Source organism: Sceloporus occidentalis, unplaced genomic scaffold, assembly GCF_023333645.1.
Source record: "Sceloporus occidentalis isolate IW3139 unplaced genomic scaffold, rSceOcc1.0.p SCAF_45, whole genome shotgun sequence".
Classification (NCBI taxonomy): domain Eukaryota; kingdom Metazoa; phylum Chordata; class Lepidosauria; order Squamata; family Phrynosomatidae; genus Sceloporus; species Sceloporus occidentalis.
In genome coordinates, this window is record NW_028317025.1 from 7,227,904 (window position 1) to 7,299,992 (window position 72,089).

The 72,089-nt window shown below is 41.3% G+C and overlaps 2 protein-coding genes across 3 annotated transcripts; one reads left to right on the plus strand and one right to left on the minus strand.

Moving 5' to 3' along the window:
* The first annotated feature begins 23,763 nt into the window (after positions 1 to 23,763).
* LOC149289532 (ras-related protein Rab-11B-like) lies at positions 23,764 to 42,777 on the plus strand. Its single transcript, XM_089490652.1, has 5 exons — positions 23,764 to 23,803; positions 36,517 to 36,712; positions 39,156 to 39,349; positions 39,790 to 39,870; positions 42,632 to 42,777. The coding sequence occupies exons 1-5, from the start codon at positions 23,764 to 23,766 to the stop codon at positions 42,775 to 42,777; spliced, it is 657 nt and encodes a 218-aa protein (XP_089346778.1).
* Positions 42,778 to 51,101: 8,324 nt separating this feature from the next.
* LOC149289533 (E3 ubiquitin-protein ligase MARCHF2) lies at positions 51,102 to 65,337 on the minus strand. Of its 2 annotated transcripts, XM_089490625.1 has the most exons (4): positions 65,162 to 65,337; positions 64,544 to 64,739; positions 55,283 to 55,492; positions 51,102 to 51,260 (listed from the first exon to the last, which is right to left on the minus strand). In XM_089490625.1, exons 1-4 carry the CDS (start codon positions 65,335 to 65,337, stop codon positions 51,102 to 51,104), a joined length of 741 nt encoding a protein of 246 aa, XP_089346751.1. The 2 variants fall into 2 exon arrangements, with proteins under 2 accessions (XP_089346751.1, XP_089346752.1); XM_089490626.1 differs by lacking the exon at positions 55,283 to 55,492.
* Between the last annotated feature and the right edge of the window lie 6,752 nt (positions 65,338 to 72,089).

The window sequence follows — 72,089 nt, forward strand, 5'->3', positions numbered from 1 at the left end:
AGTAATGTGAAGTCATATGAAGCCATATGAACTCTGGTTCAGTTAATGACAAAGCATAGAAACAGAATGGACATTAAACATGACCTCAGAGTTTCTTTGTCTACCATCACCCCAGACTTTGAGACACTCCTCAAAAGCATCCCCAGTTTTCCCATTAGTTCTACCTCATATGTTTCAATGACTGTTTGTTTATTTATTTATTGGGTTCTTGCCTCAATGGCACTTTAATTTAACTAGCGCTGTGATTATTGCACAATTAATTTTCACTAGCGCTGTGATTACTGCATTATTCATTATGCAAAGTTTGTTTACTGTTTAAAAAGTGCATATATATATATATATATATATATATACACACACATATATGTGGAATACTGCACAAGTTGTTTTATGGAATAAAATATAATGTTTCAGAAATGATATTTTTGGGTCGCGACTTAATGACCAAAGACAAATGTGGGTCCTGAGGATACACGGGTTGAGAACCACTGATATATATCAAATAACAGATGGAATAAGTATTTTGTGATAATACCTTTTTTATTGGACTAACAGAATTTTGGAATGACAAGCTTTCGGGAGCTCTTCTCCCTTTCTCAAGTCTAAAACATTTCTGAGCAAAACGACACAGAATTCGATGGTGTGGCAGGGGAGGGGGGCTTACTACCCAGATCTGATAAGGGAGGGTGAGATGTTGTAAAAGTATGTGTCCCTCCAGAGCAGGGGTGGGCAATTAATTTTCCCATGGGGCCACATGAGAAATTGGAATGGTTTTAGAGGGCCAGACCTCTACAAACTACAAACTCCGAAGCCTTGTCCATTTTGTTAACTTATGTGCTGTTTAATAAAGTTATTCAAGCCTACGTCATTGGTAGAGGTGCTTGAATAAGTAAGGCCTGAATAACTATTAGCACAGCACAGAAGTGAACAAAATGAACAAGGCTTCGGAGTGCATACCGTATTTTTCGCTCTATAAGACGCACCTGCTGATAAGACGCACATAGATTTTAGAGGAGAAAAAAAAGGAAAAAATATTTTGAGCTAAAAAATGGGCTAAAATATTTATTACAATAACTGAATAAGCTATGAACACAGTAAGACACACGCAGTAAGACACACACAGACACAGTAAGACACACACAGACACAGTGAGACACACACAGACACAGTAAGACACACACAGACACAGTAAGACACACACAGACACAGTGAGACACACACAGACACAGTAAGATACACACAGACACAGTGAGACACACACAGACACAGTAAGACACACACAGACACAGTGAGACACACACAGACACAGTGAGACACACACAGACACAGTAAGACACACACAGACACAGTAAGACACACACAGACACAGTGAGACACACACAGACACAGTAAGACACACACAGACACAGTGAGACACACAGACACAGTAAGACACACACACAGTAAGACACACACACACAAACACAGTAAGACACACACACACAGTAAGACCTCCCTCCCTAACCCCCCTTCTCAGTATCTCCCCTCTAACTCCCTAACCCCCCCTTCTCAGTATCTCCCCTCTAACTCCCTAACCCCCCCTTCTCAGGATCTCCCCCCCCGCCCCGGTCACTTACCTTAAACTCCTGTGTTGGAAGCGTGAGGCGTTTGTCTCGGGTGCCGGCGCTTCACTGCTGATCGCCGGCGTCTGACGTCATATGCCGGCGCCCAGCGTAAAGCGCCGGCACCCGAGACAAACGCTTCCAACACAGGAGTTTAAGGTAAGTGACCGGGGCGGGGGGGGGACACCGGACTCATTGGTGAGTCACCAGGACACTCTTTGCGGGCCGGTCCGAGCTATTCAGCGGGCCGGATGTGGCCCGCGGGCCGTGCTTTGCCCAGGTCTGCTCCAGAGGGTCATAAATGTTCTGAGTAGGGAATTTTGAAGGGGGGTTTAGCACTGCTGAAGATAAATTGACAAAAAAAAAAAATAAAAAAAAAAATTTAAGATGCTAGTGCTCACATACAGGCAATAGGAATGCAGTGATGAATACAGGGGTGGGAATGTATATGTCTACACATTTGTCATATATACAGGTAAATATAGATGACCATGGTGCACTTAAAAATACAGTACATATAGCAGGTGGGAGGGTTATGTAAAACCTGTGTAGTGGGACAGGAAACCCAAATCGGCATTGAGTCCTCTATTCTTGCTGTTGAATAGTTGAATCATTCCGACTATATATATATATATATACCTGTGTGTGTGTGTGTGTGATCTCATGCACTTCATAGTGTGTCCCTGAATGGCAGAAATTAAATGTGGTCACCCTACTATCGACACATTGGAGAGAGTTCAGAGGAGAGCTTCAAAAATGGTAAGTGGTTTGCAGGACAGAAATCATCAGGAAAGGTTAAAGGATCTTAATATGTGCAGCTTCAAGGAAAGAAGAGAGAGGGGAATGCAATAGAAACATTTAAATACTTAAAGGGATTTTACAAAGTACAGGAGGCAAGCTTATTTGAAAGGAGTAGCAATGTTGGAACAAGAGGTCATGGTCTAAAACTTGAAGGCCAGAGACTTACATGTAATGTAGAGTCAGGAAAAAGTGTAACTAAATTTATGGCATTATGTAATAAACTTAAAGCGTTTAAGAAGCTTCATAAAAATAAACCTAATGCTGACATCAGCTCTTAGAGAGGCTATGATTGACATTACCACATTTCCCAGTTCAAGGTGATGCTCCTCCGTCTGCAGCCGACATACAGGAGATGTTCTGCTCCCTCTCCAGGCGGACTTCAGCAACTTCATCGCTGAGGTGAAACACGCTCTGCACGAGGAGGTGACGGCCTTAAGGGCGGACATAGCAGGAGTGGAGCGCCACACTACTCAACTTGAGGCCTCACATGCCCGTGTCTCGCACCAGGTGTCAGGTTTACGGCAGACCACAACACACCTGAATGGCCTAGCCACGAGCTTCTCCTCTCTGTTGAGGACCTTGAGAACAGATGTAGGCGACACAATGTGAGGGTTCAGGGGCTAAAAGAGCCTGAGGGCCCTGGAGACCTGTGGGCTTTATTACAGAGGCTCTTCAACACTCTCCTTGGCCGCAAGTCTGATTCCCCAATCGCCTTGGACAGGGCACATCACGCAATGCGGCCCTGTGGTAGTCCAAAAGACCCCCCCAGGCAGGGCTGGCCTTAGGTGTTCAGGCGCCCTGTGCGGACAACTTCTCTGGTGCCCCCTCGACAAAAAAGAAACGGAAAAAATATAGTTTTAATTAGAGATTATTTATGTGCAAGTGCAAACGAGCACAACAATATATAACTGGAAACAGTGCAATGTTTGTAACAAAACATTTTCCCTTTAAATATTGAAAAAAATTTAACCCTAGGCAATTATTTCCTTTGTCCTAACTCCACGCTCCCTAGCATGCGATCACTCCCTCCGTTCCCACACCAAAAAAATGTAGAATTTCCACACTGACTGCATATTAGGGGAAGACTGTGAGAGTTAGTGCAGTCTTCCCTCCTTCTGACTCTACTGTGACTTTGAAAGTATGAATTAATGTGTGGATGAATGTGTGAGAATGCATTCTCTCACTCATTCAGACAAATCATTTACCCATATTCATTAATGCATTCTCACCATTAATCCACACATTAATTCTAATTCATTCACACAATTCATCCACACATTAATTTATTAATTCTCTCTCATTCACCCAATTTATCCACACATTGATTTATACTCTCACTCATTCATGCAATTCATCCACACAATAATTAATTAATTCTCTTACTCATTCTCACTCTTTCAAGATTCTTACAACCTCCCTTTCACAAATCTCATCCCCCTTCTCACTATCTACCCCCCTTCTTACTACTATCTACCCCTTTTCTCCAGGGGCGTAGAAACGAGGGGGGGGCAGATCCCCCTGATAATGAAGAAATCCACCCCAGGGCCGTAGGAACCTCCCCAATCGAAACGCCGTACGGCACCCAGGAGGAGGAGAGATAGAGGCACCGAGCGGTCGTTTCCGCCACCCGCCTCAGCGCTGCCCTGACTGCAGTGGTGGGAGCGTGAGGCGTTTGTGTCGGTGCCGGCACTTCATGCTGAGTGCCAGATTATGACGTCATATGAGCTGGCGCTCAGCAGTGAAGCAGCGGGACAGAGGCCTTGTGCTCCCACCACAGGATTTCAGCACGGTAAGTAAGCTACAATGGGAGGTAGGGAGAGGGTAGATAGTGAGAAAGGTGGTAGGGAATGGGGTTGATAGTGAGAAGGGGGTAAGGAGAGGGTAGATAGTGAGAAGGGGGTAAGGAGAGGGTAGATAGTGAGAAGGGGGCAGGGGTAGATAGTGTGAGAAGGGGGAGAGGGGTAGATAGTGTGAGAAGGGGGGATAGAAAGTAAGAAAAGGGAGGTAAGAATATTGAAATGAAGAGAGAATGAATTAATATGTGGATGAATTGTGTGAATGAGTGAGCAAATTAATATATGCATGAATTGTGTAAATGAGTGAAAGAATTAATCCATATGTGGATGAATTGCTTGAATTATTTGTGAGAATGCCTTAATGAATTTGTGTATCATGGATGTGATTTAGGGAAAGGCAAAGGTGGCGTAATCTGAGTGCTGGTCATGTTGTATGTGGGGAATGTGGACGCCAGGGCTGGCCTTTGGGGTGTGCAATTTATGATCTATGCCTGTAATTTAGGGGGATTCTATCTATACCTTTAATGCTGAGGTTTTATGTGAATTCTAGTTGTTTTATACCCGCAAAACTGGGTTTTTGTGTATCTGCTATGCTATTTTTCCATATATTTTTTTTATATATACCTGCAAATACAGGGTTTGTATGTTTTATTCAGTTGATCTATACATGCACATGCTGTTTCCATGTGTTTTTTATTTGATCTATACCTTAACTACAGGGAATAAGTAAAAGTGTCAGGACTCAGGTGATCAGGTCGGGTAGGAGCCCATGCGCAGAGGATACTTGGGGTTCGGTCTGTAACCCACAGCGCACGATTATGCAAACAGACACCACAAGCAGAAATCCGGGTAATGCAATGTATTTTATGTATGTAACAGGACAAGCAAATACAGTCTAAGCAAGAAACCGGACGTATGGCAAAATAAATACCGGTAATAAGTCTTTTGGCAGGGAGCCCGCTCGGAAGGGCACGAACGGCAAAGAGCCCGCTCGGAAGGGCACGAACGGCAGAGAGCCTGCTCGGAAGGGCACGAACGGCAGAGAGCCCGCTCGGAAGGGCACGAACGGCAGAGAGCCCGCTCGGAAGGGCACGAACGGCAGAGAGCCCGCTCGGAAGGGCACGAACGGCAGAGAGCCCGCTCGGAAGGGCACGAACGGCAGAGAGCCCGCTCGGAAGGGCACGAACGGCACACAGCCCGCTTGGAAGGGTACGAAAGGCAGGGAGTCCCCTTGGAAGGACACAAAAGCAGGGAACCCACTTGATCAGGACACAAAGCAGGGAACCAGGAACAGTACAGGTGCAGAGCCACAGCATAAAGGTCCATAGACTTCAATACAAAGGCCCTGACTGAAGGGCAGGGCAGGTTCATAAAGGCAGGGTACTCCAGGTAACAAGGCTGGATGTATTGACTAGGGCTCAACCCAGGTAACAAGGAACACCTGAGTTCCGAGTGCTCCAGAGGGCGGAGGGTGGCCACTAGTGGTAGCAGATTTAAACACCACAGGTATAAAAAAGCCATGGTTCAGGCAGCGAAAAAGTGGTTCCTGACAGTACCCCCTCCCCAAGGAGCGGTCACTGAACGCGAACGGTCTGAACAAAATCTGTTCACCTTTAATAAACTGAGCAGAAGGGTGTACTTAACGTGATTTCTTCTTCTTCTTTTTCTTTTTCGGTAAAGCTTGTTCACAGATCTCCAGGTCTTCCTTTCTGATTATATTGCCATTAGAGGTAATAACACAATCAAAGGAAAGGTTATCTGTGGTGCAATTGTAGGTCAAATTAGGACTGGATGCTGAAGAAGTTGATGAGAAGGTATGATTCAGTGCTTTCTCTTTCCATGTACCAGGGGTCACATAGCTGCCCTGTACCCAGGGCACTTCTGGGGGCAGGAGGGTAGTAACAGAACTGCACTGGTTCAAAACTGGAGTGGCAGACGTGGTAAGGGAAGCACTGATGGAAGGCCCCTTCTTCCTCAGAGATGGAATAGGGTCATGTAACTTTGCTATCAGTCCAGAGGAGATATTAGGGGCTACGGTAGTCTCTGGTGTATCACGCTTTGCTGAGGTAGTAGCGATAGGAGTTGCAATCATGGCTGAACAGAAAGCAATAGGAAGTTCATCCATATGGGAGCAACCCACACTGCCACAGACTGTAGGATCACAGAAGCTGCATTCCATCACAGAACAGTAATCATCATCATCAGGCTTCAGCTGGACATCCACTGGAGTTTGATAAGCATTAGGAATCACCAGGATTGGTATATACTCCATGGGTTCACTGTCCTGGGGAATAAAGCTACTTCCCCCTTTTAGGAGAGCTCTGTAATTGTGACGTAGACTGTTCAATCGTACAGAGGGTTTAAGAGTTTTCAGAGGACATTGGGTGATCCAGTGTCCCTTTTTCCCACAGTAAAAGCAAGCCTCATCATCACACCTTTGTTGCAATTCGGTTGTGGTAAGGGGTTCACGTTTTCTAGAAGATTCCGTTTTCATACTGGTAACAGGCTTGTTGGATTTCTCAGGTGATGTAACAGGTGTAGGTGAATGGTCTTCATGAGAGTGATTGGAGTTGGAGTCCCAGATTTGCATTAATGATTTACACAGTTCAAGCAAACATCCTCCTATCACTTTGATGACTGCAAGTAACCCCGCAGACTCCTTGTAATGGCCTTTGTATTCTGTCAGGACTCAGGTGATCAGGTCGGGTAGGAGCCCATGCGCAGGGGATACTTGGGGTTCGGTCTGTAACCCACAGTGCATGATTATGCAAACAGACATCACAAGCAGAAATCCGGGTAATGCGATGTATTTTATGTATATAACAGGACAAGGAAATAAGGGTAATACAGTCTAAGCAAGAAACTGGACGTATGGCAAAATAAATACGGGTAATAAGTCTTTTGACAGGGAGCCCGCTTGGAAGGGCACGACAGGAAGAGAGCCTGCTTGGAAGGGCACAACAGGCAGAGAGCCTGCTTGGAAGGGCACGAAAGACACACAGCCCGCTTGGAAGGACACAAAGCAGGGAGTCCGCTTGGAAGGACACAAAGCAGGGAACCAGGAACAGTACAGGTGCAGAGCCACAGCAGAAAGGTCCATAGACTTCAATACAAAGGCCCTGACTGAAGGGCAGGGCAGGGCAGGTTCATAAAGGCAGGGTACTCCAGGTAACAAGGCCCAGCTGGATGTATTGACTAGGGCTCAACCCAGGTAACAAGGCACACCTGAGTTCTGAGTGCTCCAGAGGGCGGAGGGTGGCCACTAGTGGTAGCAGATTTAAACACCACAGGTATAAAAAAGCCATGGTTCAGGCAGCAAAAAAGTGGTTCCTGACAAAAAGAGGGGTGTGGCTTAGTGAATGAGGGGACAAAGGGACTCTGGGGAGGATTACAGGGGAGAGGACCTCTCAATGTCACGGTAGGGTCAGAAGGAGGGAAGAGTGCACTCTCACAGTCTTCCCCTAATCTATGGTCAGTGTGGCAAATATTTGCTTTGGTGTGGGAGCGGAGGGAGTGATTTCATGCTAGGGAGCGTGGAGCGCGGCCAAAGGGAATGCTTGCCTAGGGTCCAATTTTTCAATATAAAAAAAAAACCATTGTTATAAAGATTAGATGTTTTTCCTATATTTAATATATCAAACATACATATTATTGTACATGTTTGCAAAAAAAAGAGATGAGGAGAAAGTGGGGTAGGGGATATTGGGGAGAAAATGCTATCCCCCCAGATTTTTAGGGGTTCCTATGCACATGCCTCTCCCCCCTTGTTACTACAGTGGGGCAAAAAAGTATTTAGTCAGCCACCAATTGTGCAAGTTCTCCCACTTACAAAGACGAGAGAGGCCTGTAATTTTCACGATAGGTACACTTCAACTATGAGAGACAGAATGGGGGGGAAAGAATACAGGAAATCACATTGTAGGATTTCTAATGAATTCATTGGTAAATACAAATAAGTATTTGGTCACCTACAAACAAGCAAGATATCTGGCTCTCACAGACCTGTAACATCTTCTTTAAGAGTCTCCTCTGTCCTCCACTCGTTACCTGTATTAATGGCACCTGTTTGAACTTGTTATCAGTATAAAAGACACCTGTCCACAACCTCAAACAGTCACACTCCAAACCCCACTATGGCCAAGACCAAAGAGCTGTCGAAGGACACCAGAAACAAAATTGTAGACCTGCACCAGGCTGGGAAGACTGAATCTGCAATAGACAAGCAGCTTGGTGTGAAGAAATCAACTGTGGGAGCAATTATTCGAAAATGGAAGACATACAGGACCACTGATAATCTCCCTCGATCTGGGGCTCCACTCAAGATCTCACCCCATAGTGTCAAAATGATCACAAGAACGGTGAGCAAAAATCCCAGAACCACACGGGGGGACCTAGTGAATGACCTGCAGAGAGCTGGGACCAAAGTAACAAAGGCTACCATCAGTAACACACTACGCCGCAGTGCCAGACGTGTCCCCCTGCTTAAGCCAGTACATGTCCGGGCCCGTCTGAAGTTTGCTAGAGAGCATTTGGATGATCCAGAAGAGGATTAGGCGAATGTCATATGGTCAGATGAAACCAAGGTAGAACTTTTTGGTAGAAACTCAACTCGTCGTGTTTGGAGGAGAAAGAATGCTGAATTGCATCCAAAGAACACCATACCTACGGTGAAGCATGGGGGTGGAAACATCATGCTTTGGGGCTGTTTTTCTGCAAAGGGACCAGGACGACTGATCCGTGTAAAGGAAAGAATGAATGGGGCCATGTATCGTGAGATTTTGAGTGAAAACCTCCTTCCATCAGCAAAGGCATTGAAGATGAAACGTGGCTGGATCTTTCAGCATGACAATGATCCCAAACACACCGCCCGGGCAACGAAGGAGTGGCTTCGTAAGAAGCATTTCAAGGTCCTGGAGTGGCCTAGCCAGTCTCCAGATCTCAACCCCATAGAAAACCTTTGGAGGGAGTTGAAAGTCCGTGTTGTCCAGGGACAGCACCAAAACATCACTGCTCTAGAGGAGATCTGCATGGAGGAATGGTCCAAAATACCAGCAACAGTGTGTGAAACCTTGTGAAGACTTACAGAAAACGTTTGACCTCTGTCATTGCCAACAAAGGTTATATAATAAAGTATTGATATGAACTTTTGTTACTGACCAAATACTTATTTTCCACCATAATTTGCAAATAAATTCTTTAAAAGTCAGACAATGTGATTTATGGACTTTGTTGTCTCATTCTGTCTCTCATAGTTGAAGTGTACCTATGGTGAAAATTACAGGCCTCTCTCATCTTTGTAAGTAGGAGAACTTGCACAATTGGTGGCTGACTAAATACTTTTTTGCCCCACTGTATCTACCCCCTTCTTAATATCTAACCTCTCCCCCCTTCTTACTATCTACCCCTTCTTCCCCTTCTTACTATCTACCCCCTCTCCTCCCCTCCTTACTATCTACCCCCCTCCCCTAGCAGTTCACTTACCCTGGTAAAGTCCTGTGGTGGGAGCACCCACCATCGCATTCACGGCAGCGGTAGGGAGCTGAGGAGACAAAGGGGGCAGAGCGGTTGCTAAAAACTTTTTCATGTGCGACCACTTGTGCCCCTTTCTGTCCTCGTCCTCTCCCTGCCGCCTGCCACCTCGACCTGGCGCAGCCCTGGCGTTGGTGATGGGACGGCCGCATTGCGCCCCTGCTGCAGTCGCACACCCCTAAGGCCATGGTTGTTCCCAGGACTTTATTTTGAAAGAGGATGTTATGGTGAAGGCGAGGGGCTCCCGCAATCGAAGATTGGTTACTCCCTACTAAATACACTGCGAATGCTCCTCAAAATGCACTGCCAACTAGAGGCACAAGAATGAGATGCAGGGATACCGTTGCAGTGGATGGACACCCCTCATACACCCACACGGATATCACACTTTTTATTTTCGTTCTTATAGATTTTTTTTTTGATACATTTGTTTGCTGGAGGAAGAAGATATTTGTGAACTCTTCGCTACAGGGATTGTGGATCATGTACTTTTTCTGCACCAGGACACTGGGGCATTCTCTACTACCCTTTGCTGCAGGGGCCTCTGTCACCTTGACACACAAGAATGAGACGCAGGGATACCGTCATAGTGGATAGACACCCCTCATACACTCATGAAGGATGATATTCTCCTCTCTGACATATCTCACGCACACACACGGATATCACAGTTTTTATTTTTGTTCTTATTGATTTTCTTTTTTGTTCTGCTACATTTGAATGCTAGACGAAGAAGATATTCGTGAACTCGTGAATTTGTGGCTATGGAGATTTTGGATCACAAATCTTTTCTTGTTGCGTGACTTCGTCTTCGTCTACCTTTTGCTGCAGCCATGTTCGGTATTCGGGCTGAAGAACGAAAACGCACCCTTTGCGTTCGTTTTCCTGTTCGCCCGAATACGAATGCACAAGTCTAGTTACCAGAACTGCACTGGTTCAAGGCTGGAGTGGAAGGCTTAACAGATCTCTGATCACGCAAATGTTGCTCATAATGTTTAAGCTCTTTTCTGTGCACAATTGTCCCATCAGATGCTAGGACGTAACCAGCAGTCCCTAGGGAGTGTTTTGCGGTTTGGGGTCTACTTTTCTTACTCTTGCGCTTCCCCATAGAGAAGGGAGTGGTAGTACTAACCGCACAAGCAACCTTGAGGTATTCAATCACAGGTGTGTCTGTTATATCTGTCTCATAAGTGTCTGAAAGCATACTGTCCATCTCAGACCATTCATTTGAATCAGACATGGTCTGGGGTTCATCTGACATGGGTGTAAAAGGTGCAGAGTTCCCAGGTGCCGTGAACTGGTTAACCCCATGATCACTAGGTTGAGGAATAGACAGGGTGTGCTCCAGCTTTAAGACGTTGCTGTTGTCACATGCAGGTTCCTGGGCCTGGGGTTTGTTAGTGTGGGTTGTAGAGGGTTTAGCTGGCCTTAATGGGCAAGATGATATCCTATGACCAGCCTCCCCACAATAAAAACACAAATTCTCTTCCAGTCTTTTCTGTTTGGTAAGTGGCTCATGCATGAAACTCTTTCTAGAAGCTGTCTTACTCTTGGTCTCAGTCTTGGCCTTTTTGTCATCAGCATTGGATTCGATCACAATCCTTACAAACTTACATATATGGAGAACACATTCAGCCAGTAAATCAAAAACTGCTGTTATTCCCCGTAGACTCCTTGAAGAGGCCTATGCATTCTGTCAGTACTCAGGTAAGCAGGTCAGGTAGGAGCCCAGTCGCAGGGGATACCCTTCTGGCAGGGCACGCGGCTTGGAAGCAGGATCGATTCAGGACCTGGTACAGAGTCACAGCAATAGGCTGCTAAACTGCAATGCAAAGGGACCCAATGGGAGAGGAAGAAGGTATTTAAGGGGTAAGGTTACACCCAGGTAAGCAGAGGCAGCTGGTTAGCCTACAGGGTGCTGTGTACAGACAGGCGTATTTACTTGGTCATGTCTTCACATTGTTGTATGATTTTGTACAGAGATGTATCTGTACCCCTTTTATAATTCCTTTTTATGTATTTGCTTTATACCGTGATGTCAATGTTTCCCTTTTCCCTCTTTATTTTACTTTCCCCCTTTATTTTGGTCAATCTGTTTCAATAAAGAAGATTGCTATAGCCCAAAAGTATTATACTCCTACTGTGTTCCTAAGTAATAGAGAAAGGCTTATTTAGCTTAGAAACATAGAAAGTGACAGCAGATAAGAACCATTAGGCCCATCCAGTCTGCCCAACCTCTGAGTACCTGGCCTTATCCTATATCTAGCTTGGACTTATGCCTATCCCATGCTTGCTTAAATGTCTTTACTGTATTAACATGTACCACTTCTGCTGGAAGGCTATTCCATGCATCCACTACCTGATGTTACCTTTAAACCTTTGCCCCTCTAGCTTATGACTACGTCCTCTTGTGGTAGTATTTCTCCTTTTAAATAAACTCTCTTCCTTTATCTTGTTGATTCCCTTTAAGTATTTAAATGTTTCTATCATATCCCCCCGTCACATCTTTCTTCCAGGCTATATGTGTTAAGATCCTTTAACCTGGCCTGGTAAGTTTTGTCCTGTAATCCATGAACCATTTTAGTAGCCCTTCTCTGAACTTTCTCCAACATATCTATATCCTTCTGGAGATATGGTCTCCAGTACTGCACACAATACAGGTCCTCGACAGTGATCTGTACAATGGCATGAGCACTTCGCTCTTTTTACGTTGAGGTTAAGACAGTATCAAAATATACTCTGTCCTTGGGTTTTTATGCCCTAGATGCATTACTTTGCATTTATCCACATTAATTGCCAGTTGCCACAGCTCTGACCCTTTTTCCAGTTTACCTAAATCATTTGTTATTTGGCATCTCCCTCCAGGAACATCAACCCTGTTGGAAATTTTTGTGTCGTCAGCATAAAGACATACCATCCTATAAAGACCATCTGCAATATCACTAATAAAAATATTGAAGAGAATGGGTCCAAGTACAGATCCCTGAGGTACCCACTGGTAACAAGACCTTGCTCTTAATATACGCCATTGACTACAATCCTCTGTTTTCTTTATATGATAGAGACCCTTTAACAAGATAAGTAATGCTGGTTTCCTATCAGACACAATAAAGATTACTAGTGAGACAAGAGTGTCCATTGACGCAACTTTTTATTTTTCTTGCCTCTGGATCAAATCTTTGACTAACTTGATTTGATCACATTTGAGCATATCAGGTTCAAGGGCAAGGAGTATTAGATCACCTTATTCACTGACTACATTATATTAGGAATCGCAAATCCTTTTGAGATCATTACAGAATGTTTTGCTGGAACATGGTTGGAACATGGATACATGTCGCCTGTCTAACCCAGGAAGAAGTGCAGTGCCGCCTAAAAAAAATCAAAATAGACAAATCACCAGGTCCAGATGGCATTCACCCCCGCGTTCTAAGGGAGTTAAGTAATGTAATAGACAGACCCCTATTTCTAATATTCAAGCACTCTATAGTGACAGGGTCTGTTCCCCAGGACTGGCGCATAGCAAATGTTGTGCCAATATTCAAAAAGGGGACAAAAAGTGACCCGGGGAATTATAGGCCTGTTAGTTTAACTTCTGTTGTGTGTAAACTGTTTGAGGGTTTCCTAAGAGATGCTATTTTGGAGTATCTCAATGAAAATAAGTGTATGACTCCATATCAGCATGGGTTTACAAGGGATCGGTCCTGTCAAACTAACCTGATCAGCTTTTATGAGGAGGTGAGCTCAAGACTGGATCGGGGTGAATCGCTGGATGTCGTATATCTTGATTTTTCCAAAGCATTTGATACGGTGCCACATAAAAGGCTGGTACATAAAATGAGAATGCTTGGGCTGGGAGAGAATGTGTGTATGTGGGTAAGTAACTGGCTCAGTGATAGGAAACAGAGGGTGGTTATTAATGGTACATACTCTGAGTAGGTTACTGTTGCTAGTGGGGTACCACAGGGGTCAGTTTTGGGTCCTATTCTTTTTAATATATTTATTAATGACCTTGTAGAGGGATTGTATAGTAAAGTATCAATCTTTGCAGACGATACTAAGCTCTGTAACGTGGTTAACACAATAGAGGACAGTGCACGATTACAAATGGATCTGCATAGGTTGGAGGCTTGGGCTGGGATGTGGCAGATGAGGTTCAACACAGATAAATGTAAGGTTATGCACATGGGGAAGAAAAATCCAGGCTGGGAATATGTATTAAATGGGAAAACACTGGGGACGACTGACATGGAAAAGGACTTAGGAGTTTTAGTTAACAGTAAATTTACCTGTAGCGACCAGTGTCAGGCAGCTGCTGCTAAGGCAAATAAAATCATGGGGTGCATCAAAAGGGGCATAGATGCCCACGACAAGGAAATAATTCTACCACTGTACAAGTCACTAGTCAGACCACACATGGAATACTGTGTACAGTACTGGGCACCAGTGTACAAGAAAGATATAGTGGAGCTGGAGAGTGTTCAAAGACGGGCAACCAGAGTAATAAGGGGAATGGGAGGACTACAGTACCCAGAAAGATTATCAGAATTAGGGTTATTTAGTTTGGAAAAAAGACGGTTTAGGGGGGATTTAATAACTATGTATAAATATATAAGGGGACAGTACAGAGATCACTCCCAGGACCTATTTATACCCAGGACTGTATCTATAACAAGGGGACATCCTCTACGGTTGGAGGAAAGAAGGTTTCTACACCAGCACAAACGGGGGTTCTTTACAGTAAGAGCGGTGAGATTATGGAACTCTCTGCCAGAGGAAGTGGTTATGGCAAACTCAATAAAAGAGTTCAAAAGGAGCCTGGACGTGTTTCTTGAAAGCAATAATATTACAAGTTATGGATATTAGATTAATAGGGACAGAACGTTGATCCAGGGATTTATTCTGATTGCCATATTTGGAGTCGGGAAGGAATTTTCCCCCTGGTATGGGGCAATTGGCATCTGCTTCATAAGGGTTTTTTTGCCTTCCTCTGGATCAACACAGTAGGGACACAATATGTATATAGGTTGAACTTGATGGACTTTGGTCTTTTTTCAACCTTATGAACTATGGTAAAGCTTTTTTTAACCCCTTAAGGACAATGGGTGGTCCCTAAACCCATGGAAAACAATGCATTTTGAGCCCGTACATGTACGGGCTTTGTCATTAAGGGGTAAAAAGAGTTATTACCGTATTTTCTCGATTATAAGACAACCCTGATTATAAGACGACCCCCCAAAATCTGAATATTAATTTATGAAAAAAAGAAAAAGCCTGAATATAAGACGACCCTATAGGAAAAGTTTTACCAGTAAATGTTAATTCATGTAAACTATGTGAACAATTGTTTGTTAATAAAAGCTACGATTGAGAAAAATATTTTGTTTTTATTTCCTTTTTTTTTTTTAAACCTGCCCCCCCAGTTATGCACATCTGCCCCCAGGCTTGCCACTCTGCCCCAGAAATGCCTTATACCCCCTATATGCCACTGTGCCCCATGATATGCCTTTTAACCCTCTAAATGCCACTGTGCCCCATGATATGCCTTTTAACCCTCTAAATGCCACTGTGCCCCATGATACGCCTTTTAACCCTCTATATGCCACTGTGCCCCATGATATGCCTTTTGACCCCCTATGTGCCACTCTGCCTCCAGAAATGCCTTATACCCCTATATGCCACTATATGCATTTAGGGGGTTAAAAGGCATATTATGGGGTAGAGTGGCATATTGGAAGGTATAGGGCATTTCAGGAGGCAGAGTGGCATATAGAGGGTTAAAAGGCATTTCTGGCGGCAGAGTGGCATTAATGGTGGTTAAAAGGCATTTCACAGAGCACTCTGCCTCCAGAAATGCCTTATGCCCCCATTTAACACTCCCTCCCCCTCTCTCCCTCCTCCAAACTTACCGGAGCCCCTCAGATGCAGGGGACATGGATCATCCTGTGTTATTCCCCCCCCAACTTACCGGTGCTTCTGAGTCCCCCGGTGCTTAGTCCGGGCAGTGTGTAGATCTCTACGCGATTCGCGTAGACAACTTCCGCTCTACGCGAATTGCGTAGAGCTCTACACGCTGCCCGGACTAAGCACCGGGGACTCAGAACCACCGGTAAGTTGGGGGGGCATAACACAGGAGGATCCAGGTCCCCTGCATCTGAGTCCCCGGTGCTTAGTCCGGGCAGCTTGTAGAACTCTACGCGATTCGCGTACACAACTTCCGCTCTACGCGAATCGCGTAGAGCTATACACGCTGCCCGGACTAAGCACCGGGGACTCTAAAACACCGGTAAGTTGAGGGCGGGGGGAATAGCACAAGAGGATCCAGGTCCCCTGCATCTGAGTCCCCGGTGCTTAGTCCGGGCAGCGTGTAGAGCTCTACGCGAATCGAGTAGAGCTCTACATGCTGCCCGGACTAAGCACCGGGGACTCAGAAGCACCGGTAAGTTGGGGGGGCATAACACAGGAGGATCCAGGTCCCCTGCATCGCTGCAGGGGATCTGGATCTTAGTCTCATAGTCAGACCTATTTGAGGTCTGATTATAAGACGGCCCCGATTATAAGACGAGGGGTATTTTTCAGAGCATTTGCTCTTGAAAAAACCTTGTCTTATTATCGAGCAAATAAGGTAATATTCCTGAAAAGTTAGCTATTAGTAAGAACCCATTCCATGATGTTGACAAAATGGGTAAAGAAAATGCTGCTTTTAACCCTTCTGCACCTATATACTCATAATTTAAATCTACACCAATGGTTGTTAAGGAGATATGTAGTGTACATTCAGTGCCGACCCAAGGCAAAATGCCGTTTGGGGCGAATTTTAAAATGCTGCCCCCCCCCTTATCTACCCTTCCTCTCCCTCCGTCCCTCCCTATTATCTACCCTTACACCCCCCCCCCCCCCTTGTACTTACCTTTCAGCAGTCCTGCGGCGAGTCTCCCTGTTCGGTTTAGGTGCCGGCTTGTAACGCTGAGCGCCGGAAACGAGGTAATCTTCCGGCACTCAGCATTACAAGCCGGCACCGAGACCGAACAGGGAGACTCGCCGCAGAGGAGAGAGAGAGGGGCGCCACGCGGCTACCGACAGCTTGGTAAGCGAAAACCACTCGGCGCCCTTTTCTCTCTCTTTCGCTTTAAAAAAAAAAGAGGCTTGGGGCCACCCCTTCAAAAGTGCCGCCTGGAGCAGTTGCCCCACTCGGCTCCATTGTCGGGCCGTCCCTGTGTACATTATTTATTCAGTGGAAAAACATTGTTACCTTTCACAGAGCTCCAATTGACCACTTTCAGTTTTTTACCAGTGGGGTCTCCAGCAATCATGCGCGCACAGGGACAGAAGTAGGGGGGGGGTATAATATATATATATATATATATATATATATATATATATACACACACACACACATACAGTATATATAAATACATACAGTACACACACACACATATATATATATATATATATATATATATATATAGTCATGTGAAAAAGAAGGTACATCCTCTTTAAATTCTATCGTTTTACATATAGGACATAATAACAATCATCTGTTCCTTAGCAGGTCTACAAATTGAGTAAATACAACCTTAAGATGAACAATACACGACTTATTACCCTGTGTGTATTCAACAAAAATAAACCCAAGTGGAAAAGCCATGTGTGAAAATCTAAGTACACCACTGCTGCGTCGCCCATAGGAATTAAGATGATAAGTAGCTGCTAATCAAATGGCCTTGATTAATTAATCATCTGCAAGTGACGATATATATATATATATATATATATATATTATTTTTTTTTACACTAGATAAATAGATATAGTTGTACACCCAGATGTGAAATCTCTGCGCCTGGATGCCAGGATCTCCAATTTCAGCTTGTTGTCCCTTGCTTGGTCTGGTTCTAGATCGTAGTATGCCTTTTGGGGTTCTTCACTTAGAAATGGTGCTAGTAAGCTTACCTCCCCCAGGTTAGCCCCCCCATATTAAGAATTTTTACAAAAGATCATTGCATTTGTTAGATCTTTGTTAGATCAGGTTTGATCAACTGTTTTTTGTTAGATCTACTCTAAAATAAGCAATATTAACAATCTTTTTCAAGGGGGCTAACCCGTAGCCAGCCCCCCCTCAACAATTATGATAGCTCTGCGTTAGATCAGGTTTGATCAGACAGAATTTTTGTTAGATCTAGTCTAATTACTGAGATATTGCATATTTAATGAGGGGGGGCTGGCTGAGGGGGGCCGGCTCAACTGAAATTTGTAATTTTTTTAATGGATTTTGGTAGATATTCGTTAGATCCGGTTAGATCAACTGTTTTTTTCGTTAGATCTATCACGCAGGAGGCGGTATTCACAATCCTATTTTGTGTGCGGGGGATGGGTATACATACGAGTTGGCCCCCCCTCAACTGAAATTTGGAATTTTTTTTATGGATTTTGGTAGATATCCGTTAGATCCGGTTAGATCAACTGTTTTTTTTGTTAGATCTATCATGCAGGAGGCGGTATTCACAATCCTATTTTGTGTGCCGGGGGTGGGTATACATATGGGCTGGCCCCCCCTCAACTGAAATTTGGATTTTTTTTAATGGATTTTGGTAGATATTCGTTAGATCAACTGTTTTTTTCGTTAGATCTATCACGCAGGAGGCGGTATTCACAATCCTATTTTGTGTGCCGGGGGTGGGTATACATATGGGCTGGCCCCCCTCAACTGAAATTTGGAATTTTTTTAATGGATTTTGGTAGATATTCGTTAGATCCGGTTAGATCAACTGTTTTTTTTCATTAGATCTATCACGCAGGAGGCGGTATTCACAATCCTTTTTTGTGTGCGGGGGATTGGAATACATACGGGCTGGCCCCCCTCAACTGAAATTTGGACATTTTTCAATGGATTTTGGTAGATATTCGTTAGATCTGATTAGATAATTGTTTTTTTTGTTAGATCTATCACACAAGTGGGAGTATTGACAATCCTATATTGTGTGCGGGGGGATGGGAATACATATGGGGTGGCCCCCCCTCAACTGAAATTTGGATTTTTTTTATGGATTTTGGTAGATATTCGTTAGATCCGGTTAGATCAATAGTTTTTTTTTGTTAGATCTATCACACAGGAGGCGGTATTCACAATCCTATTTTGTGTGCAGAGGGATAGGTTTTATTTCCTAAATGCTTTATTTCCTATTTTTTAGCTTTGTATAGCGTTTCCAGGGCCGGCCTTAGGTTTTCAGGTGCCCTGTGCGTACCACCCCCGAATTCCACGGAACAGAGGTAGAACTCAGCGGGACATAAATTCCAAATTTCAGTTGGAGGGGCAACCCATATGTATTGCTATCCCCCGCACACAAAATAGGATTGTGAATACCGCCTCCTGTGTGATAGATCTAACGAAAAAAACAGTTGATCTAAACGGATCTAACGGATATCTACCAAAATCAATAATAAAAAAAAATTCAGTTGAGGGGGGGGCAACCCGTATGTATTCCCATCCCTTGCACACAAAATACGATTGTGAATACCACCTCCTGCGTGATAGATCTAACGAAAAAAACTATTGATCTTACCAGATCTAACGAATATCTACCAAAATCCATTAAAACATTTCCAAATTTCAGTTGGGGGGGAAACCCGTATGTATTCCCATCCCTCGCACACGAAATAGGATTGTGAATACTGCCTCCTGCGTGATAGATCTAACAAAAAAAACTGTTGATCTAACCGGATCTAACGAATATCTACCAAAATCCTTAAATTTTTTTCCAAATTTCAGTTGAGGGGGGGCCAGCCCATATGTATACCCACCCCCGGCACACAAAATATGATTTGTGAATACCGCCTCCTGCGTGATAGATCTAACGAAAAAAACAGTTGATCTAACCGGATCTAACGAATATCTACCAAAATCCATAAAAAAAAAATCCAAATTTCAGTTGAGGGGGGCCAGCCCATATGTATACCCACCCCCGGCACACAAAATAGGATTGGGAATACCGCCTCCTGCATGATAGATCTAACGAAAAAAACAGTTGATCTAACCGGATCTAACGAATATCTACCAAAATCCAGATTTTTTTTTCCAAATTTCAGTTGAGGGGTGGCCAGCCCCTCTCATTAAATATGCAATATCTCAGTAATTAGACTAGATCTAACAAAAATTTTGTCTGATCAAACCTGATCTAACGCAGAGCTATCATAATCAGTAACATTTTGTTGAAATTTTTGTTGAGGGGGGCTGGCTATGGGTTATCCCCCCCCTTAAAAAGATTGTTAATATTGCCTATTTTAGAGTAGATCTAACGAAAAAAACAGTTGATCAAACCCGATCTAACAAAGATCTAACAAATGCAATGATCTTTTTAAAAATTCTTAATATGGGGGGGCTAACCCGGGGGAGGTAGTAAGCTTGCCCATTCAGCCACAGGCCAGCCCTCATTTTCAGCTGTTCACTCAAATGCCATAAGATAGGCCTCCACATCATCTGTAGGCACTATCTTTTGCAGATAGTTACTTGCTCTAATTACCTTGGGACCTTGCAGTACTTCTGCCGCTTCCCTGGTAAGCCTCTCAGATAGGCCTTGGATCTCTTGCTGCATGGCACCAGCAACATTTTGCTGCTCCTCTCTCAGCAATTAACAGGGTTCAGCCTGGGCTAGTGCTACTTGCCTGATCAAAGCCTCTGTGTTTTCTTTTTGGGCTAACACCAATTGCTGTAACGCAAGCAACATAGTGATAGTCTCCTGCTGTACATTGAGTGCCTTTTTATGTATAGTATTAGTCTCAGCTACCCTTTTATTAGTTTCTTGCTGCACGGAAGTGCACTGGATAAGTGTTTTAATCACTTCCTCCATTTTCTTGAGAGTCTCTTTTGCACCTTTACTGACTTGTCCCTGTGTTACCCGCAATCTCCACCATATGTGACACAATACCTCCTTAACTTGATATTCTGTCCAGAAATCTTTGCTCACACACAGTCTTTTAGGTTGCACAGATGGCTCAGGCACAAGGAGGGTTAAATCAAGGCTGGTCCTCTTTTTATTTTTTAAGACAGGCACTCTTAAGAGCACTAACTAAACGGCGTTCTTCAACCTAACTGCAGTTGGACGGCTTATCCGTTACCAACAAAACAGAACACATGTAGTAAAAGCACTCAATGAATTTAGCAGCTCACACTATCTCTCAGGGAGCCGAGGCAGAGACATTAAGCACTAATCTTCATCCACCAGACAAGCCAGAAGGCCCCCCCCCCTCTGAAATCTTGTAATGCTGCCACAACCACAAGGGATACTGGGTAGGCGCATGCAAATAAGGTCAACAATGATCACCTTTTGCCTCTATATCCACTATATACATGGATCCCTTGAGAGCAGTTGTCCGTTGTACCATATTTGCATGCACCTACCCAGAAAGTGTGCAGATGTGTCTCGCCTGTCTCTCTTGCCAATTTTCTCTATTCTGTCTTTCTCTCTTTCCTTTGTTCTTCTCTCCTTTTACTCATCCTACCCCTCTTCCCTTTTTATTTCATCTTCTCTATCTTTTCGTTTCCATTAATTCCCTCTACTCTCATCTAACACGTCTCTGGTCTCCTATATTTCTAATGAACAAAATATTAATGTTTTTTTTTGTCTAAATTGTAAAACCACACCCCTGACGAATCCTGGAAAGCAACCATTCAATGATTGTCCAGGAAATAGCTTGGTAAACGGTGGCAATCTTAAGTACAGTATCCTGTACATAATGTGTGAAAACTTCAAATGTATGTTCTTAATGCTATGTTTTTGAGTTGAATAAATGTATTTTCAAACAAGGCACATATACACATACATTTTAACATACACCAAACAACAAAAAGGAAGAGAGAAACTGTACTTGATGATGTTCGCAGTGTGTCTTGCTTTCCTCTCTGCGAAATGTACTCTCAACTAGTGATGTCCGGATCATGAACGAATCGTTCATTTGATCCGGTTCTTTTTAGTGATCCGGATGAGTCGGTTCACTAGACTGAACGATTCGTTTGTAGCGGTTCAGTCTGTGAATCATGCAGCTGTAACCTGATCCTAGAGCTGTGAGTCATCTGCAGAGCACTCTGGGGTCAGGTTACAGCTCATTAATTCACACAGGAACGATGACTCATAGAGTCAGAGAGTCGTTCAAAGAGTCGAATGATCCGAAGAGTCGAATGATCCGAAGAGTCGAATGAACCGAAGAGTCGAATGAACCGAAGAGTCGAATGAACCGAAGAGTCGAATGAACCGAAGAGTCGAATGAACCGAAGAGTCGAATGATTCGAATCTTACAGGGATCCGGATCTTACAAGGATCCGAATCTTACAGAGATTCGAATCATTCAGAGAATATCACTGATACCATACTTTTATAAATAAATACATTAATAATGTTCACACTGCCCCCAGGATTTAGATTCCCCTGAGTTTGCCCCCCTTTACCTATAACTGCACCTACAGTTAACTTTATTAAATTAATTAAATTAACCCTCAGTCATCAGCATAAAATTAACCCTTATACCCCATCAACCATAACTGCCCCTGAAATTAACCGTAAAGATCCCATTAACCATAACGGCCCCTGAAATTAACCCTAAAGACCCCATTAACCATAACGGCCCCTGAAATTAACACTAAATACTCCATTAACCATAACTGCCCCTAAATTAATTGCATGTACTCCAGATAAATTACCTAATAAATTGGTATGGTTGATGGGGTCTTTAGTGTTAATTTGGGGGCAGTTATGCTTAATGGGGTGTTTAGGGATAATTTGGGGGAAGTTATGCTTAATGGGTCTTTAGTGTTAATTTAGGGGCAGTTATGCTTAATGAGGTGTTTAGGGTTAATTTGGGGTAGTTATGCTTAATGGGGTCTTCAGTGTTAATTTAGGGGCAGTTATGCTTAATGAGGTGTTTAGGGTTAATTTGGGGGCAGTTATGCTTAATGGGGTCTTTAGTGTTAATTTAGGGGCATTTATGCTTAATGAGGTGTTTAGGGTTAATTTGGGGGCAGTTATGCTTAATGGGGTGTTTAGGGTTAATTTGGGGGCAGTTATGCTTAATGGGGTCTTTAGTGTTAATTTGGGGGCAGTTATGCTTAATGGGGTCTTTAGTGTTAATTTGGGGGCAGTTGTGCTTAATGGGGTCTTTAGTGTTAATTTGGGGGCAGTTATGCTTAATGGGGTGTTTAGGGTTAATTTGGGGGCAGTTATGCTTAATGGGGTGTTTAGGGTTAATTTGGGGGCAGTTATGCTTAACGGGGTGTTTAGGGTTAATTTAGGGGCAGTTATGCTTAATGGGGTGTTTAGGGTTAATTTGGGGGCAGTTATGGTTAATGGGGTGTTAAGGGTTAATTTTAGGGGCAGTCATGGTTGATGGGGTGTTAAGGGTTAATTTAATGGTGAGGGTTAATTTAATTAATTTAATAAAGTTAGCTTAAGGTGCAGTTGCAGGTAAAGGGGAATGTAAATCCTGGGGGCAGTGATTATTAATGTATTATTTATAACAGTATGGTGACATTCTCTGAATGATTAGAATGCCAATGAAGGCAGAGAGTCGTTCAAAGATCCGGATCTTACAATGATCCGGATCTTACAATGATCCGGATCTTACAGTGATCCGGATCACTGTAAGATTCGGATCCCTGTAAGATCCGAATCTTTGAACGACTCTCTGCCTTCATTGACATCACTGGAGGCAGGGGGGAGGATTCATAATGAAAGGGGCGGGGCCAATCGTTAGTGTGCCTGCACGGAGTTACTGGAAAACAGTAACTCCGTGCAGACACACTGAGTGATCCGAAGATCCGGATCATGAATCGGATCATTTCAGTGAACGAATCGAAATGATCCGATTCACTTTAATGATCCGAACTTCCCATCACTACTCTCAACCTGTAGAGGGCGCTCTGGCCATACATAGTGTAATGTTTGCACCTGTGTTTCCAGAAGGAGTCGCTGTTCTTTGGATGTCAGTCTGCTGCTAAGCTTTCGTTCTATTGTGAGGACTATCGGACCAAGCCCCAGGACGTCGCGACATGGGGACCAGGGATGATGAGTATGATTATTTATTCAAAGGTAAGAGAAGAATAAACCAGCATGGGATTGTATCGTAAAAACATTCAACCCCACTGTCACCACGATTCCTATTCTCTACACAGACATAACGTTCGGGCTGAATAATATGTAAGGGACATATGTTTAAACTGCCTATTTGCGGTTTTGTGTTGAGGGATAGGTTAAATAAATGTAATGATCATATCATTCAGTAGTATATATCACGATATAAATACATCAGTTAATATAAATTAATGTGGATGCATTGTCTTAATAAAGTATGGAGTGCATAGATTTTATCTATGTACTGTAGAAGCAAACATCTATACAGTGACGTATATTCAGACCGTTTAAAGTCATTAAAGAATCGTACTAAATTTATATTTGGCTCTATGTTGTCTCCGTACACGGTACTAAATCGCAGAGTAAGGATTGAGGTGGTTATTCGCGGGGCTGTGCTGGGTACCAGTATTATACAATGCTATCTTTGTGTTTGAGACTCTAGTCTTCTTTGTATAAAGATACCCTTTAGATCCTGATATGCTCAGGAAGAAGGAAGGAAAGCGTTAACGTCTTGTGTAATATGTATGTATGTATATTACATATATTACGTGTGTAATATGTAACTAGACTGTAGATGGAGAGTAACACACAGTATTACTATTGCATACAACATAGCTCTGGTCCGTCCTTTGCAGTTATTATTATCGACTTACATATCATCATATTGGGCAGCAGTAAGGTATTTACCGTATATTTTTATATACATGTTTCACACATATATAAAGAATGTAGGAAAGGTTGTACCAATATACATAGGTTCACATGATGGCGTTGTATATGAATGTTATTTGACCTTATGCCAGTGTAAGATTAATGATAAAATATTTCCTCGGGTGTTGTTGCTCCATGTATTTATCTGTTGTGGTCTAATACGGTGGTGTAATGGCTTGGTGGCTTGTACTCTAGATGTTACATAAGGACATTTATTTTATGATCTTATATATTTTACTAGATTATATTTTTGCATATTAAAATAATCAACATATATACTCTCTATGTTATTATAAGTATGCATCCCAACTACTTTTAACATGGCTTTTAGCCGGTATAATTATTCCCATTAACCTAGGAGGGGCGAGGAGGAGGGTGCATGCTACATAAATAGGGAAGCAGTACTTAAGGCAAGGTAAGTATTTAGGATTACTAATTTGTATGGTAGATAACATGCATGCAAGGACCCAAATATGGCAGAAGAAAAGACATTTTGACTATATTGTCATTTCCTGATGAGCCATGAGTTTGATACCACATGGGAAACTTCATTTCAAGTCCATGGCAGGAAGTTAGTTCTGCAGGCCACCCAGCTCACCTCTGCATCTGACAGTTAAATCAAGTAATCAATGACACAGACCTTTAGATATACCCATTTTTAATAAGTATGTGTAATGGTACCAAAACCTGAGTTTGTGAAACTTTATTAAAGAAAAAAATCTGCTTGCTACAATTAGGTAGTGGCTCCAGACTGCAGCCAATATGACTACTTGTTACCATGGTAACAAGTGATGTAATTTTCAATCTTAAAAAGCCAGCATACTGCAAACTAAGCTAAAGTTTAATGATACTATGATGTCACAGCTGCACATCGTCATTATAAAACTCCTTCCCAAAACAAATCAATGTAAAAAAAAAACAAAAAACCAGACAAGTCGTGGCATATTTATAAAAATATGTTTACTTTTTAAATAAATAAATACATTTAAATTAAAAAAAATAAATAAATTAAATCAGCTTTTTGGACCACATCTCCCTCAAATTATCGATTGTAGCTCACAAAAACATGTGCACTAGTGGTGCAGAAAGGGTTTGGCACTTGTGGACATGTATATTTTCTACCTATGTTTTGTTTGTTTAGAGTGATTATCAAATGTAACCCTTTCTCATGTGTGCCTAAACTGCTTTATATTATGTACTGTCACCTACATCTGGATGACCACATCTAATGGATACATTTACCAAAGGGGGTAGAGTTTTCTGTGACATTTACTATTTGGTTTGTATTTTTGGTGGAAACAATAGGGAAAAAATAGGTTTTTGGGGTTCTTATCACTATATATTATTATGCAATACACGGTTTGTCCTAAATGTATTTAGGTGTGTATGAATAGCTTAACTTGTCCTGAAAATAAAACATAGGTTTCACAAGTTAAAGTGAAAATTGCTGCTAAGCCAGCCTCATATGTGCCCCCCTAACTCTGAAGTTTGCCCTAGACCCACACCTGTTCTAAATATATCACCCAGTTTATAGTTTGAAAAGCAGAAGCTGCTTTGTTCTGTTATATTGTGTATTTTTTTATTTATTTGATAGAACATTCGCTTGTTGATTTTTATAATCATTTATCCTGTTTCCTGCTTGTGGTTAATTTTTCTTGGACAATATAGCCAGTAAAGGGAAGGATGTTGCATAGTATCTACTCAAGCTTCCTGCTCATCTATCAGCTTAAGTCAGCTCCCCGGTTTCTTAATCTTTCTCTCTCCTGCACAGTCAGCATATAATGGACCTGTTTCCTAAAGACGATATCAGGCCATAGAGCAGGGGTGTCCAAGTTTTTTCTGCAGTGGGCTACTTCATCAGAATTATGGCCTTTAATAAAATATGCAGATTAAAATAAAGTAAATGACACAAAACCTTTACTTTTCCTCTCACTGATTTCTCGGCCTAGAAAGTTTTGTGACTACAAATTTAGGATTCAGGCTAAGTAAAAATGAAATAGTTCTATTTATTCTACGGATACACCGAAATGGAAATTCTGGACCAAAACATTCACAGTTCACTTAGCCAAAACCGAAAATGACCCCGCACCTTTAAAAATAATAATAAAAACTCACATTTTTAATAAAAGTAGGTAACACACCACAATTGGACAAAAAAAAATAGCAATATGACATGGCATGATAGGAGTGTGATTGCTGTTAGCAATCACACTCCTATCATACCCAGGTAACCAGTAAATGCTGGTACCTAGGCATGATGGGACTGTGCTTGCCGTGATTGCTGTTAGCAATCACACTCCTATCATGCCAAGTCAGCCAGTACATGCTGGTACAGGGTGGCTGTAAGTGATGTGCAGACCCCATACTGCTGGCAGCATCAATATACAAGGGGGGCAGCTAGCCAGGTTTCAGCATGTACTGGCTGACCTGGCATGATAGGAGTGTGATTGCTGACAGCAATCACAGTCCCATCATGCCTAGGTTCCAGCACTTACACATCCATGCTATGACACACATTCATTCATATACTCATTCATTCACAGATTCATTCCCTCAATCACGCATACTCATTCAAACACCCTCCCCACCCCATTACCTGCACTGCAGCTCCTCGATGCCGCTCAGACAGACCTGCACAGACTTCAGCAGGGGACGAGGCCTCCCTCTGCGTTCTCTGGTACTGCACAGAGGAAGCAGGACTGGAGCGGAGTCATGTGATGTCACGTGAACTCTGCTGGGTTCCGCTTCCTCTGTGCAGTACAAAAGACCCTCCCACAGGTAAGTAGCAGGGCTCTTGTTGTAGCAGGGCTCGAGGTGCGACCCACGTAAGATCGGTTGCCCTGGGTGCCGATCTTACGCGGGCCGCACCTCGAGGTCTCGCGGGTCGCATGTTGGACGCCCCTGCCATAGAGGAACACAGCTCTTTTAATATCTTATTTCCGATACCAGGTACAATACTTTTTAAAAAGTGTTATAGATTGCCACAAAGTAAGGGAGACATATAAATATGCTCTCATGTTCACCTAAAGGAAAAGTAATATTTAACCCTAAAGGGCCTAGTCTCTCATTTAGTTCATATATATATATATATATATATATATATATATATATATATTACAGTATATAGTGACACTGTACAGCCCAAGGGAAATATTTTGTGCACAAGTGATATGTAAATTGTTTTTTTGGGGGGGTCCCTGTTGTGGAGCATTTTGAGATCAAAGCGACCCAATACTCCCAACTCCAGTGTTGCAACAGTCTGAAGGCTCATACGAGATTTTGAAAGACGGGTCCAGGACCTTAAGGCTCACAATCTGGGAGACTTTGCTGTATTTGGTGGGGAAGTCAGTGTTTAGCCGGGCAATTATGAATGGTTTAACCTGTCTGGAAAAAAAACCATAGGATTCCCTAAGTAAAGTACAGTAAATAGCTGTAAATAGCAGGCAACTACATGTTACATTTGAAAATCAGCTCTGCTTTCCCATAAACTTTTACAGGGAACATTGTAGTCGGCCCCCTAGAAACTTAAGTGTTAAAACGCAGCATCCTTTGGTTTAAGTGATTAGATTTCTATAATTAAAATAGTTATAGATAGGCCAGGAAGCAGTGGCCTACTGGGAATTTGCCCTATGGCCAGCTTAGTCTTGATGGGTTGCATACTTCCCATTATTTGAAAAGTCCAAATAGGGACACGTATGTTTCAAACCGTGAGGTTTAAGGTGTGGATAGGGGACAGTACCATAGACTTATGATTTTATGACATACAGAAAGTTGCTTACGTACCTAAAGTGTTTAGAAAGTTTTAATTTGCTTTTATTTACACACCTTTTGATGCAAAATCCTGTTTCTCTATACATTATTGTGACTTCTACGACTATAGAACACTCTTATCCAGCAAGTATGTGTATTTTGTTATTGTGTGCTAGTATGGTGTTAGCGTGTGGTGTGGATGTTAGTGTATTGTGTTAGAGTGTTAGCCTGTGTGTGTAAGTTATGGGGGGGGCTAACCCCTGGGTATAAAAGTATAAAGGTCATGGCCTACATTTACCGTAATCAGATAATAGCATATTTACTAGTTATATATACTTTCGAGTAAGTACCAGGTGTCACAAATGCACCCTACTCCAAGCGTGTGTGCGTGACTTGGTTCTGGTGGTAAAAAGGGTTAAAATTCACTGTCTGCCCTAGACCGGAAATAGTGATAAAAATAAAAATATCCACCCTTAATACCACCCACAACTAACTATAATGATATAACTACTAACATAACGCTGCCACCACCAAGACAATTTATAAATGGGGTGCCTTGGTCCCCCAAACGAATTAGAAGAACCCACACAATATATTTTAACACAATAATGATGTGATTTAAAATTACCTATAAAATGATCTAATCAGGTAACGCGAGTCTTTACCAGACAAAGGCAGAACTTAATAAAGGAATATTTATTACAAACAAAAAATAGTGACATACAAAAAAGATGATAAACAGATTATTTACACCAAACAGATACAAATAAAAAGAAGAAATTACAGAAAACCTAACTACTCACTTGAATGGTAAAGTAACAGTTTTTCTGTCCGTAGGGCTCCGGCAAGGAAAGATGGCGACTTACTCAAAATTAGATCTTGGCCCCTAGTAAGCACACTGACCAATTTCCTCTCATTAAATTTATACTTTTTCCAGTTCATCTCTAGTTTCCAAGCCGCCTCAGAGGTGGTATAAGCGGAGGGAAGGTGTACCTATAGGAACCATAAATGACCTCCCCCTTGTGTGGTGGAAACATATCAATCAAAATAACTAATTTTCATTTCATTCTCCCTCCTGTGCTCGCCACAGCAATAACTCTTGCGTTTTATGAATTTCTTGTAAATGATAAAGTCCATAGATATGTCACACTTGCTACTTATGACCGAATACCATGGACTTCACAATTTCTTCCAAACAGCTTACGTTTTACTAGCCATATTTGTATTCTTTTTGTAGGGTGTGCTTTCCCCATTCTAGATATGCACAAAAGGAGGTATGATTATGATTCTATGGGTTATTATTGATGTATGTATTGGATATGACCCTGGAAGAAATGGTTTTCCTGACTGCTAGTGGTCACTTAGCATATCAAAAGAATCCACTATCTATGAGGGGATACAGGCATATGGTGGATTACTCACTCCGTTTACATTGGACCTAGACATAGCGGCACCTTCTTGGTAACATTACACACCTTGCAGAGGGCCCTGGTTGGAGACCCAGCTTCAGAAAGGCAAATTCATGTTAAAAGACCTTTTGGCACCACATGCCTATACAATCGAATTAACCCCTCTCTGAAATTGGTCATACCATTTCTACCGGGTAACAAGTCCATGTATGCACTACACAAGTTGGCGTGACGCCAGGGGTTCAAAGAATGGTAACATGAGTACTTGTTAACTGTCCCAGTTTCATATAAAACAAACTATTACGTTTTATATAAAACAAGCTTCAACTGAATCTGTTCTGATGGAAACTGTTACTTCAATATTACAATAAAATGTGGAAAAGGACCCAGATATACAGTTGTCTGAAAAAGACAAAAGTACACCCTTCTTGAATTCTATGGTTTTACATATCAGGACATAATAACAATCATGTGTTCCATAGCAGGTTTAACCCCTTAAGGACCGGGCTCATTTTTCGTTTTGTACCCTGTGGGACCGAGGCTGTTTTGACACTTTTGTGGTGCTTGTGTTCAGCTGTAATTTTCTCCTCACCCATTTAGTGTACCCACATAAGTTATATATTGTTTTTTTCAGGACAAGATGGGCTTTCTTCAGATACCATTATTTTGATCGTATCATCTTATTTACTATAAAAAAAAATAAAAAAAACATGGTGCAAAATTGAAAAAAAAACACATTTTATGACTTTTATTTGAAAAATCTTTTACTCACCTAAAAAAGCAAGTAAAAAACTAGCTAAATAGATTCTACTACTTGTCCTGAGTTTAGAAATACCCAATGTTTTTATGTTTTTTTGCTGTTTTTTGTAAGTTATAGGGCAATAAGTACAAGCAGCGTTTTATGATTTCCAAATCTTTTTTAACAAATCTGGTCAGTCTGCCTCCATCTCCTCTTTGGAACATCTTTGAAGCCGGTTAACTCAATTTAACCCATTCAAACCATATATTTTTGAAAACTAGACACCCCAGGGTATTCCAAATGCTGTTATTTTAACCCTTTCCATGCACCAATTATACAACTACACTTTGTCAAACTTTGTAATAGTAATTTTTTTTATTTTTTTTTCCACACAAATTGTACTTTAGTTATAGATATACAGGTGCTGGTATATGTCACTGTCAAACAACACCCCAATATGTGTTCAGCAACATCTCCTGAGTACAGCGATACCCCACATGCATGGGTTTGTCAGATTGTTTGGCTGGTAAAAGGCTACTTTTGGGGCATGCGTAATTCAGGTGGTCATTTGGTCATTGTGCCTCCCTCTCCTCTTTGGAATATCTTTGAAGCCGGTTAACTCAATTTAACCCATTCAAACCATATATTTTTGAAAACTAGACACCCCAGGGTATTCCAAATGCTGTTATTTTAACCCTTTCCATGCACCAATTATAGAACTACACTTTGTCAAACTTTGTAATAGTAATTTTTTTTATTTTTTTTTCACACAAATTGTACTTTAGTTATAGATATACAGGTGCTGGTATATGTCACTGTCAAACAACACCCCAATATGTGTTCAGCAACATCTCCTGAGTACAGCGATACCCCACATGCATGGGTTTGTCAGATTGTTTGGCTGGTAAAAGGCTACTTTTGGGGCATGCGTAATTCAGGTGGTCATTTGGTCATTGTGCCTCCCTCTCCTCTTTGGAATATCTTTGAAGCCGGTTAACTCAATTTAACCCATTCAAACCATATATTTTTGAAAACTAGACACCCCAGGGTATTCCAAATGCTGTTATTTTAACCCTTTCCATGCACCAATTATAGAACTACACTTTGTCAAACTTTGTAATAGTAATTTTTTTTATTTTTTTTTCCACACAAATTGTACTTTAGTTATAGATATACAGGTGCTGGTATATGTCACTGTCAAACAACACCCCAATATGTGTTCAGCAACATCTCCTGAGTACAGCGATACCCCACATGCATGGGTTTGTCAGATTGTTTGGCTGGTAAAAGGCTACTTTTGGGGCATGCGTAATTCAGGTGGTCATTTGGTCATTGTGCCTCCCTCTCCTCTTTGGAATATCTTTGAAGCCGGTTAACTCAATTTAACCCATTCAAACCATATATTTTTGAAAACTAGACACCCCAGGGTATTCCAAATGCTGTTATTTTAACCCTTTCCATGCACCAATTATAAAACTACACTTTGTCAAACTTTGTAATAGTAATTTTTTTTATTTTTTTTTCACACAAATTGTACTTTAGTTATAGATATACAGGTCCTGGTATATGCCACTGTCAAACAACACGCCAATGTGTGTTCAGGAACATCTCCTGAGTGCAGTGATACCCGACATGCATGGGTTTGTCGGGTTGTTTCAGATTTAAAATGCCACATTTGGGAAGTGCGCTTTTTTTCTCCATTTTGGTCAGTCTGTACCTATGCCCTATCTTTGAGCTAGGCCACTCCAATTTACCCCATCAGCCATTTTTTTTATATATTAGACACCCCTTGGGTATTTGAAGTGCTTTTATTTTAACTCTTTGTTGAGATTTTTGAGAAATTTTAGCACTTGCTCAAAATAATAAACTTTATTTTTTAATTTTATTTTATTCATACTTTTTTTATATTTTTTTTTTACACATTTTGCTGGTACTGGATGGTTCATCTAGTGACATCACTGCATAATTATTTTTAAATGTTAGCACATTTTTTTTCCATTTTTTATTTATTTTTATTTTTTTTGAATATTTTACTAATCACATAGTGATTAGAAAGCTGGGCTCCATTGACTTGCATGGTTGAATGCAGTACCTGTATTCAACCAGCAAGTGGAGCCAGTTCTCTAGATGTCTGGAGACCCTCTAGCGAACTTTTTCGTCTTTATTGTTTTATTTCCCGGGCCGCCGCCATCTTGCTTGATGGCGAAGATCACCGGCAGCGGCGGCTGTGACCGCTCTCCGGAGCGGTCACAGCCCACCCAGAGGTAAGTGTTTGGTGTCGCTGGATGCCTCCTGATCGAGGCATTCCAGCGACACCATTTAAGTTTAGGAGGCGATCAACGATCGCCTCCTAAACGCTTTTAAAACGGGCGTCCGCCGCCATACAATGTATGGCGGCTGTTGACGCCCCGGGGAGGGGCCAGACATGGCCCCCGATGCCGATCTCGGCCTTGCTGAATGCCTCGACATCGAGGCATTGCAGCAAGGCCGTTTAAGCGAAGAAAGTGATCCTTGATCACTTTCTAAGCTTATTTAATTTTTTGACGGTTCAGGACCGTCAAAGGTCATTTAGTGACCTTCTTGTTATGACGGTCCTGAACCGGCAAAGGTCGCGAAGGGGTTAAAAATTAGGTAAATACAACTTCAGATGAACAACAACATATGACATATTACACTGTCATGATTTATTCAACAAAAATAAAGCAAAAATGGAGAAGCCATGTGTGAAAAACTAAGTATACCCTTACTGCTTCCATAGGAATTAAGACGCTAAGTAGACAGTTGTTGCTAATTAAAATGCCTTTGATCAATCATTATGAAAAGTGAAGTACACTCTATTAAAGCCAACGTTTTAGCAGTTTGCTGGTCTGGAGCATTCAGGTGTGTGTTAACATAATGCTAAGGTGTATTCCCAGGAGTGGATGTCCCAGCAAATTCACCCCACGGTCAGAATTTGCAGTCCTCAGAGAAACTGCAAAAAACACAAGAGTCTACAGGCCTCAGTTAGCATGTTAATTTTCATGACAGTACAATAGGAAAAAGCCTCTCCTCTCCTAAAAAGAATATGGCAGCGCGGCTTAGGTTTGCAAAGTTGCATCTGAACAAACCACAAGACTTCTGGAACAATGTCCTTTGGACAGATGAAACCAAAGTGGAGATGTTTGGTTTTTGCCAAATGTGGTTCTGTGCATTATGGCCAAACACTGCATATCAGCACAAACACCTCATACCAACTGTCAAGCACGATGGCTTGTTTTGCAGCCACATGGCCTGGGAACCTTGCAGTCATTAAGTTCGACCATGAACCCCTCTGTATACCAAAGTATTCTAGAGTCAAATGTGAGGCCATCTGTTCGACAGTTAAAGCTTGGCCGAAATTGGGTCATGCAACAGGACAATGATTCCAAGCACACAAGCAAATCTACAGCAAAATGGCTAAAAATGAACCAAGTCCAGACCTCAACCTGATTGAAATGCTGTGGGGGGCCTTAACCCCTTCAATCCCCTATGGATGTACTGGTATGTCCAGCCCTTCTTGTAGCGGGAGATCAGCCTGGACTCCCCCCTGACAGCAGAAGCCATCATTGCCGGCTTTCTGCTGTCTGATCTGATGTAACAGCTTCCGGCATGAAAGCCGGGCATTCCCTTCCGGCACAGATGCTGCGATCTCTGTAAGGACCTGCATAGAGATCACAGTGTGATCGGTGCAGGGGGATCGCGGGGAGGGGAGTGAGAAACCATGTCTCTCACCCCCCTCCCGTCCTGAAACAGTAACAATAATAACAGTAAAATCATTAACCCCTTCAATCTCAGGGGTTTTTGGTACCTCAAGTGCCAGAGCAATTTTGCCATTTTTGCGGTATGTCGGTTTAGCGATTATTCTCCTTTCCAAGTTTATCAATTCAGGTGTCCTAATTTTAGAAATACCTAATTTATATAGATTTTTATATAGATTTTCCATACTTTCCCAGCACCAGGGAGCATACTATAAGGTGTACATTTTTTGTATAATTTTTATGCCTATGGCTTAACGGGTTTGGGGGTTGTGAACGGGGGCAGGAGGGGTTATACTGGCTAGATGTTATGCTAGGGCAATAGGATGTAAGGTTTTTTAATTTTTTATGATTATCCCTAAGACCTCTAACCATTTTTAAAAAAAAATATATATATAAAAAATACAAAAAAAATATTAAAAAATATATATAAAAAAGATAATAAAAACCTTACATCCCATTGCCCTAGCATAACATCTACCCAGTATAACCCTCCTGCCCCCGTTCACAACCCCCAAACCCGTTAAGCCATAAGCATAAAAGTTCTAAAAAAAAAAAAAAATGTACACCTTATAGTATGTTCCCTGGTGCTGGGAAAGTATGGAAAATCTATATAAATTTGGTATTTCTGAAATCAGGACACCTGAATTGATAAACTTGGAGGGGATTTTCCATCACTTTACCTAATTTTGTGAGGATTCAGAGGGAATTTTTTTTTTAAGAATGAGGTGTTTTTTTTCTAATTTTCGATAGTTTTTACTAAATTTCTCATTCTAAATTTTAAGTTTACATGGGTACACTATTCACAGGAAAGGAGAATATTTGCTGAACCAACATAGTGCAAAAATGGCAAAATTGCTCTGGGACTTGAGGTACCAAAAACCTTGAATTGAAGGGGTTAAAAGAGCTGTGGATATACAAATGCCCACAAACCTTTACAATGTTACATTTCATTACAAAGTATGGGCCAAAATTCCTCTACCAGGATGTGAGAGACTGATAAAGTCATACAAAAAATTATTACTTCAAGTTATTGCTGTCACGGTCAGGACTACTTGCCAAGCCGTGACTGTGTGGAGGGCGTGGGCATGAAGGGGTTAATAGCACCAGGCCTCTGGATTTACTAACTTGACCCCTTAACAAGGCATAAGCTATACCAAATTAACCCCCAAATCCTGCCTGTATCCCCCCAGGTAGTCTGCCACCACTCACGATTTTGATAACGGATTCGTGAGAAATCCGAATTAGAACCTTTATCTATATATATATATCAACCCACCCCGGGCAACTAACATATATATATATATATCCTGTAAAACTTAATAACAATATGGTAACGTGTTATCGTCTCTTAGGGTTTGTGGATATCGATACTAGAGCCCAAAGACAGACTTGGATTATGAATATTTTAATAACAAAAAGACAAAGATTACACAGTGCCAGAATTACAAAAAACAAGACTTACAAAAGAAAAATAAAACGGCAAACAGTTCTTAAAAACTAAGGACTTAAACACAGGACCCTCACTCACGAGTTTCTCCAATAAGTAGGCCTGTGGGAACTCCTTAAGTCCAGATGGTTTCTTACGATGTTGTTCCGATCAGAGTATATCATGGAGTTCTGCTTTGAGGTCGCTGCTTTGTCCCTAAATCAGACTTTTGCAAACAAACGCCCCTCTGACCACATGACTGATTATATGACACCATCTCCAAGAATCGGGTCCCATCTTTGATGTGCCAATAAGTTATGGTGGGGTAAAGGTGATGGAAACCCCCCTCTTAAGATAGGAATGGAATTCCTATAACTCAGGGTCCTTATCTGTTAGGCCATGAATCACCACAGGGGTCCTTTGGGAAGATGACACCTCTAGCCAAAACAGATACAGAGGGCATTCACAAAGAAACACATTAAAACAACCTCAGATTAACTCATTGAATGCTTAAACAAAGAAACTAACCACCTCTGCTGGGTTACCCTTCCATGCATCCACTACGTTATATGAGTTAATCATGACAATTGCTGCTAAAGGAGGTTCTACAAGGTATTCAATCATAAGGTATACTTAGGCACGTCATAGGTCGTTAAGGGGTTAAGGAACATATGGTTGTTACTATGTCCTGATATGTAAAACCACAGAATTCAAAGAGGGTGTACTTTCTTTTTCACATGACTGTGTCATACCAAGTGACACAATATAATTAAAACACATAATCTGCTAAAAGGTATTCAAAATGTTTATATGCAATTGTAATTTCCATGTTATAACTCTTAATTTCTCCTTTCTGGCAGTGGTGTTGATTGGTGATTCTGGAGTGGGGAAGAGTAACTTGCTATCTCGTTTTACTCGTAATGAATTCAACCTGGAGAGTAAAAGCACCATCGGGGTGGAATTTGCCACTCGGAGCATCCAGGTTGATGGAAAAACTATAAAGGCTCAAATATGGGACACAGCTGGTCAGGAGCGTTACCGAGCCATCACCTCTGCGTAAGTCGCAAAGCAAAGCAAATCTATTAAGCTGTAGAATATTTATAATAATTTTTAACATCTGTTTTTGTTATGAGATTGTATAAACCAAGTGAAAGAGATCATAAATTATGGGCATATACTGTGTATCATTCTGTGACTGTCAGATTTATACACATTAGGGTATATTCACTAATTTAAGCCTTTGCTGGAGAGATAAACAACTGAACTCCCTGACTTCACTATGCATTATGAAGAGCCAAACTTAAGAGAGCTCCTACAAGAAGTGGGTCCTGTGAATTGCATAGTTAAATTTGAATATTTATTTAGAAAAAAAAAAGCCTGAAAATGAGATCATATGATCAAAATAATGGTAAAGAAAGCCATACTTGTCCCGAAAAATAAAACAAAATATAACTTGTGGGGGTACAGTAAATGAGAAAATTACAACTAAACATGAACACCTCAAACATGTTTCAATAGCCCTGGTCACGAGGGTACAAAAATAAAAAAACAGGACTGTCCTTAAGTAGTTTGTTTGAGCTACTCTCTCACTCCATGCTTGTAGGATTGAAGGAGTCAGAGTTATGCTCCAGACAGTAATAAATGCTTGCATACAGCTCACCAGGGTCGTGTCTGGCACAGGACTTGAAACTGGAAAGTCAATTCTTCAGGCATGCTTCAGTTATACTTTGCCTGTTGAGCTTGTGTTGTGGCCTGTTATATGATAACGTGGTATATATGATATGATTTCTTACTTGTGTAGCTGACTACAAATCTGTGCTGCCTGGACTTTCTGACTATGCTACTGCGTATCCTTCTGCACTGCGCTGCCGGACCTGGCCTTGTGCCTACTCACACTGCGTGTGTGATTTGTGGTCTGCAAGACTGTGCTTTGCAAGTGTATGTATCTTATCTAACAGTACTGGGAAAAATACATTATTAAATTATGAAATGGAAAATTATTTAAATATATTATATATATATATATATATACATACATATACACTGTATTTCAATATCTTGTGCTAGTAATGGCTAGAAATTAATTCTTATAGGGACAACCTTCACTATTTTCATGAATGGTATCAATGTTTTCCCTGCAACCCAAACTATTTTTTATGTGCTTCTCAGCATGCATCAGAGCTTAGTCCCCATCGAACATCAGTAAACATGCAGGAAACCCAAATCTATACAATAATGAGCGACGGCCCAAGAGTGGGTAAACTGATCATTTGTTTTGGAAAAATCAACCTGCTTAAGACTGCAAATTGTATATGTTGCATTGTTCAGAAACCCTGGCCAAGGTGCAAAATCTCTTATTGACTGTTCTGCACATATAATATTTAGGGCTGCAACGAACGATTATTTTCATAATCGATTAGTTGGCCGATTATTAATCGGATAAAAAAATAAATGTAAATTTTTTTATTTATTTAAAATAATGTAATAAACAAACAGGATGTTAAAAGCAAACAGCAGAATAAAAAAAAAAGTTTGAGAAAAATGCATTTCTTGTTTTTATTTCCCAACCTGCCCCCCCAGTTACTCACATTTGAGCCCAAGCTTGCCACACTGCCTCCCAGATATGCCACTCTGCCCTCCCCACATATGCCTTTTACCCCTAGATATGCCACTCCTCCCTCCCCACATATGCCTTATACCCCTTGATGTTACACTGTGCCACCTGATATGCCTTAAACCCCCAGATATGCCACTCTGCCCCCCCAGATATGCCTTATACCCCCCCATATGCCATAGTGCCCTCTGATATACCTTATAACGCCCTATATACCACTGTGCCCTTGATATGCCCCCACAGATATGCCTTATACCCCCCAGATATGCCACTGTGCCCCCTGATATGCCACTCTGTCCCCCTGATATGCCTTATGCCCCCTATATGCCACTGTACCCCCCAGATATGCCTTATAACCCCCTATATACCACTGTGCCCTTGATATGCCCCCCCAGAATTAGACTTACTCACCGCGCTCCAGACTCCTTGGAGTCTAGTAGGGGCAATGTGTGTAGACAACCTCTGCTTCTGGCCGGCACTTTCGCTGGAGCTTCTATGACTGAGCCCCAGTGGAGGTGCCGGCAGTAGCGGCATTTGCTCTGAAAAAAACCCTCGTTTTATAATCGATAACAATCGATTCAACTAATCCATAATTAAATTCGTTGGCAACGATTTTCATTATCGATTTTATCATGACAACAAACGCTACAACGTTCCACTGTAGCTAACCACATGGAAAGCTTTTTCTTTTTTTAAAACTAAATTTTAAATGTGAAGTTGGAGTTTCACCAATTATTTAGATTCACTTGTCTGGGCCTCGTAAAAAATTTTCAGAGCTAAAGGACAATGCATTCCTATTGAAATCAAAACAGGAAAACCTGGAAGGTCTTCCAGTGTTTACTGACAGATAAGTTCTATTTCATTAAAATATTTTCATTTCTATAGTTATTACAGAGGAGCTGTAGGAGCACTGCTAATCTACGATATTGCAAAACATCTAACGTATGAGAATGTGGAGCGCTGGCTTAAGGAGCTGAGGGATCATGCGGACAACAACATAGTCATAATGCTGGTCGGAAACAAGAGTGACTTGAGACACCTCAGAGCTGTACCAACAGATGAGGCAAGAGGATTTGCTGGTGAGATCTAATGCTTTATTTGATGATTTATTTGATTTGGCGTTAAAGTGCCAAAATCATAAATATGGCTGTCCAGATCTGCCCTAGAGGCTTCCGTTATTACAGGTGATTAAAGGCCTTTGGGACAGTTGTTTGATCTCAAGGTGGGGATGATTTCACTGCCTTTATGAGTAGCTAGCTCTGTTTCTCCTTCCTAGATCTACCCCCGCACATTTTTTAAGGTGATCAGGTATTGATCTACATTTGTATCTAAAGATAAGCAATAAACAATATCTATCTTGGGTGCAAAAGTTAATGTGGACATTGTAAGGCAACACAGCATCATTTTATGGAGAAATAAACATGTTACTGTATACAGAAATACTAAAAATGTATACTGACCATATTAAGTAATAAATCAATGCTATAAGGTGTTTAATGTTTTTGCTGCTTGCTTGCAGAAAAGAACAATCTATCATTCATTGAAACCTCAGCTTTGAGTTCTACTAATGTTGAGGAGTCTTTCAAAAACATTTTAACAGGTAAGGGGCTCTCACAAGCAAGTTTTCCACAGAACATTGTTTGTCTTTCATCACTCAAACGAGGCTATAGTGGAAATGAACCAATAGGGGAAAAGTTAGGACAGTAAAGCACCAGTGACATAAACTCAATGGAGGTGTGTGAGCACTCATTCTTTGGTTTCACATACAGTACAATTTGCACTCAACTCCCCCTGCAAAAAAAATCCTTGGTTTACAGGAGATGTTTTAACATATTGCCTACTTTTTGTTGCATATGCATGCTATGCTAACCACATTCTAGTTCCAGCTTGCATAAGAACCCCAAGCTTGATGAGACCCCGCATGCATGCACCAAAAGCAGATCCAGGCTCCTCCTGCATGCCTTCGCTTGACACTGTAAGAAGTCCAGTGTCACTGTAGTAGCTATATCCATTTTGACTGCAAAAGTATTTATCCCCCCAAAAAACATATTGGTTGATGGTTTTCACAGAAGCAAAAAAAAATGAGTATACAACTTCAGCAAAATACTGTATGGGGCAGAGTGGCATATAGGGAGGTATAAACCATTTCAGGAGGCAGAGTAGCATATAGAGGGTTAAAAGGCATTTCACAGAGCACTCTGCCTCCAGAAATGCCTTATGCCCCCCATTTAGCACTCCCTCCTCCAAACTTACCGGAGCTTCTGAGGTCCCTGGTGCGTAGTCCGGGCAGCGTGTAGAGCTCTACACGATTCATAGTTACATAGTTATAGAGGCTGAAAATAGACATGCATCCATCAAGTTCAGCCTTTCCTATATCTGTTAATTTGTTGCTGTTGATCCAAAAGAAAGCAAAAAAACCCCAGTTTCGCTCTTTCCAATTTTGCACTAACCAGGGAAAAAAATTCCTTCTTGACCCCAAAATGGCAGATTTCTCCTTGGATCAATAAGCTGTTTCCCCATATTAAAGATTATATCCCTGAATATTATGTTTTTCCAAGTATCCATCCAGTTGCTGTTTAAACGTCTGTACACACTCCGATAAAACTACCTCTGCAGGCAGAGAATTCCACATCCTTATTGTCCTTACTGTAAAAAACCCTTTCCTCTGCCTTAGACTAAATCTCCTTTCTTACAGTCTAAACGCGTCCTATGCATAGTCCTGTTTATGAACAGATTTCCACACAATGGTTTGTATTGGCCCCGAATATATTTATATAATGCTATCATATCCCCTCTGACGCGCCGTTTTTCTAAACTAAACAGATTCATAGCTATAGTGCTCCGTTCCTTTTATTAATTTTGTAGCCCGCCTCTGCACCCATTCTAGTGCTATGATATCCTTCTTTAGAATAGGTGCCCAAAATTGCACAGCATATTCAAGGTGCAGCCTTACCATTGATTTATACAGTGGCAAAATTATATTTTTATCCCGTGACTTGATGCCCCTTTTTATACACGATAATACCTTATAGGCCTTAGCAACCGCAGACTGACATTGCACATTGTTGCCTAGTTTGTTGTCCATAACAATTCCCAAATCCTTCTCATTTGTCGTTACCCCTAATTCACTACCGTTTAGGGTGTAGGTTGCTTGTGCTTTACCATTTATAACAAAACTCTGTTCTCTATCTGTAAGCCAATGTTCTACCCAAGAACAAGAATTTGCATCTAGACCAATTTCTTTCAGTTTGAATACTAACCTATTGTGTGGAACCGTGTCAAGAGCATTTGCTCTGAAAAAAAACCTTGTCTTATAATCGAGCAAATACGGTATTTTAATTTACTTTATAGTTAGTGTGGTGGGGGCTAGTGGATAATTGGATGGGTTTAGGGTAAACATAAAAAAGGAAATATAAAAACCTAAAATAAAAAAGGAAAATGATATAGTAATACACAGTGGTTTATAAATTAGGACAAGTTAAAAAATATGTTTGGTATTTCTTTTAACTTTTATTAATAAAAATGTCTTATGTTTATGAACATGGTTTTAAAAAGCCCTAATTGCCCCCCCCCCTAAAAAATGTGTGGCAGCACCATATGATTAAGAGGCCAAAACCGTTGACATAGCAAAAACACACAAAGAGAGCTCTGAGGTTACCCTACGAAAAAGTGTTATAGGGATAACCATAATGTCTAGGGTTTTAAGTATGTCTATAAAAGCTGTCTTATTTTATTTTTAGTTTGTAACAAGGGGATCTGGACACATGCGTCTAGTTTACCACTAGTTTAGGTTAATTGCACTGCATTGTTTTATTACTATTTGATTATTATTTGATAAGCAGATTTTTTACTTAAAGTAGTTTATTTTGAGGAGATGTAAACTTTAATGTGCTAAATGTGTAAGTGTGGTTTAATGATTAGCTCATTTTATTTGACTGTTCTTGCTTGGCAGTTGAATTGCTGATATGCTTTAATCTAGAAACTACATGAATAATTTAAATGGGCCCCTTCTTCACAGATTAGCATAAATATGTTATTGTCTTCCATAAAACCTTACAGATAATCAAATGTGAATGAAAATGTGTTCATTTCAATTATTTCTGTTATGATTAAACATACCTTGAAACCATAAATATGTAGGTATTTTTACAACTTTATATTTTAAGTATTATTAACCCCTTAATGACAAAGCCCGTACATGTACAGGCTCAAAATGCATTGTTTTCAATGGGTTTAGGGACCACCCATTGTCCTTAAGGGGTTAACGTAGTCCAGATATAGTATGGGGTGGATCTGATTCTTTAATATATTATTTGCCAAGCTTTACCAAATAGCAACACTGTGGGTTGTGTCCCTTACAGAAATCTACCGCATTGTGTCACAGAAGCAAATTGCGGACAGGTCAGTCCATGATGATTCCCCAGGAAATAATGTGGTGGATATCAGTGTCTCTCCTACCATGGATGGGCAGAAAGCTGCAAAACTGCAATGTTGCCAGAACCTTTAAGGATCGTCATGAGGCCTGTTGTTACTGCACGAGATATGAACTCACATTCAGCTCTGGGCCTAACTGGGTGCAAAAGAGGTAGAAGCAAGCAAGTGCCATGGTTAATCATATTAAAACATTAACTTCACCACCAACCAGTGCATGTTGCTGGTGTATGGCTAACATAATTTAGAATGACATGTAGAAGGTAGCAATTTAAAAAGAGAATTTGTACATCTGTAAAAATTGCACACCAGGTATCCTGTATAATGAACTTTTAACTAAAACAGTTGCAGTTGTGATGTTGCATATCTCTCATGTGACAACCAACTGTTGATCGTCGATCAAAGCCTTCTTTTGGAACACATCTATGATTGAGGAATGTCATATTTTGTGCCCAAGCTAGATTGAGATAAAAGTTAAAATAATTATTTCAATAATATTGTTTACTGTAGTGCTTTTCCCACTGGTTACAAGTACAGGTAAGTGAGCTGTCCAGTGTTGCATTATAAACAGGGATTGAGCCAGTGGCTTTTAAGAACAATGATAGACAGCATTATCATGTTTTAAATTACTGAATTACTGTCTAATGATCTGCTCAGCTGTACCTTCCTATTTTATCCCTTAACATTATTGATAATGTAGTTTATGGAATAGAACCCCACTATGCTGTACTAAAGTTAATTTACTAAATTTCTGCAGCATACAGTGCATTGCACATATCGTCAATTAGCTAAGGACGTTTTTCCAAGAGTGTGATATTCCCCATTTAACTTATTTAACCTAGTAGTAACTGAGAGAAGTGGTATTGGTCAGCAGATGTTCCCATCTTCCACAAGATGCTCAAAGTTGCGTTATGCTCAAATGGTATGTGGGTCTTTGGTTTCATGAGACCCTCTATGGTTTTCCATGCAAGAGTAAATTAACTTTAGTTAAGACATTTTGGTATAACAATATTCATGGTTAAGCAAATCACAGTAGTCTCACAAATATAACATGCAAGACCCAATAATGGTTACCCAATAAAGCAAAGTTTACTTTTAATGTCTGTTGTAATACATTATTAATTAATTTGTTTACTGCGCTGCATTTTACACAAGAGATGTAATACAACTTAATTTTGGTGGGGTATTTCAGTTAACTCACAGACCTCATTGAACCTTGGTATCTAGACACATGGCTGCTTGCAAAACTCGGAAACACTTTATGCTAGGTTTGACCCAGTTTAAAAAAAAAAAAAATTTCACTACCCAGGTTCAAATCAACTGCGTTCGGTCTTAAAGTCACTGGTGTTCTTCACAGCAATATGTTAGACTTTATACATTAAGTGTATGTTTTTTGAAAAGGAACCTCTAATGTATTTTTTGCAAAATAATACTAGTGCTCAAATAAAATATCATCTACAGTATGAGGTAAGCAACTACTATGAGTCTTCACCTTTATGTTCTTTTGTCTGGGATAGAATAGACGATTGACTACCTGGTCCCTTCAGACTTCTTATGGGTGACATACAATATTGCATTTCTGCAAAGCCAGCAGTAATTGAAGAAGCAAGTATCATGCATAAAAACATTATTCCCACATTTGCTATAGGTTATGGGTTGTCAGAGATTGCTCATGTTTGACATTCAAAACTAATTTCCATAGTTTGTTCATGCAATGTGCTTTTTGAGTTTTAGAATTTTGTGCAGTGTATGCCTTAGCAATAAGGCATCTACAGTACTGTACATCTTTGCCCATAAACAATTTCAAGAAAGCTACTGGTTTTGGTCTCAAGTACTATGTGCACGAATGTATCCAGCTTGTGGCAAGTTTAAATTGGGGTTGATATCAACAAATGACACTGTGGAAATCAGGAAATCATAACTTGTCAGAACATAAGTAATAGTTCCTTAAGTATGTGCAAAACTACATCTCTTCCTTATAACTTAGGTTGGTACTATTATTCATTGATTTACAGTATATAGTTCCATCATATTCTGCCGCACTGTACAATGGGATGCATTTTCAAAAATCTCTGATGCCTTGGAGAAAGGCATTTTAAAAATTCAGTAACTGATGTGCTACCAAAGTCTTATATTGTTTTGCTGTAATATAAAGGGGATAAAATCGCCAAAAAAAAAAAATGTATATATAAATTTTAGCATATTACCCAGCAGAAATGTGTGATTTAAAAAACTGGCAGTAGTATATTCTATTGCAAAAATGAAAAAGGGGGGGGCTGACTTATACTTGCTGTAAAATCATAGGACTTGTTGCATATGCATTTTAGTTACTAAGGAGATGCACAGGCATTAAATTATTTTTAAGTTTCATAATTTTATAAATATTACTTTGTATTAAGCCTGTTAGCTTGAGAAATAGCATCTATTTCCCCCCTCACCCATATAGGTACACAAAAAAGCATTCCACAGTCATGGGAAAAAGAAAGTGCACCCTCTTTGAATTCTATGGTTTCACATATCAGAACATACCAATCATCTGTTCCTTAGTAGGTCTAAAATTAGGCAAATACAACCTCAGATGGACAACAACACATTAAATATCATACCGTGTAATGATTTATTCAACAAAAACAAAGGCAAAATGGAGAAGCCATGTGTGATAAACTAAGTCCACCCTTACTGTTTCCATAGAAATTAAGATGCTAAGTAGCAGACAGGTACTGTTAATCAAATGCCCTTGATTGATTGATCATCAGCAAGTGTGATCACCTCTATAAAAGCTGAAGTTTTAGCAGTACAATTAGAAAAAGACTGAACACATATGGTTTCTTTGGAAGGGTTGCCAGGAGAAAGCCTCTCCTCTCTGAAAAGTTGCATTTGAACAAACCACAAGACTTCTGGAACAATGTCCTTTGGACAGACAAGATCAAAGTGAAGATGTTTGGTCATAATGCACAGCGCCATGCTTAGTAAAAACACAGCATATCAGCACAAACACCTCATACCAACTGTCAAGCACGGTGTCATGCACATACCTTGCGGGGAGCTGGGGACAGCAATGGAAAGGTGGTGCTGATGTCAGCAGAGGGTGCGGGGCCTCAGTCCATGATGCCGACGCCCTCATCTTCAAATACAATAGAAGCAGAGTATATGGGGGGCCTTGAGACATCATGAGTGATGTCACGCTGGACAGCCCCTATAAATACCCAGACAGCCCTAATGCTCAGTAATTCTGACAAATCTAATGCCTGTCAGTCTGTTCCCCCGTTCTCTGATGTGACCTGATTAATCCTTTGCCTGCTGCCTACCTTGTGACCTGACATGTACCTGATTACCCCTTTGGTTTCTGCCTACCTCTGTGACCCAGGATTGTACCTGATTAACCCTTTGCTTACTACCTACCTCTGTAACCCGGATTGTATTGACTACTCCTTTACCTATTGCTTGTCCCTGTGAATCTGGACAATACTTGGCCATTCCGTTATCTGCTTCCTACCTTTCATGAGTAACTATTTCCTTATATTATTATGCTACACTACATTTTGGGCTCCTATCTGCTAGGATCCCATACTGGGACATTACACACGGTGGTGGAGAGGTGATGATTTGGGCTTGTTTTTCAGCCAGAGGACCTGGGAACCATACAGTCATTGTGTCGACCATGAACTCCTCTGTATACCAAGGTATTCTAGAGTGAAATGTGAGTCCATATATCAGACAGCTAAAGCTTGCAACAGGACAATGATCTACAAACGAATTGCTGAAAAAAGAAAAGAATCAAGGTGTTGCAATGGCCCAGTTAAAGTCTAGACCTCAATCCAATTGAAATGTTGTGGGGGGAACTTAAAAAAGCTGTGCATAAACAAATGCCCGCAAACTTCAATGAACTGAAGCAATGTTGTTGTCAGGTTGTAGGATACAAGGTGAAGAACCAGTATATGCAGGCTATCCTCCTAGGATAGGGGAAGATTGGCAGAAAAGACAAAGTCAAATAACCGGATCCGTAGGTCAGGGCGGGATAGAGCAGTGAAGTCCGTAAAACAAGCCAATAGGTCGGGATAGGAGAGGTCAGGAACAGTGAGAATCAAGCCAGAGGTCAGTTACAGGAATCCAATAGAAACTGCAGCAATAACTAAGTAGCTCTGTCAAGCACAATAACTGAGCACTGAGTGAAGCTCAGTGCCAGTGTTTAAATCCACTGCTAGGTGTCGCCCCGCACACGTGCGCACCTAAACACAGTCTTTGTAGCTGGTTCACGGAGGACGCGGCGGCGTGGGAGCTAGTACCTGCTATCGGCGGGTACTCAGATGAGTCGCTTCGCTGCGGACTTTGGCGGTTTCGCCACGGACCCTGACAGTTGTAAAGAAGAGTGGGACAAAATTCCACCACACTGATGTGATAGACTGATAAAGTTATACAGAAAACAATTGCGTAAGGTTATTGTTGCTAAACGTGGCTTTACAAGCTATCGAATTATAAGGTTTACTTAGTTTTTCACACATGGCTTCTCCATATTGGCTTTATTTTTGTTGAATAAATTATAGCACGGTGTAATAGGTCATGTGTTGTTCATCTGAGCCTGTATTTACCTAATTTTTAGCCAAGGAACAGCTGATTGTTATGTCCTGATATGCAAAACCATAAAATTCAAAGAGGGTGTACTTTCTTTTTCACACAACTACATATAATATAAACCCAAAGAACCAATTCTGAGTATTGTATTCTATTTTTAACTTCATATTGTTTAATACGTTTGAGCACTCATGTAATCACAGGAATTTTATTATAAGTACTGTATATCGTGCTATATAATGTACACACAGTCTTTTTATTGTAGAACAGTCTTCTAAAAAATGCTTTCACTATTATTATTTATGACTTTCATTATTTTAGCGCAATCATATTCCGCAGCGCTGTATAATGGGTAAACAGGAAATAACATGTAGTGCATCACATAACAGCTTGCATGTGATACCTACCGTGTCCGCCGCAGTCCCTCGCCGGCCTGCCACTGGTGGGCAGCGCTCGAGCGGTGACGCACACCCATCCTCTCAGTGTAACGTGCGTGCCACACGTACACAGAGAGGACGTGCCGCGCACACATCCTCTCAGTGTACTGTGCGCGTGGCACGTACACAGAGGGACGTACGCGTCGACACGGCGTGGCACGCAATCAACGGCGGCACTCGCAGCGTTATGAGCGAGCTGCCGACTATTCGCGGGCCTCGACTATCCCGGCATCTGCCAGTGTGGCACACTCACATGCCGTTGTTTATCGCACCGACACCATTCGTGTGCGCCGGTCGCAATGATGTCATTCTCGTTCTCTATTACTGTCCTTTTTCCCACCCTTGTTTTTATTTAAACCTCCTGTTTCATTACTGCAGTGCCTGTTTAAAGAGTCACTTGCGTGTATCTCTGGGTTATAGCTCATTTGTTTGTTCCTGATTGATTTACGTGTACCTGACCTTGGCTTTGTTTCCTGACTTCGATTCTGTGCTACGCTACCGTCTCTGCATAGCGGGTGCATCATCCGTGTTGTCCTCGGTCCCGCATAACATTGGACTTACAGAAACAAGAGATAAGGGGGTCCTGCTCAAATGGGTTTACAATCTAGAGGGAGTTATCTAGTGTTACACAAGAGGTAAAAGTGCCACTGTTAGGGATGGACTAGCCACATTATTATAAGTATTGCCCAAAGGCAGGCGGAAAGGTAAGCTAAAGGAAGTGTGTCTTCAGGGCTTTTTTGAAGAATCAAAGACAGTAGGAAATGAATCCCGGAGCATACATGCAGGCAGTGAGGAGACTGACAGAAGGGAAACGTGTTAATAAAGCAATGGGTGAGGAAAATAAGTCTGGCAGCAGTGTTCATGGTAGATGTGTGAGACGGGTATGAGGGAGACTAGCTAAGCCAGGGTTAAATTAGCCAAGACGGGAGATAATAAGGGGATGAACAAAAGCCTTAGTGTCATCTTGTTAGGAAGGGTCAAATGCGGACAAAGTTTTTAAGATGGAGACGGCAGATATTTGAGACAGATTGGTGGAGGGTGAATAAGAGATCAGGGGTTACACTAAGGCAGGGAGATTGAGGGGACTGGGAGATGATTGCACTATTGACATCAAGGAAAACTGTTGAATGAATGTAAGCATTCAAGGGAAGCAGGATAAGTTTGCTTTTGGAGAGATTGAGTTTTATGAGTCATGCAGACATCCAGTACGTGACATAGGCAAGGCAGTTAGTAACATGATCTTAGATGGGGGAGAGAGTCAAAGGAGAGGAAAGGTAGATCTGGGTGTCATCAACATACAAGTGGTATTAAAAGCCAAATAATGAGATTAGTTTGCCAATTGAGGTAGCATAAAATGAAAACAGAAGATCCTATAACTGAGCCTTGGGGTGGACCAACTGAGAGGAAAACGGGAAGTGTTACTGCAGAGGGAGATGCTGAAGGTATGATTACAAAGTAAGGATGTGAATCAGGAGATAGCAGTGACCAAGGTTGTGAAGAGTTTGAAGGAGAAGAGGGTGGTCCACAGTATCAAAAGCAGCAGAAAGGTCCAGTAGGATTAGCATATATTAGTCCTTGTATTTAGCAGTGAGTGAGTCATTGGTAACCTTAGTAAGGGCGGTTTCAGTTTTTAAACTTTTTTTTTTCACTTTTGTTTCCTGTATCTTATGGTAAGAAAAGTATATCCCCCGCCCCGGAAGGGGCAATCACACTAACACACACCCAGACACTAACATAAGTTCAGGAACTCCAACTCAACACTAACACACATGCACACACACTCACATATTCCGACACTAATACGCACATCCAGACAGTAACTGTCAGGCCCGGCCGGGAGCACCTACCTCGCTGCGGGGGCCGCCGCCTCGGAGCGCGATCCCCACCGGCAGACCTCCTCGCGACGTGGCCGCACGGTCCCCGGACCGTGCGCCACGCAGAGTATCGGGTCCGGCGTCGCGGGAGACGTCGGGCAGGAGGTCTAATCCTGCCCGCGGACCTCCCGATCACGGCGCGGCACTGCCTCGTGGCAGGCCGCGCTCCCGGACTCCCGGTCTGCGGGCACGAAGTGCCGAGCACGAGCCGCGCACCCGGAGAGGAGGGGGCGGGGCTTCACCCCGTTTATGCAACCTCCCTCTCCCACAGCCACCAGAGGGAGGGGGAGGAGATAGACCCAGCTCTGTCTCCCTACACTCAGGTGTAGCAAGGGGGAGGGAGACAGGCACTTTGGGAGGTAGGAGTACAGGTGATAGGGGGTGGGAGCCTAATTACCTGCCCCTATATAAACTCCCCAAACCTCTACACCAGTGCTTCTTTGTTAAGCTTCAAGTGCTTGCTTATCCCGACCTCTAGTACTCGTGTCCTTGGTATCCTGACCTTTTTGGCTTTCGTATTCCGTTTATGCTGTCTGCTGCCTGCCTTGACCTTTGGACCGTGACCTCGACTATTCTCCTGGATTTGCCCCTCTTTGTGCTACGCTCCTGGACTCTGTATAGTGGTGCCTGCACCACCCTCCGCACCCCTCACCTGACAGTAACACAACTAGAAATGCACACTAACATACAGTTACACATGCACACCCTCATGCTCAGTGTCAACACTAGACCTGTAAAGAAAAATAAGTATTTGCCAGTTATGCATATGGTTTATATATTCAAAACACAGTTTGAAAAAGTTGTACATTGTGGTGCAATGTACTACAAAGTGCAGGCATCAAACTATTACACAGACAGATTTATATTAAATAGGTCAGTAGCTTCCAAGACACACCTCAAAGAACATAGTCAGTTGTAACCAAGTCAATATGTCATCATTTTAAAAGTATAGTCCTTGTTTATCTGATGGTGTAAGAATCATTGGTATAATAAAAGAACCCTTTAAAAGCTATGATGTTTTAGGTATGCAATAATCTATAAGCATAGGTTATATTTTGTTTTTCTAGCATGTTTATTATCTTACATTAATATTTTAGCATAACTTATATAAAGTATATGTAACTTATTTGGGTTATTTTCTTTTAGTGCTATAATTGAGGTGCATTGAATGATACATGTTTGAACATAAAATTAAACACCATATATCTTAAACGTGGTACTTCTATTTTGATGTATTAAACCTCTTCAATCCTGCACTCATTGCTAAAGCATGTAGGTAAGTAAACATAATAGCACAACATTTTAATATATACAAAATATGGATGCCTAGACCATGCAAGGAAATTTCCTGCAAGGTATAAAAGGTATACCTGTTTTAATATATTGCAAGTCACCACTTAATTTTTGTTTTTTTATTGATATTTTTCACTCCACTTTTGTTGGATTGTATAATATATATTAGTAAAAGTAAAATGTTCCACAAATAATACCAGAACTTCGGGTCTGAATGTCAAGTCTCATACAGTGGTCTCATCTGCCACTTTCTTTAAGAGTTTGGAGGAGATTAAGGAATGTTGTGTAGTGGAAGCCATTTTTAAATCTGGAATCAGCAGCAAAACCTTCTGATTGGTCCGACGCCACTCGGAGTATAGCTGGCAGTGGTAGCGGAATGATACCTGGCACAAAGAAGCATAATAAAAATTATGCACAGTACTCATGGAGACAATAGTAAGGAAAAAAATATGTATATTATTATACATATACACACATAGCTAAATATAAGTTTGGATTTACTTTACAAAACACACTGAAATAGTTTAACTCCTTCAGTCCCAGGGGTTTTTGGTACCTCAAGTCCCAGAGCAATTTTTCCATTTTTGTGGTATGTTGATTCAGCGATTATTCCCCTTTCCGGCGACTAGTGTACCCGTGTAAACTATATATCAAGGAGATACCATAGTTGGATAATTACCTGAGAATTTAGGGTGAGAAAATGAGAAAAAACCCTAAAACCCCCTCTGAATCCTCACAAAATTTGGTAAAGCGACTGGAAATCACCTCCAAATGTATCAATTCAGGTGCCCTGATTTCAGAAATACCTAATTTATATAGAATTTCCATACCTTCCCAGCACTTATAGGGAACATACTGGAAGATGTACATTTTTTATTTTTTTTTACAAAGCTGTAGAACTTTTTACATTAGGTATGATGGGATTGCAACTCTAATTTTAAACAAATAAACCAAATGTACCCACAAAAGTATATGTTTCTGTAAAGCAGACAACCCAGACTATCCTAACAGGGGTATCTGGGCACTCTTAATGCAGCTATTTGGCCACCAATTACTGTCAAAGGTGGCTTCAGAAATTATTTCCTACGCTTTTTTCACCAACACTTCTGCGTTGTTCAGATTTTTTTTTGCGCAGGGTAAGTGGTACAACAGAGAAATCCAGGCGAAATTGTTTAGCTGCATCTCCTGATTATGGAAATACCCCACATGCTTTTTTTTTTCTCCTTTCTTTCTAGAGGGCCATATCTATCCCTTACATATAGTACCCTATAGGGTAGTATTTGTTATACTTAATGGCTTAATGGGTTTGGAGGTTGTGAATGGGGGCATCGGGTTATACCTTTTAGATGTTGTGCTAGGGCAATGGGATGTAAGGGTTTTTTCCTTTTTTTATTATTATGATCTTTTTTTATAATTTATTTTATCAGTGCAGTATGGTCAGAGGGACCTCTTGAATATGTCATTAATGCCAGTGATTTCACAATGACATCACTTAGCTCACTTTATTGTTGTTTTTTTTCTTGTATTATTTTAGGGATTTTTTTTTAATTGTTAAAAAAAAATCACTAACACTTTTTTCTTTTGTTTATTTTTTTTCAGCTTGTCAGAAGAGTGAGAAACATGGTTTCTCACTCTCCTCCCTGCGATTCCTTAGCACCGATCACACTGTGATCTCTATGCAAGTCTCCATAGACTTGTATTGGGGATTACAGTGTCCATGATCGGTGTGTAGGAGGAGCAATTGGATATCCCAGCAGGGTCTAGACAAACCCTGCAGGGGAAATCCTGTCCTCCGATGACCTTCCGGGTGACGTCAGCAGTGACATGACCCAGAAGGGAATGCCTGATCGCGTGATCGGGCATTTTCAATGTAATGGCTTTCCGGCACTCGCACCAGCAGCCATTAAAAGTGATCAAGCAGCAGAAAGCCATGCTATGCTGGCTTCTGCTGACAGGGTGGAGTCCAGGCTGTCAAATGACACATCCCTTTACTACATGCATTTTTAGGACATACAGGTACATCTATAGGGGACTGAAGGGATTCAAATCTATAAAACGTATAGAAGCATGTCTTAAAAACTAAATTAAAAAATGTTTTAGTTAAAAGTAAAATGTACTAGATTACAATTACGTAAAAACTGTATTTGCAGTCATCTCCATTCTCTGTGGGCTGTCGTATCTAGCTGCTTTGAGTAGCCAGTCAGTGTCAGGAAAGTGCACACGTTCCCCACGCCAGCTGACTAGAGGAGTGTATAGCAAGCACATGACGATGTGCTCCGCCAAACACTTCTCACGTGCAGAAAATGCGTAAGGGGAATTCTGCAAAATACACAGCTATCATATGGATTAAAGTGCATATGATAACTATGATAGAGCATCTCTCTAAACCTGTAATACCGTATTTGCTCTATTATAAGACAACCCAGATTATAAAACGACCCCCAAAATTTGAATATTAATTTAGGAAAAAAAGAAAAAGCCTGAATATAAGACGACCCTATAGGAAAAAAGTTTTACAAGTAAATATTAATTCATGTAAAGTATTTTTTCATATTTCCTTTTATTTGCCAACCTGTCCCCCCAGTTATGCACATCTGCCCCCAGGCTTGCCACCTTGCCTCCCTGATATGCTGTCACGAACCGGGGGAGCAGGTCTGATAGGAACCCAGGTGCAGGGGATACGAGGGGCTCTGTCTGTACCCCACGATGCATGATGGCCTGGGGTTGTTACAGACAGGCGCAGGAAATAAACCATAGACAGAAGATCAGGATTAAGAGTTGTATTGCATATGATGGTACAACAATATAAACAAGGAAAGTCACTTGGCAGGAAGCCCTCGGGTTGGGGCACACACGACAGGAAGCCCTCGGGTTGGGGCACACACGGCAGGAAGCCCTCGGGTTGGGGCACACACGGCAGGAAGCCCTCGGGTTGGGGCACACACGGCAGGAAGCCCTCGGGTTGGGGCACACACGGCAGGAAGCCCTCGGGTTGGGGCACACACGGCAGGAAGCCCTCGGGTTGGGGCACACACGGCAGGAAGCCCACTTGCAGGGCACACGGCAGGTTGCCCACTTGCAGGGCACTCGACTTGGGAGTCCACTTAGTGGACTCAGGAACCAAAGCAGGAAAAAATCAGGAACAAATCAGGAACCAAAGCAGGAACAAATCAGGAACCAAAAAAGGAACAGATCAGGAACCAAACAGGCAGTCCTATAACATCAATGTCAAGGCCCAGACTGCAGGGCTGGGCAGGTTTATAAAGGTTGTCTTGATCAGGTAATCAACTGCAGCTGGACCTGATAATCAGTCTGAGTGGTTCTGAGTGGCAAGGGCGGCCACTAGTGGCTGGAAACGTAAAATGAGTAGCACCAAGTTTAAACAAGTCCATACAGCGAAGGGTGAACGTTACATATGCCTTATACCCTCCTATATGCCACTCTGCCTCCCTGATATGCCTTTAACCCCTATATGCCACTCTGCCTCCCTGATATGCCTTATACCCCTTTATGCCACTCTGCCTCCAGAAATGCATTTTAACTGCCAATCTGGCATATAGGGGGTTAAAAGACATATCATGGGACAGAGTAGCATATAGGGGGGTATAGCATTTCTGGAGGCAGAGTGGCATACAGGGGTTTAAAAGGCCTATTATAGGGCACTCTGCCTCCAGAAAATCTTTATGCCACCCATAAAAGACTCCCCCCAACTTACCAGTGCTTCTGACTCCCTGGTGTCTGGTGGGGGCAGCGGGTAGTTCTGCCATAACTTCTATGAGCACCGGAAGGTCATGTGATGCCGGTGCTGCGTCATAGAAGCTACGGCGGAAGTACAAGCAGTAGCGGGGTCGTCTGCGTTCATTGAACAGGCTGGCAGGGAATTCTCTCTGGCAGCCAGGGAAGGTACGCACAATGCGCATAGACAACCTCACTTTCGCCGCCGCTCGGTGATAGAAGCCCGGTGTAAGTGCCGGCAGCAGCTGAGGTTACCAGACAGGAGGATCCAGGTCCCCTGCAGTGCTGCAGGGGATCTGGATCTTAGTCTCATAGTGAGACCTCATTTGATTAGAAGATGACCTTGATTATAAGACAAGGGGTATTTTTCAGAGCATTTGCTCTTAAAAAAACCTTGTCTTATAATCAAGCAAATACGGTAATTGATTGTTTTATCAGTCAGTTTCCACTTCATGACATGACCAATTCGCAAACAGAATATTTTTCAGAGGCATGTTAAAAAGTAATCTGTTAACATTATGAGACACATGCAATTAATTACCACAAATCTATATAAAAAAATCTATCCTATACAAGACAGTATAGGACAGTAGAATATATCAGACAATTTTGATTTTTATTCTGGAAATGTATGCTTTTATGATTGTATCCTTTTTCTGTGGCTACTCACCAATGTCCAAAGAACATATATAGTAAAAAGTGCTATAGTGAGAGCAATAAGGCCAACAGCTTCAAGTCGGCTGTTGAACTGCAAGTGATCCTGTGCCCCACGGAGACACAGCCAGCCAGAGATGGCTGCCAGTGGGGTAATAAATAAAAAACAGACCATGTCACAAAAGAGGGTTCTCTTTTCATTTCGTGGACCTGGATCCTTCAGCCACTAAAAGAAAAGAAGATGCAGGTCAGGTGTGCACATTAAACAAAAAACATTGTCTTTCTACAATTTACTATTTCTTAAAAACAACCCTTCATAATTTTGCATTAAATGTGGCATCAACAATATATATGTACAACAGAAAATAGAATGGTTTATTCTGAATAAACAGTGTTTTGCATTGACCTCATTGCATTGACTACGTATTATAAAGCTTTAGCCGTCACGAGCTTCTCCTGGGCCAAATTGGCTCTGCATTTAGCCCAGCTAAACTGGTGAGATGAGGTTTGTCTTATTTAAAGTGGATTTTTGAGCTACTTGGCACATCTAGTTCGACACGGTTCTATCTCAGAACATATTTGGTCTATGCTGAAGAGGACACCCATATATCAATCCCCTGCATACTTAAGATTGTAAACTGTGACTGCAAACTGTAATGGCTTAACCATTTCTGCTTAAAGTCTCTATTTATTACCCCATCAGTGAAGAACTACTTTTAAAATTTTTCATTATCGGGTACAAAACCCGATTTATAGCATCTGACATATCTGAACAGGTGTTGAATATACACCTGTTAAAACCTTGCATCTTGAAAGTAGTAAAGCGTGTGGCATAATGGGGGCCTTGTGATATTGAACTATGCATTATTTACAACAAAAAAACATATCCTTGAAAATACTTTGGGCACTCCATTTAACCACTTAAGAACCAGGCTAGTTTAACTAGTTTCTTCTTGGATATCCCCCTCTTTATAGTGTGTAGCCACACTATAAAGATAAATAAATATATATTCGGGGGCAAGTAAGGCTTTTTTACGACAAAAATGTTAAAAAGATTAAAAAACTCCAAAAGATTATACATTATACATATATTTAACATGCCCTAATTTGAAAAATACCCTATATACTTTAATTTTATTTTTTTTAAACCCCTACTTAATCCGAACTAGTTCCCACTAGCTAACCCCACCCCCCATACTATTATTATGATTTATATATATGATGTTTTATATAGTGGCATCAGATTCCGTGGCGCTGTACAAAGGGTAGACAGGACATAACAATTAGTATATAAAACAACAAGATGACATAGAGAAACCACAGATTAGGAGGGCCCTGCTCAAAATGAGTTTACAATCTAGAGGCAAGAGAAACAAAAAGATCAGAGCAAATATAAAGCTAAACTGAAAGGAGGCAAATTATTAGATTAGATGCACCAAAGGACATATGGGGAGAAAATTGGCACGTTATCAAATGAGGGTTATAAAAACTTTTTTGGATAGATATACAAGTGAAAGGAGAAAATGTAAGACATGAACAGTTAGCAACCCTTTTGCCGCTAAGCCATTTCCCACCCTGGTGCAAAGGCAATTTTGATCATTTTGCTGCAACTCACGTTTAAACATGTTTAGAATTACATTTCTTGGGAATAAACTATACAAACCATATATTGTTTTTTTCAGCACACCCAGCAGATTCCAAATATACATGTTTATATGTGTATGTCTCATTAAGTTTGCAAAATAAAGCCAAAAATTGGAAAAAAGTGTATTTTTTCACTTTCGACTCCATAAAAACTAATTTGTAATTTTATTTTTCTAAACGCTAATATCAAAACCTGTGTCGCTAAATATTTGTAGTATGTAACCGGTCTAAAATAAAGAGAAATTGAGAACAGTAGACTGATTTTCTAATATTTTATTGCTAAAAGTTCAATTTACTAGACTATCAAAAAAGACATCTTTAACCCCTTGATGACAATTGCCGGTCCGGGCACGTCACGGAAATTCAAGTCGATAACGACAAATGATGTGCCAGGACTGGCACGTCTTTAAACGGGTGCAGAAAGCGATCTATTTTCGCTTTCTGCACCGAAACGGCGTTGCTGTAATGCCTCGACCTCGAGGCATTCAGCAACGCCATTATCGGCAGAAAGGGGCCATCTCTGGCCCCTCCCCGGGGCGTCAACATCCGCCATACTTTGTATGGCGGCGGACGCCCGTTTTAAAAGTGCCTCCTAAACTTAAATGGTGTCGCTGGAATGCCTCGATCAGGAGGCATCCAGCGACACCAAACACTTACCTGGGGATGGACTGTGACCGCTCCGGAGAGCGGTCACAGCCGCAGCTGCCGGTGATCTTCGCCATCAGCAAGGTGGCGGCGGCCCGGGAAAAAAAACCAATAAAGTCTAAAAAGTTCGCTAGACGGTCTCCAGACCCTCTAGAGAACTCTGGCTCCACTTGCAGGTTGAATACAGGTACTGCATTCAACCATGCAAGTCAATGGAGCTCAGCTTTCTAATCACAGTGTGATTAGAAAAAATAAATTAAAAATAAAATTAATAATAATTAGAAAAAAAATAGTAAAAAACCAGTAAAATGTAAAAATAATTTCCCACTGATGTCACTATCAGGGGAACCTTCAAGTTGAAAAAAAATGTTAAAAAAATAAAAAAAAGGCAAAAAAAATATATATATATATAAAAAATATATTTTTGTGAGCAAGTCCTAAAATTAGCATATTAGCTTAAAACAATTCTCGCATGGAAAGAGTTAAAATACTGGCATATTAAATGCCCATGGGGTGTCTACTTTTAAAAAATGTATTATTTGATGGGGTAAATTGAATTGGCCGGGTTCAACAAGGTCCCAATTAACACGGGGGGGAAGGATGGCCACACATCTAATTTCCAATTAGAAAAATGCACACGTACCAAATGTGGCCTTTTAGTTCCCCCCAAAAATGACAAACCCATGCATGTGGGTTTCACTGTACTCAGGAGATGTTGCTGAACACATATTGGGGTGTCGTGTGACAGCGGCATATACCAGGAGCTGTAAATTCATACATAACATAGGTGTGTGGGGGAAAAATACACACACAAAAATACTACTGCAAACTTTGAAAAAATGCTGGTGGTAAAATGTGTGCATGCAAAGAGTTAAAATACCAGCATTTAAAATACCCTGGGGTGTCTAGTTTTCAAAAATATATGGTTTTGTTGGGCACACTGAAATGGCCCGGCTCAAAGATGTACCAAATAGGGCATGGGCAGTGGATCCCCAAATGCCAAAGTTCAACACTGAAAAATGTGCATGCCCCAAATGTGGCCCTTTTGCCCCCGAACAGCCAGGCAAAATCATTCATGTGAGGTATCACTACGCTCAGGAGATGTTGCTGAACACATATTGGGGTGTTTTGTGATAGTGACATATACGAGAACTTTTTAATTCATACCTGAAGTAAAATGTGTGTGACAAAACAAATGCAAAAAAATGACTACCACAAAGTTTGACAAAGACTGGTGGTAGATATGGTGCATGGAAAGAGTTAAAATACTAGCATTTGAAATACCCTGGGGTGTCTAGTTTTCAAAAATATATAGCTTTATTGGGCACACTGAAATGGCCCGGCTCAAAGATGTACCAAATAGGGCATGGGCAGTGGATCCCCAAATGCCAAAGTTCAACATTGAAAAATGTGCATGCCCCAAATGTGGCCCTTTTGCTCCCAAACAGCCAGGCAAAATCATTCATGTGAGGTATCGCTGTACTCAGGAGATGTTGCTAAACACATATTGGGGTGTTTTATGATAGTGACATATACCAGAACCTGTTTATTCATACCTAAAGTAAAATGTGTGAAAAAACATAGTAACATAGTAACATAGTTCATAAGGTTGAAAAAAGACCAAAGTCCATCAAGTTCAACCTATATACATATTGTGTCCCTACTGTGTTGATCCAGAGGAAGGCAAAAAACCCTTATGAAGCAGATGCCAATTGCCCCATACCAGGGGGAAAATTCCTTCCCGACTCCAAATATGGCAATCAGAATAAATCCCTGGATCAACGTTCTGTCCCTATTAATCTAATATCCATTAATGCAAACAAATGCAAAAAAATTACTACCATAAAGTTTGACAAAGGCTGATGGTAGAATAAGTGCTTGGAAAGGGTTAAAATACCAGCATTTGGAATACCCTGGGCTAAATTGCATTGGCCGGCTTCAAAGATACCCGAAATGGCACACGGGGGGAAGAATTACCAGATTTGGAAAAAATGGCTTTGAAATAGCAAAACGCTACCTGTACTTATTGCTCCATAACGTGCAGAAAAAAGCAAAAAAACATAAAAACATTGGGTATTTCTAAACTCAGGACAAATAGTAGAATCTATTTAGCAGTTTTTTTTATTACCTTTTATAGATGAGTAAAAGATTTTTCAACTAAAAGTTAGAAACAGTCATTTTTTTCAAAATTTTTCACCATATTTTATACTTTTTTTAATAGTAAATAATATGATACAATCAAAACAATGTCATCTAAAGAAAGCCCTTCTTGTCCTGAAAAAAACAATATCTAATGTGTGTGGGTTCAGTAAACGGGAAAGAAGAAAATTACAGCTAAACACGAGCAGCGCAGAAATGTTAAAACGGCCATTGTCACGAAGGGTACAAAAAGTAAAATCAGCCTTTGTCACGAAGGGGTTAAATTTAATGCATGGCTGCCGTCAATTAAACAGCTCTAGCTGCTTGGGATGTTAAAAAACTATATATTTTTAGAAACTACACCCCCCAGCTGCAGCAAATGAGGTCTTATTTGTATCACAAATTTGCCGTGCACAACAAATAAGTGAATATCACACTTATTAACCACTTAATGACAAAGACGGTACATGGGGTGCAGTTTATGCAAATGTATACTTTATGTACCATAATTTAACTTCCCAGCTGTCTAATTGCAGGCATAACCCCTAAATGTTTTAAGACAATTTTTTAAAAAGATTTTCAAATCTGCCATATCTTAAGTTAAAGTGGTCTAGACATCTGGGAAGTTAAATTAGGGCACATAACGTACACATTTCAAGAAACTACATCCCTTGGAGCTTCAAATGAGGGTCTCCATGTATTTCTAGGACAAACTTGGGAGTGCCAAAATAATGATTGAAAATGTTGCTTTGGCTAGAAAATATGGTTTTTTTTGTGCCATAATTTAACTTCCTACGTGTGCAGTAATGCCACCTCAAGGCTTCAACTACAAACACTCACCATCCACACGCCTTTCATATCTCCATTCACTTGCAGGAGCACACACCATTCTTTCCCCTTACAATCCCAAAGAAATTATGGTAAAGGGAGAAAAAAAATCACTTTTACAGCAAGTAAAAAATGCAAGGAGCTCCAGGGATGAGATGGTTACTCACATTCCACACAGGCTAAATGGCTGATTTTAATAATATTTGCAGTTCATTTACAGTTCATCAGGATTTCAAAAATTGCCTCCCTGTACCATTGGCTAAATTTAACCCCATGATCAAAGGGATCATGGGATTAAAATTTAGTATTGGCCATTTTTAACATTGGCTACCACAGTGATCATTTAGCTAGAATACTTAAACTTTTTTTTTTTTTTTTTTAAATTAATCTAGTTTATTTTTACATCATTTAATTTGTGGGTCTCTAGGCAATTTTGATCTTTATTTATCTGCCTTTAGAGACCCCCAAATCATTTTTTTTACTTTTTTAACTTAATATTTTTTATTCGAGGTAAGTCACTGCTGAGGACATAGTGGTTACGTCCTCCGCACCTGAAGTCCACTTGTGAGGACGTAACCATTACGTCCTTAGCAGTGAAAGGGTTAAAGCCAAATTAATCCCCTGGTTATTTTGTACGTTTGGCCACTGACAGACAACATCAGTTTATTTGAACAGTGAGAGACAGAATAATATTGTGTAGGTCACCCTTTTGCTGCCAAAACAGCCCCGATGTCACCTTTCGCCGGCGGGTCTGTCCGATGGGCTTCGCTGCTGCCGTGCGTCCGTCTCGCTCCCTCGGAGCGGGGTCTGCGGCAGGGGTCCTGGAGAGGATCTTCTCCCGTCCTCGGTGTGCTGGAAGTTCGCACACGTGCACGCCGACATGGAGGCCGGGAATCCTATACCCGGCAACAGTGTACGTCACGCTAAGGGGGCGGGTCCTCCCGCCATTTATCTGATTGGCTAATTATTTGCTGCAGCTGTTTGGCACCAAATTTAAACCCCCTGCTCACTCTAATCTGAGCCCTTGTGTGGTACATACGTTATCACTGTCTCAGTGTGTTATATTCTGATTTACTGGTTTTCTGGCTCCTGCTTTGTTCCTGACTACTCTCTGATCGCCGCCTGGATTGTCTTCGGATTGATTTTGGACTTTGCCTGTTTGCTGCCTGCCTCGACCTTGGACTGTGACCTGTTTATGCTATTTGAACTTTCCTGCTGTTGTCCCACTATTCCTCCTACAACTACTTGTCCTGATAGACGGGTCCCGTTTGCAGAATGGTGAGCTATCGTAGGATTGTTACACCAGATCCGTTGAGGCATGGACCCCAATAGACCTTTGAAGGTGTGCTGTGGTATCTGGCACCAAGACATTAGCAGGAGGTGGGGTCTCCACGGATGCATCCTGGCGCCATGTGTTCTCCAGGTAAGCGACGCACATGCACCTAGGCATCCACATGTGATTCATCAGCCCAAGCCACCTTTTTCCATTGCTCCATTGTTCTTATGCTTACCTGCCCATTGAAGGCGCTTTTGACAGTGGACAGGGGTCGGAACGGGCACCCTGACTGGTCTGCGGCTACACACCCCCATACTGAACAAAATGCGGCCCACCAGACTTTGAGGGAGGGTGGTGGGTTATCGCATCACAAAACAAATATAAACAGGGGTGTGTGTGGCTGGTGGGTAATACACATGGCAGTGGGGGCATCAATAGACAAGAGGATGGTTGGGCATCACATTAACCAGTAAAAAAGGGTTGGGGGCATCAATACACAAGGAAGAGGGTTGGCTGGGGCATCACATAAATCAATATACAAGAGTGTGGGGGCATAAATGCACAAATGGGGGTGATACACAAGGTTGTAGGGGGGCACAATCAATAGTAAAGGGGGCCTGGCTGGGGCATCAATACACAAGGGGGCAAAAATACAAAAGGGGCAGTTAATGACAAAGCAGTGTAGAAAATGATTTTTTTATGCTTCAGTGTGGCAGAGCCTTTCCTGGTGTTGGTGTGGCAGAGCCTGTGTGTGCTTGGGTGTCGGTGTGGCAGAGCCTGTCCTGGTGTGTGTGTTTGGGTTTCGATGTGGAAGAGCCTGTCCCGGTGTTTATTTGGGTGTCAGTGTGGCAGAGCCTGTCCTGGTGTGTGTGTGTGTTTGGGTGCCGGTGTGGCAGAGCCTGTCCTGGTGTGTGTGTGTGTGTCTGGGTGCCGGTGTGGCAGAGCCTGTCCTGGTGTGTCTGATTATCGGTGTGGCAGAGCCTGTCCTGGTGTGTGTGTCTGGGTGTAGGTGTGGCAGACCCTGTCCTGGTGTATGTGTCTGTGTGGCAGAGCCTGTGTGTGTTGGTGTGGCAGAGCCTGTCCGTGTGTGTGTGCGTGTGTGTGTTTGGGTGTCGGTGTGGCAGAGCTTGTCTGGGTGTCAGTGTGACAGAGCCTGTCCTGGTGTGTGTGTGTATGTGTTTGGGGGTCGGTGTGGCAGACCCCATCCTGGTGTGTGTTTGGGTGTCGGTGTGGCAGGTTGTCTGTTTCCTGGCACTTTACTTACTGCAGGAATAAATAGAACTATTTAATTTTTACTTATCCAGAGATAAAACGCCCTCCTGAATTTGTAGTCACTTCAGAGGACAAAACTTTCTTGGCTCAGAAATCAGTGAAAGGAAAATTAAAGGTTTGTGTTATTTACTCTGTTTCAATCTGCATATTGTATTAAAAAGGATTAGTGGTACTAAATTGTGGCTTCACGCCCAAGAACTGATGTCATCTTTATGCAGGGTACATCGATGCCAATGAGTTAAGTTAAGATTCTGTCTGTTTTATTTATTTCCATATAACGGCCACCAAAATCCTCAGCACCAGGCCCTTGATGCTCTTAATCTGGCCCTGCCTCCAGTGTGCATCAACCAGCTTGTACCCACAGTGTCCTCCAGCCTTGTGCAGTTTTATTTGGCTAAACATGTTTTAAATGGTTTGTGGACTGACTTTGTTTTACTGTTTAAGTAACTTAGTATTGATAGAATGACATATAAAAGTTGATCAAAAAAACGTTTCCACTGCTTTTTTCATTATCGCCAAATTAACCCTGTATTAATATGCATTATGAACATACCGGGGAACTCTACGTGTTTGAGCCGGGTCGCGGGAGCGGGGTCTTGACATGCCCCACTCCCGGCCCATTTTTCCTCCCACCGACGTCAGTGTACTGTCCTGGCCACGTCCCGCAAAGGAAGGCTCCGGGTAGCCCAGGTATGATTAGAAAGCTAAAAGGCCTTTTTTTCTCTCAGTAAAAAATGAGTTCGGCCCACGCACACACACACATTTCTGATGAAGTGGTCCACTGCAGAAAAAACTTGGACACCCCTGGTCTAATATATCCCAACCACTGACAGGCGCCGTGATAACAAGATTATCAGTTGGACATAATGTTATCGATGATCGGTGTACATCATTTTATTAAACCTTGGGTTGAACTGTTTCCTAACATTCTCTCTGTCTTCGGTCTCTCTCCATCTCACAACAGTCAGAGACAAAGGCAGTGCTTACAAGCATCTGACTATATCCATGGTTGTTTGCAGAAGCGATCACATGTACAGAAATGCAGGGGATCTGCTGTAGCTTGACCACTCGGGTCATGGAGTGGTCAGCAATATCAGTGCCTCTATTTTATCATGTACCAGGTACAGCATTGGTCCTATAGGGACAACTTTTTTTGATGTACCTGGTACATCATTAGTCGCGAAGGGATTCATATATTGTTAATTTATTTCCTTTGCAATTATGTTTTGGAAATTTGTGATACCAAATTATAGCACTATATTGGAAAAATGCACTTAAAACATAAACAAAATATTCTCTGGACCCTAGGGTACAAAAATGTACAGGCCCTTGATTAGCATCAGTAAAGACCTATACAGATGTCAGTAGTAAAGCAAAACTAAAAAAAAAAACATTAAAAAAAGAGGAAAAAGATCTAGCCAATATACACTCCTCAGAATAATATTTGCCAACAGCCGAATTAGATTATTTTACCTCTGTCACAGGCCTTGGCCTTCTTTCAACGGTGAACTCTGTGTGACACAATTCACAATAACTTGTATTGGAGGAGGACAGCCACTTCTCCAAGCAACTCTTGTGTACTGTACCCAGTGTTCCAGTGCAGTCGCATGGAGACAAAAGCCTCTCTCCATTACTTCCTTCATGACATATTCGGCAAATGGGTCCATCGCTCCAAAAAGAAATAACATAATAATTTAAATTTAATCTTAAAGTTTTTAATACAAACTGCTTGGCTTTATACTGATGTTGATGATTCACTTGACTGAAGTCAGGAGAACCTGGCTGTAGGGTATGCATGAAAACCCAATCTCCTGAATACAGAAACTTAGAGAGTAAGTACCCATGCAGTCACAGTTGGGTACGCTAATTGGGTAAGCACTAATGCTAGCAACTCAAATCAGAGTTTGATGCATTTGGAATGGAAAACCGACATCTAAAAAGGTTAACAAAATGAAATTACATACTACAGACATGAAAAAGTCTCTTAATTTGGGGGATATCAAAGCAAACTAGCTTCACTGGCACCTGAAAAAATAGGCTTACTGCACACTACAGTTAACTATGTGGTAAAGATAGTTAATCACTGCTTACCTCTGTGTGCCCAAAGCTTTGATCACTGTAGAAAGTAGCTGGCCATCCTTAGCTGTTACTTGGGTGATATACTGAGGTTTGCCAAGGTCTGGATCTTCCAAAGACTTCAAAAAAGTGGCACTCCCTCTGCAATCACACAGGGAACCGGGAAGGTGGCAACAGTCCCCTGTCATCATTGCAATGGAGAGCAGTTTGCTCTTTACAGACCAAGTTCGGGACTCATGGTTGGTCTGTATTTGAAAAAAGGAAAAAAATACATCATCATAGTTTAGTACTGGACAATGCATTCGTTAAGATCTCATACATTTTCCCTCAAGCTAAAAACCTGAGTGAATCTGGAATGCTATGACCTGGCTTAACATCGAACAGAGAAGTTTAGTTATAACTGATGAACAAATTATATACAGTTTCAGCGTTTCTAACATTTTTCAGATAAATAAGGAGACAAAACAAGCATGTGGATGTACTCCTCTTTCCACAAATGTTCACTGCTTTGAAAGGACACTGATGATCATACCTGGGAACTCTTCGGGTTTGACCTGGAGTTTGCCGCGTGAGCACTGCTTCTCCGGTTCAAGACCCAAATCCTCCGGGTCGCGGGGTCTTGACCCGCCCCCGCCCATTTTTCCTTAAAATGGGGGTGTTTCTCGCTGCCGTCAGCACTATTTAAAAATAGTGTAAAAAAAGGTCCCGAAAACCAGCTACAAATATGAAAAAACATTTGCTGTGTACCTGCCCAATAGAAAAATGTTGTAGTTTATAACTGGGCATTTTGGCCCCCAAAACATTTCAAAAAATGCATATGAAATATCATGTGCTGGTGATATGTTGCTGAACATAAATTGGTGTCACTGCTACGCAAAAACACTACCATGTGGAAGGAATTCTAAGGGAAACTGCAAAAAAACACATTTTCCCCTACAATATTCCCCCACCTTTTGATACATTAGTGCCAATAAATATTTTACACGTATGAGTATCAGTTAGTGATCACCATACTTATAAATACATTAATAATCACTGCCCCCAGGATTTACATTCCCCTTTACCTCTAACTGCACCTTAAGTTAACTTTATTAAATTAAATTAACCCTCAGCATTAAATTAACCCTAAACACCCCATCAACCATGACTGCCCCTAAAATTAACCCTTAACACCCCATTAAGCATAACTGCCCCCAAATTAACCCTAAACACCTCATTAAGCATAACTGCCCCTAAATTAACACTAAAGACCCCATTAAGCATAACTGCCCCTAAATTAACCCTAAACACCCCATTAAGCATAACTGCCCCCAAATTAACCCTAAACACCCCATTAACCATAACTGCCCTCAAATTAACACTAAAGACCCCATCAACCATACCAATTTATTAGGTAATTTATCTGGAGTACATGCAATTAATTTAGGGGCAGTTATGGTTGATGGGGTGTTAAGGGTAGTCATGGTTGATGGGGTGTTAAGGGTTAATTTAATGCTAAGGGTTAATTTGATTAATTTAATAAAGTTAACTTAAGATGCAGTTGGAGGTAAAGGGGAATGTAAATCCTGGGGGCAGTGATTATTGATGTATTTATTTATAAAAGTATGGTGATATTCTCTGAATGATTTGAATCCCAATGAAGGCAGAGAGTCGTTCAAAGATTCGGATTTTACAGTGATCCGGATCCCTGTAAGATCCGAATCTTTGAACGACTCTCTGCCTTCATTGACATCACTCGAGTAGGCAGGCAGGAGGGTTCATTGACTAATGAAAGGGCTTGCACGGAGGGACTGGGAAACAGTAACTCCTGTGAGTCACACTGAGTGATCCGAAGATTCGGATCATGAATCGGATCATTTCAGTGAACGAGTCGAAATGATTCGATTCACATTAATGATCTGAACTTCCCATCACTAGTATCAGTTGAAATTGTAAATGTTAAGTTAATACGGAAAAAAAAGCGACGTCCACTTTCTTTTTCAAGGGGCCAATGAGGTTCTTTGTAATTTTTTTAGATTTTAACCTGAATGTTTATCTTGCAGGGGGTTTGCATCATTCAATGAAAGATTTTAAAAGAGCCAAAGCACAGGTTCATTTTCAAAGCTCAAAGGTTGCCGACTCCTGTGAAGTTGGAAGAAATGCTTCCATTTTCAAGTATCTATCCAAACAAGGAGAAGGCCAGAATAATAATTGAAGGGTTTAGTGATGGTTTTAAAGTTCCTGTTTATGATTTTATATGGGCTAAAAATTTAATTTGAGGTTAATTTACAGGTTGCAATTAAGAAAGTTCAGAAAGAAGTTGCTTTATGCAGAATAGCAGGCCCTTCTGAGTATATCCCATTTCAATGTTTTCGTTTATCCCCTTTAGGCCTAGTTCCCAAAAAAGAAAAAGGTACTTTTAGACTAATACATCATTTGGCATTCCCGACTGGTCAATCATTAAATTATGAAATAGATAATTTTTTTTTCCTATTAAATATGCTTCTTTTGATTATGCTTTGGATTGGGTCTTAGCATTCGGGGAGAAATGGCAAAAGTAGATATTGAGTAGGATTTTCAATTGCTGCCTATGAATCCAGAATGCTTTAACTCTGGGTTTTCAATTAAATATTAAGTTTTACTTTGATAAATGACATTTTTGCTTTATTTTTGGAATGGGTATTAAAATTTAAAACAGGTGATTATTTGGCTGATTTTCTCTTTAACCCCTTTGTGACTTTATGTTTTGTACTGCTCGTGTTTAACTGTAATTTTATTCTTTCCCGTTTACTGAACCCACACAAGTTATATATTGGGGTTTTTTCAGGACAAGGGCTTTCGTTAGATGTCATAGTTTTGATTGTATCATATTATTCACTATAAAAAAAGTATAAAATATGGTGAAAAATTTAGAAAAATACACTTTTTCTAACTTTTATTTTAAAAATCTTTTACTGATCTGTAACAGCTAATGCAAAAAAAAAAAACCCTAATTAGATTGTACTATTTGCCCTGAATTTAGAAATACCCAATGTTTTTATGTTTTTGTTTGCTTTTTTTCTGCATGTTATGGGGCAATAAGTATAGGTAGCGTTTTGCTATTTCAAAACCATTTATCCAAATCTGGTATCTTTCCCCTATGTGCTATTTCCGGTATGTACCTGTATTCAACCTGCAAGAGGAGCCAGATTTCAACTCCATTGCGGCAAAATCACTCGCAGTGGCGGTTGTGACGCGCCCTGGGGTGGGAGTTCGGTGCCGCTGAATGCCTTGTGATTGAGGCATTTCAGCAATCGTTGATCGCCTCCTAAACTCTTTTAACAGGGGCGTACACCGGCATACAGTGTAAGGTGGACATTGACGCCCCGGGGAGGGTTTGGTATTGTGACGGGCACCCGTCGGTTCTACGATGCTTCCTGCCGGGACCTATGGTTAATCACTTCCAGCTCTAGCCGACACAAGGGAGGAAGGGCACAGGAACTGGTCTGGTGTCTTTAACTTCACGGCACCGCAGCTTGCCGAGGCGTAGCTGAATAGTGCCGTAATTGTCCTGAAAAGGACAAGGAGTGATCCAGCGAGCCCCTGAAGCATTAGATGAGACTAATGTTCCAGGGAAGTAACACAGTTTATTGGGGAAACACGAGCTTATATACAGGTTAAGTGAGGAAAAGACCATAAATCATGTCCATCTTCCCGCCCTGCCCAGACAGTCCGGCGCCACACTTAGGCCACCGAGCCCTGCAATGTCCGTATAACTTTAGCCGTCATTCTCGGGGGGGATCCTGAAGGAGCGGCGGCGATCCCGGGGTGCCGATGGATAGCTTGGGGTCCTGAGGGTATCCTGTCTAAAAAGCGACACAGTCAGCCGAAGGGACCCCGAGCGACAACAGTTTAAAGTTTGCCTGGGACGGAGTTTGCGAGATAGCCGGCGTGCGTATGATAACCCGGCTGATCTCCGCTCCCCTAGCTGTCCCAGCAACCAGGGATCTGTAGAAGACTCCCTCTACGAACCACCCCTGGTCCGTACCCCACCACCTGTAAGAATCTCCATGCAAGAGAGGCCAAAGTCCGTGGGGGCAGGGCATGTGGCACATGGATAGGGTAGGGTAAGACGGGAGGGAGAACAAAGCACAGACAATAAACACCATCATGAGGGTCCTGGCACGTCAATTGTCGTTAACCCTTTGTTTTCGGATGACTTGCCCAGACTGTCAATTGTCATTAAGGGGTTAAACTGGCTCTAATGTGTGTTTGGATTTATGTGAATTTTGTAAAATGGCAGAGGAATTCCTGTGCCTAAAGAGAAAACTGTACTCCCAACAAACTGTTCACAATTTTTGGTTATAATTATAGATTCTAAGAATATGGAATGCAGGTTACCAGAGGAAAAAAATTATAAATTGCTGTGTACATTAACCACTTAACGACCAGTGCTTTAATGGTGTTGCTTCAGAAACACAGAGATCGGCATCAGGGGCCCCGTGTGGCCCCTCCCTGTGGCTTCAACGTCCGCCATGACACCCGTTTTAAGAGTTTAGGAGGCGATCAATGATTGTGTCCTAAGCGTGAATGGTATTGCTGAAATTCCTCGATAACGAGGCATTCAGCGACATCGAACACCCACCCCAGGATGCACTGTTACCGCTCCAGAGAGCAGTCACAAGTGCCACTGTGAGAGATTTTGCCTCTTGCAACATGGTGGCTTCCTTTAAAAAAATAAACAAGTTTCCAGGACGGTCTCTCCATTCAACCATGCAAGTTAATGGAGCCCAGCTTTCTAATCAGAATGTCAAATATAAAAAAAGAGGGGGGAAAAATGAAAATAGCTAAAAATAAAATTTATAAAAATATGGTAACATTTAAAAATTATGCAGTGATGTCACCATCAGGTGAACCATCCAGTTCCAACAAAATGTAAAAAAAAAATCTTTATTTTTACAAGTGCAGGTGCTAAAATTAGCGCTGTATCTCCCCAAAATCCTGACATGAAACTAGTTTAAATACTAGCATTTTAAATAGCCACCTTGGGTATTTAAAATGCTAGTATTTAAGCTATTTCCATGTCAGGATTTTGGGGAGATACAGTGCTAATTTTTTTTTTTACATTTTGTCTACTGTAACAAAATAGATGGTTTGATGGGGATATTGGGGTGGCAAGGTTCAAAGATTTCCCAAATAGGGCATACGCACAGACTGACCAAAATGGAATAAAGCGCATGGGATGTATTGTGTTTTACAGTGACATATATCAGGAGCTCTAAATGTGTGTAGAAAAAAAAAATACCACCACAAATTTTCACAAAGGCTGGTGGTAAAACTAGTGCATGGAAACGGTTAAAATATCAGCATTTACAATATCCTAGGGGGTGTCTAGTTTTCAAAAATATATGATTTGATGGGGTAAATAGACCATATGTCAAAGTTCCAAGTAAAAAAATGCGCACTTCCAAAATTTGGGGTTTTACCTTACAAAGAATGCAACAAACCAATGCATGGGTAGTATCACTGTACTCGGGAGATCTTGCTGAACACATATTGGGTTGTTGTTTCACAGTGACGTACTATATACCAGGAGCTATACATTTATACTTGAAGTACAATTTATGTGAAAAAAATAAACACAAAATTCCTATTGTAAACTTTGGCAAAGGCTGGTGGTAGAACCTTGTGCATGGAAATGGTTAAAATACCAGCAGTCGAAATAACTCAGGGTGTTTAGTTTTCAAAAATTATATAGTTTCATAGGGTAAACTGAATCAGCCAGCGTCAAAGATGGCCCACTTAGGACATAGGGCCAGAGGACCAGATGTTAACATTCAAAGTTCAAAAATGCGTACTTCCCAAATTTGGCATTTTACTTCACAAACAACCCGACAAATCCATGCATGGTTGGTATCCCTGTATTCGAGAGATGTTGCTGAACACATATTGTGTGACAGCGACATATACCAGGAGCTGTAAATTCACATCTGAAGTACAATTTATTTGTACAACGGGTGGTAGTAAAATTAGTGCATGGAATGGGTTAAAATACCAGCATTTGAAATACCTTGATGTGTCTAGTATTTAAAAATATACGGTTTGATGGGGGTAAATTGCATTAGCCTACTTCAAAGATGTCCAAAATAGTACATGGGGCCGAATGACCAGATTTGGAAAAAAATGGTTTGGAAATTGCAAAACGCTACTTGTACTTATCCTAATAACTTGCAAAAACAGCAAAAAAAAAATAACCAAAACATTGGGTATTTCTAAACTCAAGACAAATAGCAGTATCTATTTAGAAGGTTTTTTTGTTAGCTTTTGCAGAGGAGCAAAATATGTTTCAAATAAAAGTGAGAAAAAGTGTTTTTTTTTTTTAATTTTTCATCTTATTTTTTAGGAAATTAGATTATATGATTAAAAATAAAGAAAAAAATACAATATATTACTTATGTGGGTCCACTAAATAGGAGAGGAGAAAATTACAGCTAAACACGATCACAGCCCTGGTGACAAAGGGTACAAAAAATATAACACAGCCTGGTCCTTAAGGGGTTATAAGCAGCTAAGAAAGTGACAGTGAGAGAGTTACAATAGTTGCTAGGTTACATCAAGAATAATACCAATGGGCAGAGTATTCACAAGGAAAATATCACTGGCTATATCTGGGAAAAATTGAGGATATTGCGGTATGGTTAAAAAAATGTAGGCGCTTTAATGGGCGTGCTATTTGTCAACAATGTTTTGATTTTAATGTAGATTAAAATTTGTTTACTGATGCATCCAGTTCATTTTGTTTTGGTGTATTCTGGGAAAATAAATTGAGTTTTGGAAAATGGCCTCTAAATTGGGTTTGTGCAGGTTGGACAAACAATTTAACTTTATTAGAATCATTGCCGATTATAGTTGCATTAGGAACCTGGTGTTCAGTTTTTTTGAGATAAAAGTGTGGTGGAAGCAATAAATTTGCTTAATGCTTCCT

Bases quoted from the DNA above. Each gene is read 5' to 3' on its own strand.
- LOC149289533 (XM_089490625.1), bottom strand. From the start codon at position 65,337: ATGATGACAGGGGACTGTTGCCACCTTCCCGGTTCCCTGTGTGATTGC. The intron at 64,740-65,161 runs GTAAGCAGTGAT...TTCTTTTTGGAG, and splicing joins AAAGCTTTGGGCACACAGAG to CGATGGACCCATTTGCCGAA. The intron at 55,493-64,543 runs GTAAAATAATCT...CTTTTCTTTTAG, and splicing joins GGCCAAGGCCTGTGACAGAG to TGGCTGAAGGATCCAGGTCC.
- LOC149289532 (XM_089490652.1), top strand. From the start codon at position 23,764: ATGGGGACCAGGGATGATGAGTATGATTATTTATTCAAAG. The intron at 36,713-39,155 runs GTAAGTCGCAAA...TCATTTCTATAG, and splicing joins TACCGAGCCATCACCTCTGC to TTATTACAGAGGAGCTGTAG. The intron at 39,871-42,631 runs GTAAGGGGCTCT...TGTCCCTTACAG, and splicing joins TTTCAAAAACATTTTAACAG to AAATCTACCGCATTGTGTCA.